Genomic DNA, 60,536 nt, shown 5'->3' with positions numbered 1-60,536 from the left:
TCATCGCTGATTCAGAAATCAACGCTAGTCTGTCGTCCACGAAGAAATTGGTATTATCTAGTAAGTTATCGAGGAAAGGTTGACTAAATACCAAAGATGGTTTCAAATGATACAACCTACCAAACAAATAAAACCAAACAACAAAACAGATTTGCCACTTACAATATCATTATATATGAAATGGTACAGGCCAAACCTATTATTACAAGTGTTACAGTCTTTAGCAACTTAATATACTTGTTAAACTTTATTACGTTTTATAAGGTAAGACAAATGACAATCTATAATAACATTCTACACTATATTGAAAAAAAAGACGTACCTGAATGTCCAAGCTCTAGTGCTGAATTGAAATAACTGCAAGAATGAACCTCAGTTATATGTTATAACTCCGCTAACGTTGGTGAAACAAATAACGATGTTAGGCCGTGTCTACACCTATTCAAGTTTCTTACATGTCACATTTAGATAAGCTTAATAAATGGCCCTTTCAATATTTTATCAGGCACAATTTTTACTGAAATGTCTAATTAAGATTGCCCAGAATTTATACCTTTGTCTTTGCAATACTATCATGTTTCTGTAAAATATGTGAATAAAAAAGCGGGAAAATGATGCAATTAGCTAAAAACAATGGAGTATATATTGAAATGTGTACACCCTTTTAAAATAATGGAAAATGTGAGAAAAATATTTTTGAGCTGATAAATTGATGCAAATTCTTTATTTGATGAAAGTTATTGACTAAATGAACAAGATCATTTAAAATCCATTTTGACTACTTGAAAAACTTATTTCTTCTTTTTTTTCTTTTTTTTTTTTTGCTCTTCTGTGTATCAATGTATTGATCTGTTCCTCTGACCAAGATATTTTATACATTTACTAAAATTTACAGGTCATTAACACAGAATCAGTAACAAAAAAGTCAGAAAATAATGAAAAAAACAACACTATCACACCTTCGGGGCACATGTTTTATGTCAAACCGGTGTTATCAGTGTCTTGACAGCCAAAAACTTGTAGAAAAATAGGACGTGTTCTAACTTTCTTGCAAGGAATTATCTTCTTGGATGTCACATAATTTCTCTTTAAAGCTCATTCAAGTAGGGTGTCTACACTATCCAATACAAGAGAATATGATACTTGCATTCAAGACTTGGATAGGTGTAGACGGGCACTTATCCGCAAGTTTAATGATATCTTATCAGTGGGACAACGTTAACACACCGTACACAAATTGATAAATTATCCGGCATGTGGTTATAATTACTTTTTTTAAACATGACACTACATCTGTATGATCCTCTCGTGTACGCATAATTAACTATCCCTTTAAAACTATCATTGTTTGTTTGATTTGCGTTTTATTTGTACATGTACTATTCATAATGAACGTATATAATATGTTTTACCTAATAAAGCATGTGTAAGTTCACCGCGTATGGCCGTCTTACGTAGTTATGGAACGCCAAATAAGTCAAAATCCTGAATTTATACGTTTAAGTATTTAACAGTCGCATTAAGCTGTCATCTAGATTATCATTATCGACTTGATTGAAGTAAATAAAGAGCATTTAAGTACGAAGTTAAAAAAAATCTGCTATTTAAAACTCTATTGATTTGACTGTAAAATAATGAATCTTACAAGGACTTCACTGAGGTGTTGATCTTTATCCCTTTTAATGTGGGTCTATACAAATACTGCGTGCCAAATTTCAGATCATTTGCTCATTCAGTTTGTTTTTTTCAGAATAATAATTTTATGGTGCAAAAACGACCTTAAAAAAAACCGTTTAAGTGCTTATAGCTCAAATTACGCTATTTATGCTTTAAATATCTATTTTCAGTTTTACTTCTGGATATGTCTTTTTATTTTATTACTTTTATATTCCTTTTTATTTGTTCATGCTTTTCCGATATAATAAATTTCCCAGTTGATATAAGTTAGTCTTTAAAATCGCGTTTTCGGGTTAAGGGTATTTTTCATTAGGAATGGAAACAAACAAGAAGTATCATTAATAAACAAATAATTATGTTTAGACATTCGCAATACTGATTTGAGCTACAGCTCAATTAGGATAATACTCGTTAAAGAGACATGCGCCGGCAATGTACGGTGTAATACCGTTATTTTAGTGTACAAGTTATCACTCGGCAACAGTTTATTGATATATTTTGCAAAGTTTAAACAATATTTAAACTGTCGGTCGGCTTAGAACTGTTGGTAAGGATGTTATCTGTTAAATTTCTGGTGAAAATTCAACGTTTCAATATGTATATTTTGCAAGAATTTGAAATCTCTTGTTATTGGGTTTTTTTTTTCATTTTTTCTGCAAGGATTATTAAACTGTTTTTCATATATTTTATGCATTTTTCATATACTTTTAAGAATTATTTTTCTTTTCATTTTATTGCACTACATTCATAACTGATGAAGAATTTACTTAGGCACTTCGTTATAAAACTGATAAATAAATACGACTGGGTTTGATATCAAAAGTCAAGGTTTTTCAGCCATTAATCTAGGAAGTTAGTTCGACAATATTCTACACTAAATGCATTTGTTTTGTAGACACATTGTATTAACTTAAGAAATACTTATACTGCTTTCACAAGGCACTACACAGGGCAATTATTCATTATTACAGGTATATTTAATATAGTGTAAAAGTTAAGCAATATATCAAAAAACATACTTTTATATGACAATCCATTTTCGTTTGATTCAAAATAAAGAACAAGGAAACAAAGAAGAGGACATTTTTTTCAAGCTCGAACTCCTAGGCAAAATATTTCCTAAGATAAAATGCCAATGTCTTTAACAAAATCACCATCAAGACACTTATCGTTCATGGGCAAATTAATTGTTATATTCGATCTTTATGACCTGTTTCACCTTTTCATTTCGTTCTTGAAAATTTTATGTACACCTAAAAAAAACGTCACTCTCACATTATCACTTGTTATAACGTTAATATTTATACCTTAATCATTTCAATAATATATTTATGTTCTGTGTATTCTTATAGCTTAGGGTAGAATTAAATGAAGGTGATGTCAAAAATAACATATACAGTCTTTGTCTGCCTGGAATGCTTAAGAAACGTATTGGTCACGAAATTACCTGTAAATACATGTAACCATGATCTATTGAGTGCGGACATGGACGTAATAAAAATGAGAAAATGGAATCCCTAGAGGAAGCCGCCCAAAACGGCAAAACTGAAAATGTTGCAGGGTTGTTTATTGAGCTTATTCATTGACAATAGAGGGAACTGAAAGCTACCATCAATGCTCCTTGCACCGGCCTTATCAGAATTCAACAATGAAACATGAAAATGGCGACGATTTAAATTTAGTACTATATGCAGGTGTGTTTTTACGGCAGTTATGAACTACTTAGAGCCTTCAATGCGACCTGTTCGTGACATTCCATAACAAGAGCACGCCAGGCGGAGCGTAATATATGCCCGAAAGTGTGTTTTTAGTAAATATAAAGCATTTGTAAAACATTGGAATTAAATAAAGTATTACCTCCTTCAAATATCAATCCTCCTATGAAGTTTGAATATTGTTGGCCAAAGTTATGCCCGGAAACTGTTTTCAGTTTTAAAGTAATAGTGTCCATGAACTTTGACCTTGTGACCCTAAAAATCACAAGGGTCCTCTACCCAATATGGACAATCATCCTATGACGTTTGAACACTGTTGGCCAAATGAAACTTAAATTATGTTCCGAAAACTGTTTTCAATTTTAAGGTAATAGTGACCTTTGACCTTTTGACCCAAAAATCAATAGGGGTCTTATACCCAATATAACAATCATCTTATGAAGTTTGAACACTGTTGGCCAAAATTAATTTAAATTATGCTCCAGAAACTATTTTTAGTTGTAAGGTAATAGTGACCTTGACCTTTGACCTTTTGATCCCGAAAACAATAGGAGTCTTTTTCCCAATATGGACAATCATCCTATGAAGTTTGAATATTGTGGGCCAAATGGAACTTAAGAAATGCCCCGGAAACTGTTTACAGTTTTAAAGTAATAGTGACCATGAACTTTGACCTTGTGACTCTAAAAATCACAAGGGGTCATCTACCCAATATGGACAATCATCCTATGAAGTTTGAACACTGTGGGCCAAGTGAAACTTAAGTTATGTTTCGAAAACTGTTTTCAATTTTAAGGTAATTGTGACCTTGACCTTTAAACCTTGGCCCCCAAAATCAATAGGGGTCTTCTACCCAATATAAACAATCATCTTATGAAGTTTGAACACTGTGGGCTAAATGGAACTTAAGTTATACTCCAGAAACTGTTTTTAGTTTTAACGTTATAGTGACCTTGACCTTTGACCTTGTGACCCCGAAATCAATTAGGGTATTTTTCCCAATAAAGACAATCATCCTATGAAGTTTGAACACTGTTGGCCAAATGGAATTTAAGTTATGCTCCGGAAACTGTTTTAAGTTTTAAGGTAGTAGTGATCTTGACCTTTGACCTTGTGACCCCAATATCAATTGGGGTCTTTTAGCCAATATGGACAATCATCCTATTAAGTTTGAACACTGTGGGTCAAATGGGACTTAAGTTATGCTCCGGAAACTGTTTTCAGTTTTAAGGTCATAGTGACCTTTGACCTTGTGACCCCAAAATCAACAGGGGTCTTCTACCTAATATGGACAATCATTCTATGAAGTTTGAATAGTGTGAGCCAAATGGAACTTCAGTTATGCTCCGGAAACCTAATTGCTAACGGACGGACGGACAGACGGCCGGACGGACGCCAGGGGGTATTACATAATATGCCCGAAATTCTTCCAATTCTTTCGGGCATATAAAAAGCCGCGTATGGCCCAAACTGGTATATAAAGAAGGTTAATTTCCATTTTCACAGTAATGTGGCCGTGTAAACTTCCAATTACGCTTTGTGAGCACAATTTAAGAAAAAAATCAGTGGTCTATGGGATATACCATAGGAGCTTTGTCTGACTCCAAAGTGCCATAAACTTCACAGCGCACTTTAGGGTCAAAATCTAGAAATAGACCCAAAAGTGCGTTAATGTGCCACATATCAACGCACTTTGGTTTCCAGTGTTTTAAGGTGTCAACTGAGCTCTGCAAATACTAAGTACTGACTTATTTTCGATCTGCTACACTGAAATATTTTAGATGGAGTCGATACTTATATACATCAATATTTCTAAGTTTCATTCAATATTGATGTAGCATTCATAAAAATATGTGTTTGGTGCTTACGTGGTAAGTGTTTTATTAATTTTACCACATGAAATATCTTAAAATTGCTACTATATAACAAACTCAGGGCTGGGAATCAAAATCAATTTGCGATATTACTTTTGTCTTTTACGCGCCGATTTTGCTGTATTAATTTTCTTAATAATCGATGAGAACAGATGAGTTTTATTATTTGAATCTTAAATCGGTATTTAAAATAAAGTATTATTCCACTTTTAATACATGATTAGGAAAACTGGTCATGTATTCTGAACATTAATATTTTAAAATTATATTTTAAACGGTAAAGCTGCAAGTAAGGTATGCGTTTCGTTCAGTCATTTTATGTTCAGCGCCGAGGAACTTTATAGCTTGCATTCTTTTATCGACAATGAGAACAAGTCTACGGAATGTATTTTCTGGAAATTTATTAGATATTCGCACTATAGTATCATTCTTCATTAAAAAACTTTAAAATGTTCAAAATCGAGTTACAAATGATCAAACTACAAATTATTTTGTAAAGTAAGTGCCCGTTTTACAAAGGTATCGATTATATGCGCGACATGATGTTTTAATAGTATTAATTTAAGAAGTTTTCCCTATATAGAATTAAAGCCAGGATGAGAAAATTTAGGTCAGATTATTGCATTGAATTTTCCACAAACTAGAGACAAGCATCTTAATATAATTTCATACTAAAGTGTGATTTGAAAATAAATTGCCTGATACATAAAACAAAAAAAAATGCAGACAATGACTTCAAAGAGGATTTTCCCCTGTTTACGTTGAAATTTTCTCTGCTATTCACGCCACTGACACATACTTTTTTAACGAAATATCAAAGTAAAAAGTGATCTTAGAGAGTAAGGAAATATAAAGATGTTATTTTCTTTATAATTAATAAAAAAATTGGAAATCTTAAAACTTCATGCCGGAAGTTTATAAGTACAGGTGACATGTAAGACCACGGTTAACAAATTTTGTTGACAAAAATCGGACAGGTGTGTCCAACCGAGTCCGAGCTGTTTATGTTTACTGACTTCAAATCACTTTCACTGGACTGCTGTAAATTTTAAAACCACCAGCGACTTTTGATTCTTTCGTGTAAAAAACCCATCAAGCTAGTCTTGAATTGTCGATGGTTCTCTGCAGGTGCAAGATTTTGATTAAATAATGCACAAAGGCGCACCTGAGGTCCTTACCCCCATGTAGAGTGAAAGTTTGAAATAAAATCACAAAAGCTGTCATAACCTAGAACATGCAGAGCCACAGTTTATTATGAGCGTAAATGATTTTAGTGATTCAAGTTCATAGACTTCTATATATTTTGCAAAAAAAAAAAAAATAGGAATGATATTGAACATACACGAAAATTTAAGAAATTATTTCAGATATTATGATAAATAAAGTAACATGTTCATGTTTAACTGAAAGTAGCTTCCGCAATGTACTTTCAAGTTAAATGTTATATTGGACATGACACAATGCATTCTAAATAATCAAAGGCATCAAAACATTGCTACAAATCGCGAATAATCTGACTTTTTTTATTTAGCGCAAGTGATAATTCGGTAAAATAGACATATATTGCCAAAATTATCTATGTTGAAAAGACTGCCAAAAAGAACACCTGCGTCGTATCATATTTTATTTTCAACTGCGTCGCAGCATATTTTATTTTCAACTGCGTCGTATCATTTCGTACAAATCATTATTTTCTTGGAAAATAAACCTCTCCTTTAATGAAAATTTAGTAAATGATGCAAAATTATAAATAAGTTTATGGCAAACTCTGAAATGAGTATATAATTAATTTGAAGGAAAAAAACAGATGGATAAAGCAATATGAACTGCGTCGTATCCACAAAACATTGTTTTCTCGTTTAGGGTACACGCTTTTTATTACTTGGGGACCATACGCCGCTTTTCATGGAATGGCACGATAGTGTCACATTGAAGGTTCCATGATAACCGCCGTATGAACACATCTGCGGATGTTTCTAAATTCAAAATTTTACCATTTCATGTTTAAATGTAGAATTCTGCTTAAGCCGGTGCTAGGGGGCGTGGACGGTAAATTGCACTTTCCAGTACCGTCTATGAACAGGCTCAATCAAACCGAGCCTGCAACATTTTCAATTTTGTCGTGTTGGGCTTTCTTTAGGGATTCTGTATTTATCTATTTTAAAATAATTCTGGCCCGCTTCGAGTTGCAAGTTCGCTATAACTTTTGTTTTACAATTGTTTTACAAAATAGTTGTACAAGCAACATATACCGAACGAAGCAGAAAATAGTTGAGCGTGTTAATACATATATTTGGTTTTCAGTCATACCCACAAAAAGAGTTAAAAAGAGTTTAGGGCACACGCTTTTTATTACTTGGGGACCATACGCCGCTTTTCATGGAATGGCACGGAAGTGTCACATTGAAGGTTCCATGATAACCGCCGTATGAACACATCAGCGGATGTTTCTAAATTCAAAATTTTACTATTTCATGTTTAAATGTTGAATTCTGCTTAAGCCGGTGCTAGGGGGCGTGGACGGTAACTTGCACTTTCCAGTACCGTCCATGAACAGGCTCAATCAAACCGAGCCTGCAACATTTTCAATTTTGCCGTGTTGGGCTTTCTTCAGGGATTCTGTATTTATCTATTTTATGAACAAAAACATACCTTTTTTCGTTCCAAGATGGCTGCGTTTGTTTACATTTTGTAGGATACGACGCAGTTTTGATGCCCAGCCCTGAAACTACTATAGTACTTAAATTGCGAATGTATTCCTACCAATTCGAAAAATCTCTTGTTCTGTCAGCCATTAACTAGATGACTTTTGATGCCATATTGAACCCCATATTAAATATGATGGGTGTAAACTGTAAAGTCCCATTTTATTGACCTGTCAATTATGAATACATTAAAGCACTCATCTAAATATTCGATACCACTTCGGTTCTGTCCGTATAGATTTCAAGAATTAATTTGGAGTTTATGACTTATATAATAATAATAATAATAATAATAATAATAATAATAATTATAATAAAATCTTTATTTATAGAAGGTAACATACAAAAATCTGGAAACAAGTGATCCCTCGGAAGCATTAATCACAACAAAATTACAAGAGAACTGCCGACTCGGTTTGATTGAGTTTGTACATGAGGGATAATTAGTACGTGCAACATCCTTCACGCCCCCTAGCACCGGCTGAGCGGTACACTTAATAGTGCTGGCATCAATGATCCCTGTTAGAATAATCATGAAGTTTATATGTAGATATGTATCTTACAACGAGTTAATATTTCCCTTCAGTGATATATTGTTGTAGATGAAACAACGAGTTAATATTTCTTTACAGTGATGCATCGTTTTAAATTGAGTGTAAAATATCATGTTTATACTGTATACATGTTTAAACAACAGAAAACATTGGAGTTTTTTAAAAATATTCATATCTGTGTTCTTCATTTTGTGGTGATTTTATTTTTTTGTTTGATCATAAGTTGTTTAGAGCTCTGACTCGCCAGGTGTCTAGTATTGTTTTGTATAAAAGACGTATACGTGAAACAGATATTTCGTATAAGTGGCTGATAAATGACGTGTGTTTGTTTTTGGTGTAAATAATAGTCAGAGTTTGTTGTTTAAATGTATATATTGATGTGAGATAGAAAAAGATAAAAATACCTCAAATAAGAAGTGTTAACTAAACAATTACATGCTAGTTTTTCAACTGAGAATATCATTTTTATGTCAGGCGGTGCTGCCTAGCCCCATATCTTGGAAATTGGTTCTAGTATTCATTACTAAACCTTTTCTTAGACAACATAAACAACATCAATGCAGTCATTTCTCCTGACAATCCCAAAGTTCACAGTAAGAAGTATACTTATTTTCAGTATGGCCTTCTGATTTAACAATAACAAAGAAAGAAATGTAGATCTATACAAATATTTAAAATATTTTGGTATAAAAAAATATTTATATTATTTATATTCTTGAATGTAAAGGTTAGATATTTTTTATTCATTCATTCGACTGACAATCATATTAATTATAGTAAATATAGATAAACTCTTAATGATAAAAAAATTAAAAAATGATGATATCAACATTTTATGATATCAAAACAATGTTTTGAAAAGTCACACTATCTGAATGTTTATGTTCTGGTTATATCCGCAATAGCACAGTCGGTTGAGTAATTACCTCATATATTAGAGGTCTATGGTTCGATCCATACTTTTGCAATTGTTTTTAGACCCATTCTTTCTTTATTTTTGAAGTATGTTTTAATGAATAGGGCTTGCAAAATAGTCTAAACGGATATGGAACAACTTAGAACCACAGATTTGTTTGTTTTGTATTGAATTTTATGGCATTGAAATGACATTTATTGATTTAAATTTTAATTCTTAAACCATGCTTCTTAAAACGTGTATTGTCTTTGCCAAAATAAGTGCAAAATATATTAAAACAAAAAATACAACTTAAAAAAAACAAATCATACCTTCAATAATGTGGAAAATATAAATTAAAAGCTAAGACAAACGCGGTTTAGATCTTCCAACAGGTGGGACATTTGGATGTTATAAACCTCTTTTAATAGTTAATGACAATTTTAAACTAAAAACTCTTGTTATATTTTTCAAGGGAGGTAACGTTTCTGAATTAATTAATTATAGTCCTTTCCATGACTGAAAAAAATAAGGTTGTCTCAATTTACAAAAACTGGGGGAAAATGAAACATTTAAGATGGGTTCCAAGATAGATGTAACATTAAAAGAATTCATCCTACTTGTATGTATTTAGATGAAATGCACGTCCAAATTGTTTCTTACACCTACATACAAGTAGTAATTTTCAAAAAAATACGAAAGTCATCTCGTCTCATTCAAATGACATCGGTTTTGGTCGTACATTAAACTGATACGTTTTGCAAATTAAACCTGAAATATTACCCAAAACAACCTGCAAGTTTTCTTTGATTCCGAGTATAAACTGTCTCTTTCTGTAATTTAATGTTAAATTAAATTTTACTATTTATATTAGCAGTTATTTTTTCAGTCTCGGGATGGCATCCAAAACGGCCACAAATTAAAAAATATGTCGTTTTGGACATATTAGAGTATAAATAAGAAAAGTGTAAATTTACTTAAAATCATAGAATAACAGGATTGGTACCTGACAAACGTGAACGATAAAAGGGTTTACAAACTTTCAAACCCAAATTTATTGTAATTCATTACGGTCAATATAGAATGCAAAAGATATGAATTGTTTTACAAACTTTTTTCCTAAAGTTTTAATGTTTTTCATAGACATTGTAACTATATGTTTTCATTAGCGATATCATGTGGCATAAATATTTCTAAGGAATTTTGAAAATTGTGAGAAGGGCACTACTTTATAATGATAAAATTTATTTCTAATTTACCTGTCACAAATCATTTAAACAAAATGCACTGATCCATTTTATAACACCCACATCATATTAAAAATGGGTTTCAATATGGCACCAAAAATTATCAGGTAATGCAAAATGGCTCAGAGAGCATGGAATTTTTTCAACATATTTCATTTCTTGTGTCACCCCGGTTCGGAATTAGACCCAGCCCGTTGTAGTCTAGAAAGTAGTTCTTTTAAATTTTGAAATGGCCTATTTCAAGTCATCTTAATTGATACTGGTTATATTTTAAGTATATCTTTAGTAATTGTATACATTAAGTTTCATTTTTGAGTACTTTAAAGGTTGTTTTTGATGTATTTTTGCAGGATTTCATTTCTGGGTGGAAGGTTTCAGGAGGTACTATGCACAAGAATACACACCAGTTACTATTTGGAATATTCTATAGTGATTACAAAAATTAAAAGCTGCAGAAAAACTCCAAGGGCTAATGTATTTTTTTTGTGCTAAATTTACTTGGACTGCATTGGTGTTTAAAGAAATGGTCATGAAGTTCCGGTACCGGATTTGCTTTGTCCAGAATTTAGCCTTAAATATGATGGATTTGCTATAGGATATATGGTACGAAAATTCAGTGGACCGTCTCCTTCTTGAAGTATCTTTACAATTAATGTACAATTATATTGGCCGGTAGCAACCTTTTTTTAAGTCGCAAGAAACTTAACCGTCAGTTTATAAAACGTCGCAGGCAACTTTTAAGTCCGCGATACTTTATATAATTGTATAAAATGTCGCGTTTTTCGTGTCTCGAGTTTTTCTGTCACACTTGTGTTACGAAAAAACCAAAGAAACTGCGATATTTTCTGTCTTCATTGTAGACTAAGCTACTTTAACATATTAGCGAATTGTTAATTATAATCCACGACATTTTATTTTGATGTGAAACGTTTAAAGAATCGAGTTGAGTATTTAGCCTCGACTTTTTCGGTTAGATTTTTGCGTCCCTTGTTGTTTTCTCGTCTACGGTAAGTATCTCGTATTTCTTTAATTTACTCCCCCCCGTTCCCCGGGTCTCCTGTCCCCTTCCCCTGTGGTGTTCTTTGACTTTGTGGGCCTATTATTCAATCATTTTGTTTTCTTTGAATTACCTATCAGTTACAAATTATTTCCTATTATTCAATCATTTATTTGTTGTTTTTTTTAATTCCTTATCAGTTACAAATTAATTATCATTTTAGTGATAAGCCTATCCGTGCTCTGTCTTGTGTTTGTTTGGGGTCCGCCTGGGCTCCTTGCCACTGGTTCTTGTTGCTGGGTCGTGTGGGGGTTGAGTTCATTGAACGCCGCCTATCCTTGTTGATCTTGTTTATCATATTTAAGCAACTTATCAACCCAAAGTTTGGAAAATGAAGAGAATAGACATTCTGTTTTTTCCAAAAGATCGAAGCATATAAATAAATTTATTACAGCTCATCTAAATATGAACAGTCTTTGAAAAAAATATGTGAAATTTATGAACTACTTTTGGACACATTAGTCGACTTATTAGTTATTTCTGAAACAAAATTAGATTCAACATGTCGTGATGGTTTATTTGATACTCCAGGCTATAAACACTAAAGAAAGGATCGTACATCTTCGGGCGGTTGTACTGCTGCATTTATACGAAGTCACATTCAAGCAAGTCGAAGAAAGAATCTTGAACATGATCAAATCAAAAGTGTACATTTTGAGGTTATCCTAAATAAAACAAAATAGATAATTTCAACACCTTATGTTGACCTAAACTTATAACTGAGTGTGACAATGTTATGCTACTTGGTGACTTTAAAGCTGAAGCTAAAAATAGAAAAACCTTTGAACATCATCTCCTACTAAAATAATTAATGGATAATCACCGAACTTTGTCTGTAGCATTTTTAGATAATCTTTTATCAAGTTAACTCATATAAATTTGATTGGGCCCCATATAAATGGCTAAAATCTAAAAATATAAAATAACTTCAAATGTCTCCTTCTACAGAACTAATTGATGGATGATTACCACATTTTGTCTGTAGCATTCTTAGAAAGTGCTTATCAAGTTTGCACATATAAATTTGATTACCCCCTTTTAGGAGCCGCTAAATATAAAAATAAAAGAAAACCTTTGAACACCATCTCCTACTGAAATAATTGGTGGATGATCATTAAACTTTGTCTGTAGCATTCGTAGGTAGTCTTTTATCAAGTTTGCTCATATTTATTTGAGTGGCCCCTTTTATTGGGCGCTAAAGCTGCAAGTAGAAAAACTTTTGAACATCATCTCCTACTGAAATAATTGATGGATGATCACTAAATTTTGTCTGTAGCATTCTTGGGTAGTCTTTTATCAAGTTTGCTCATATTAATTTGAGTGGCCCTTTTTAGGGGCAGCTAAAACTAAAAATAGAAATGCCTTAAAACATTTGCTTCTTCAGAACTAATTGATGGAAGATCACCAACTGTGTCTGTAGCATTTAAGGTTACCGTAGTATTTTATCTTTAATTGAAAAGCAGTTGTTTCTGGTGAGCAACTCAGGGCGATCATGGCCCTCTTTTCAGCTCACCAGAGCCGAAGGCTCAGGGTGAGCTATTAGTATCAAAGGGGGATGCTCCGGCGTCCGTCATCCGTCGTCATGCGTCAACAATTGTCTTCTTCTCTGAAACTACTTAGCAGATTTACTTCAAATTTGGTCTTTAGCAACCTTGTGACAGTCACACTTGAATTTGCTCATGTCATTTTAGGGGTCAGCAAAGCTAAAATAGAAAATCCTTAAAACATCTTCTTCTACAGAACTAATTGATGGATGATCATCAAACTTTGTCTGTAGTAGTCTTTTATCAAGTTTGCTCATATTAATTTGATTGGCCCCTTTTAGGAGACGCTAAAGCTTAAAATAGAAATACGTTTTAACATCTTCTACTTCAGAATCAATTAATGGATGATCACCAAACTTTGTTTGTAGCATTCTTGGGTACCTTTTTTATCAAGTTTGCTTATATTAATTTGATAAGCCCCTTTTAGGGGCCACTAAAGCTAAAAATAGAAAAAAAACTTCAAACATCATTTCCTACTGAAATAATGGATAGATGATCACTATAGAGGCTATTCGTTGCCAAAAATCCAGCCTTTGAAACTTGACAATGCATACTTCGGTTCTACTAAACAGATTAGTAAAAATCTAATTGTCGATCCGAGAGTTACCTACTGCACTGGTATTAAGCATTTTGATTATCTCGATTTGATAAAATGAAAGCTGTTTACATGCAACTTAGATAAATTGCAAACTGTATTTATAAATGTATAATTTCAAATTTGTGACATGTAGAAATGTAAACGATAGAACGTACACAATACGTTTAATGCTGTGCATCATGACGTTGAGAATGTAACTGCATCAACTTGACACACTCAGGTTTACAACACCACACTTTCCTTTTACATTCTAACGCGATTAACATTTGTAAACGATTTGGCAACTTCCATATATGGAATTATCACGGAAATAGACGAAAATTAATAGGCGGAGCCAATTTCACGAAAGCAGAATATAAAGAGAGGTAACTCTTGCATGTACAAAATATTTCAAATTATACAGAAAATGTTACATCAATCTTGACTTTGAACATCCTCTGATTTTGTTAAAACGTATTCTAGTACTGGATATTCAATTAATGCAAAATTGGTTAAGATATAATGTAAAAATGTAACAACGTATATACTGATAATGAGCATAATAATATGCAAAAACTAAAGTTGGTGAAATAACATAAGGAAATGTTTCCCATATATATTGACACACACCACTATCCATTGATATCAATGATAGGGTTTTGTGAGCCACGGCAATACTCTTAAGCATAACTTTTCTTTTTTTACCTTCAGCAAATAGTACTAGAATGCGATACATGGAAGGCACTTTTGGCAACACGAATAAAGAGAACTGAACAATAAGTCTGTGCCTTCTTTCTTTAAAGGACTATGTTAGGTTGTAGAAAAACTCATATTTTTTACCAAGTGTATAACCACGAAACAATGCAAAGTTTACTATCGATAATTCCGTTGTATAACCAAAACTTGTGAATTTGTCCCATTTTAATGTTGAAATAAATATCCAGTGTATCCTGGCAACTCTGTTTACCTCCATTGGGAGGTATTTTGAGTCATAGGATGTGATTTAGCCTTTTATTGTTAAATATATGTAAGCTGGCGTAGGTTAAGGTCTTTTTATGCATTGTGCTGAATCAATAGCACCTCTAAAATATGTGTATACAATGTACATGATGTCATTAGCTGTTACCTAGATTTGCTGTCTAGATTTGCTGTCTATATGATCAAAAACAGAGAACTACTTTTATGTATATGAAATACTACACAGAATATTTATTAAGTTTTGTAAGTGATGGCTTTCTAAGAGATAAAATAAACAAGGTATACATAAATTGATAATCAACATACATACATTTGGACTCATTTAAATTTTACTGAAAAACAAAATGGGAAAAATGGGAAAATATATGGTAAAAATAAAAAGTTATGTACGAAAGGGTACATACAACTTTGGTTATAATTTTACTATTGTTAAAAGTTTTTTTTCTTGTCAAGTCATACGCTAGAATTAAGGTTACTAATATAATAGTACTACTAGGAAAGACAACAGCCAGAATTTGGTCTGTATTAGTAATTGGTCGTATCAAAATCTCTATCAGATAGTGACTTGAAAATTTGAAAGTGGTAAGGTAGCAGCTTAACTGTAAATGTCACTCATTCCTATGCAAATTGGAATACCATCAGAAAAATTTATTTGTCGTTGAATATAGTCTTTTCAATAGTTTTCACTTCCTTGAAAAATATTTAACCTCAGACAGTATGTAACCTGGTGTTTTTTGGGTTTTTTTTAAGTTTCTTTTTCCAGGAAATGTGGTGTCTACAACGTTTTAAAACTTATATGCCTATATTCCTTTAAAGTTCGCTGATGTTGATTGTAGGCAATCATGCAAGTGAATTATGTTAAGTAACTAAACACCTAAAAGGTATGATAAACGGAAACTACGCCGCTTCTTGTCGCCGACGGTAAATACCGAAAATGCGCGAAAAATACGTTTATTTACGATGATTTAGTGGGCGGGAAAATTAGCGGAGCTTATTTTATCTCCTATTAAAAACGTGTAAAGCTGGATTATGCTGATCTGAATCATGATGGTTCGACAATGTAAAGCTAAGAATGTAACTTCTGTTTTGAGTATTCGAACACTTGGTATTGCTACTACCAGTTAATGTTTTGTCGTTTAACAAAATGTATTTTGTTGAAATGCATGTTTACAATGTTAAATCGGCAAACTCAATGCAAGTATGCAACATTGGAGTTTACATACAAAGAAATACAATTGTATTTTTTCCATTAACAAACTGTTCAACTCAGATCAACAAGGCTGGATTTTTGGCAACGAATAGCCTCCATAGATCACCAAACTTTGTAGCATTCTTAGGTAGTCTTTTATCTCAAGTTTGCTCATATTAATTTGATTAGCCCCGTTTAAGCTAAAGCTTAAATGCCCAGGTCATGGCATTTCTTAAATTATTGTTTAAACATATTCTTTGCTAAAATTTAATATTTATTTAGAATATATTGACATTCCAACACTGAAAAGCAATTGTTTCTGGTGAGTGACTCAGGGCCATCATGGCCCGCTTGTTTATTTTCTCTTGGTATGAGCATTTTTTGTCTCATTTTTTTATTATTTGTCTTCTGTGTATGTTTTTCCGTTAAATGTGTTTTTGCTTTTCTTCCCTGTATTTTAGTTTTTAGATAGGATCTTGCTTAATTTGTGATTTTGTTTGTTTTGCTAATCTTCCCAGCATGACTACAGCTAGCTCTAATATGAGTTCAACTGTTGACTTATAATCCCCTCTGTATTTTTAATTTGGTGTGATAAAATTAGCTAAAACTGTTTTTAGTATTTATTTATTCATCTATTTTTATTTATTTATTTTTCATTAATTATTTTATTTGTTTAATCGGTATATTATTGAACTTTTAATAAAAATGTTTTTAGATACATGATTAGATATACAAGATAATAATGAAGGTAAACTATCACTTATTATTTTAGCATCTGATTCATTTTTATAAAAAATATATTTAAAAAGACCTTGCCTTATCAATATTAGTTCTTTTATAGGATGGCGGTCTCTCAGTATAAAATAAATTAATATGTATGATGCGTATTGTGTGTAATGATAAATTAGAGAACACATTAAGTTTTACCTATGATATCGCGTTAAGTGCTAAGAATTGTAGAGATTGCAAGTCACACATAGTTTCTTAGTTCATTCCATAGTTCCTTATATGATAGGATCTATTTTGGACCCATTAAAATCTGGATGTACCTTATTTCTAGTTATATTAAAGGGAGGAAACATGTCTGAATTTAATTAGTTGTACATGTGTTCATATAAACTGAATCTTGTATATTGAAAAAAATTATGGCTGTGTCAATGTGCCATCGGGAAAATGAAACATGTTAGAAGGCTTCCAAGATGTATGCCATATAATAAGATTTTTACGAACAAGATATAAGTGCATTAGAGATGAAATGCACGTTCAATTATGGTAGGAATAATTTTCAAACACGTTAATAGTAATATTAGGAAAATACCAAAGTCTTCTCGTCTCCTCATTGCTAAAAAGCAGCAGTTTTGGTGAAACAGATACGTCGTTTTTCAAAACCTGAAATGTTACAGTAAGTTTTCATTGACCCAGAAAATAAACTGTCTCGTACTGGCAATTAACGTTTGCATTAAATTATTATCAGTTTATTGATAGTTTCAGGATGGCATCCAAAATTGCCACAAATTAAAACAAGAGTCACCGACGGGCGGGGGCAACGCTCGATTTTTTTAATTTTTCTAAATGTTTGTACAAATCTTAACGTTTCCTTTTTAGCTCGACTTTTTTGAAAAAAAAGTAGAGGTATTGTACCTGGATCATAACTTTTTTAGTTATTGGTGTATTGTCTTCTTACTTGGCCACATCAACCTTTGGCACAAGACCTTTCAGTAGACCACACTGACCTTGACCTTCATCCATAAATGGCTTTGACCTTCAAGTTCAAAATTCCAAATGTTGGCTGTTTTTGCTAGTATTGTGTGTTACTTTGTTATTTTTAATGGATTGTCTTCAAACTTGAACATGATAATTTTCAAGGATATCCCTTAAAAAAATAGATATACCCTGACCTTCGCCCATAAATGACCTTGACTTTGAATGTCAAATTATTGAAATTGTCATTTTTTTGGCTATTATTGGCTGTAACATTGTTTTTTTTTTTTGAATGGATTGTCTTCGAAATTGAACATAATAATCTTCAAGGATAGCCCTTTTAAATAACCTGACAGAACTTGACCTTCACTCATAACTGACTTTGACTTAGAATGTCAAATTATTGAAATTTTCATATAGTGAAATAAAAAGGGCTACTTTCTTTATTATTTCAAACACATTTATGAACGAAAAATATCTTATTCTCAGGCATTATAGTTAATTTGTAAGTATTTTGGTTATAATGTTTATTCCGAAATCAAACGTTAAATTTCCCCTAGGAGGAAGACTTCAAGTAGTAGACGGAATGTTCTTAATATTTGAATAGAAAATAATTTGATTATTAATATGCAAATTTATGAAAAGAAAACGCGAGTCACTATGCTTCTAATTAAATCATTTGCCCCTAAAAGAGAGTTTATTTTACTCGTTTAGATTATTTTTAAGAGCAGACGTCTCAAAAGCATAGGTACCCTATCAGGGCTGGGAATCAAAACTACGTCGTATCCTACAAAATGTAAAAAAACGCCGCCATCTTTGAACGAAAAAGGTATGTTTTCGTTTATAACTCTTTTTTGTTGGAAATGACTGAAAACCAGATACATGTATTAACACGCATCACTATTTTCCGGTTCGGTATATGTTGCTTGAACAATTATTTTGTAAAACAAAAGTAATAGCGAACCTGCAACTCGAAGCGGAGCAGAATTTTTATTAAATTGTGTGGATACCACGCAGTTCTTATTGCTTTATAAATTGTTTTTTTCCTTCAGATCAATTATATACTCGTTTCAGAGTTCGCCATAAGCTTTAAAATATAATTTTGCATCATTAACTAAAATTTCCTTAAAAAGAAATGTTTATTTTCCAAGAAAATAATAATTTGAATGAAATGATACAAAGCAGTTGAAAATAAAATATGATACGACGCAGTTGTATTTTCATTGCAGGCTGCATATTGGTTCAGCTGCTTGTAACGTCCAACAACATTTCTTGTTTACAAGTTTAGTCAAAAACAGAGGTCACTCATTGGTTCCAAGAAAATGGAAAATCTAATAATTCTTTTTTAGTAAGGCTTTTTTTGTCCCATTTTAACATCTGTCATAAGCATCTATAAATTCCAGAAAGCTGTATCAAATGCAATATACATTGAAACAAGTCATAACACCCAATGTCAACTTGCTCTAGCGTTGCGTTTGAATGCTTATAAACTAGTTACCGTGAGTTCGATACTAAAGGGGGTTGTTACTTTTTTCATTTGCAGTCTTTTGATATCCAGTGTAACCTCTCGGGGACCCTCCCCCCAAAAAGGAAAAGAAAATCAAGAGACATTAAATTTTAAATTAAATTGATTATTTATTACAGAATGGAATGTCATTAACAGTATTTGATTTAAAAACGTAATAGATAAGAGTTGGATACTTTAATTAGTGTGATTACATTGTGCCCGTTATAGTATAATATCACCGATGCACTTGGTTCGTATCCATTTAATTCTTCAAAACTGAAGCTTTCAATATACATCAGAAACTTGTTTTAATTTCTTATTCAATAAACAGATATTTTTACCTTTGGTTGAATAAAGGTATAAATAAGATTCCAAAGAAAAATCATGTATATATCTCTCGGTTATGTCGAGGAAATGTCCGTTTGATTTATCAAGACATCAAAATTGCTACCTTGAATAGCTTTAATTCAATTTTTCTTCGTTATACTCAAGTTAAATAAACACGCTAGGGTAGAGTGTTGAGGTAAAAAACAATAAACATTTTGCTCCGTTTACTCCGTTGCCCCAAAAATCTCCGTTGTGCATTTTAGTCATTCCCGATGAATTCTGAAGTAACGTTTTTACAGCTGCCACACGACACTTTACAGTAAATAAATCTGGAAGAAGGGCATTAATCAAAACAAAATCAAACACACTGTATAAAATTATTAAGGCATCACGTTAATGGATATGTGTTTCCATAAATGTATCTTTTTCTATGTTGATAACAAAGAATAGTGTGTACAATCAAGAAACCAACTTCAAACACTTTCCAAGTTTTTCTTCAAAATTTCCTGTTTAAGTCCTGCTGTGTTCGTCATTGTCATATATATAATATGTTACACTTCTAATCGGAACGTACTTGAAGCATTTTTATTCTGAACCTTTATAGCGCCACTTTTCATTAGAAAAAAAAACGTGACGTTTATTAATGTCCTAGATTGAAATAACATTTAAATGGCAACTGTGACTTTAAGCGACGCGTTTTTATTCGGTTGCGGTCTGTTTTTACCGTATATTTTTAACTTCCGGTATTGAGTCGGTGAAACTCGACAATTTCCGTCACTGATGTACATTGTCAAGCTCACCCATGCAATATCGTGAACACTGGTCACTCGTTCTGTGTTGTACTTGTCCAATTGTTTTGTTCATTGCGAGAAAGATATCCATTGGTTCTTTTAAATATTCTTAATTTCTGCGCATTGTTTGCTTTTTATGCCGCTCACTCTTAACAGAGTCAGACGTATAGTAAATACAAGTTAATTTATTTAACATTAGATTTACTGCTTACTTTATTAAGCGAAAGGGGATTATAGGAATGGCCTCCGTCTGTCTGTCTGTCCATACCACTTTCGTATCCGCTCCATAACTTTTAAATCGCTGATTTTTTTTAAAAATAACTTGGCACCATAATAAGACGATGTGCAGAGCGCAAGAATTGGGTTGCTACCACAAATGTCAAGGTCAAACGTTCAAATCTTCATTTCATAATAAAATGTCTACATTTTGTGTCCGCTTTGTAACTTTTAACCAAAAAACTTGGCACAAGTAATCATTATAATGCAACGACCTGCAGAGCGCAAGAAATGGGTTGCTACCCCCAAGGTCAAGGTCTCACTTAGGGGTCATTAAGAAGTTTTCATTTCATAATAAAAACTCTACATTTCGTGTCCGCTCCATAACTTTTAAACCGCTAATTAACTTGGCACAAGTAATAACCATAATGAGACAATGAGCAAAGCGCGCAATATTTTGGTTGCTTCCCCCAAGGTCAGGGTCACATTTCAAGGTCAAATGTATAAAAGTCTACATTTCATGTCCCCTCCATGTTAAAAAGTCTTCATTTCATAATAAAATGTCTACAGTTCGTTTCCGCTCCATAACGTTTTAACAGCTGAAATTGTTTTGAAATATTTTGGCACAAGTGATTACCATAATGAGATAACGAAGTGTAGAACGCAATAATGGGGTTGCTATCCAAAAGGTAAATGTCACATTTTAAGGTTAGATGTGAAAAAAGGCTACATTTCGTGTCCACTCCATAACTTTTAACCACTAATTTTTTTTAAATATAACTTGGCACCATTGATCACCATCATGAGAACATGTGCAGAGCGCAATAATTGAGTTTTGCTTGCCCCAAGGTCAAGGTCACACTTAAAGGTCAAATGTATAAAAGTCTACATTTCATGTCCCGGCCATGAATTTTAAATACCCCCAGAGTCAAGGTTATATGTTCTTTTCTACTTTATGGAACTTTTTAATTTCTTGGCACCGTGAGACTAGGTGCTTATGATATACATGGTACAACATCAAGGTCATGGTTGGTAAAGGTCAAGAAGTACACATTCATGTTCACTGCGGAAGGGGATATAGCTGTCCTTCATACTGCCTTGTTTCAATTTATATTGTAATATTCTATAAGGAAATATCTTCATACAGACGCTGTGGTAGGAAATCATATCATTAAAATTATGACATTGATTGTATATCTTATTGACGTATTTTTGTATTTTCTTATTCCGCATCGATTGTGTATATATTGTTATTTCATTGAATTTTTTATGTGTAATGTATTGTATACGATTTATACTTGTTTTATTATCTTTTTGGACCATTTATAAGGGGCGTCCGTGCCCGAGTGGTTAAGGTCGTTGACTTCAAACCACTTGCCCTCACCGCTGTGGGTTCTTTCATGTGAGGAAGCTATCCAGCTAGCTTACTGCACGTCGGTGGTTCTACTCAGGTGCCCGTTCGTGCCTGAAATAATGCACGGCAGGGCACCTGAGGTCTTCCTCCACCAGTAAAGCTGGAACGTCGCGATATGACCTATACTGTGTCGATGTGAAGTAAAACCCAAAACAAACAAATGAATTTTTATATTAGGATTGTATTAAAATATCGAACCTACGCCCAGAGTTTAGTTCTATCCAGTGTAGAAATATTTTACCCTACAACATTTAAATTATGTATGAACAGCTGCTGCTAATTTGTGGAATCTCTTTTCATTTTCCCGACTATTCATAAGTTATTCGCAAAAGACGTAATGTCTACATGTCTGTTCAATTTAACTTTTCAAGGTCACTGTTCGCAACTCCAGATAATTTTATTCTTACATATATCAGTTTTAGAAACAATTCTTTATAGTTCATTGAAGCCTATGTGAATATAATAAGAAAGTCAAAATTTAACTGATTTTGAAGTAAAACTTGCTGCAAAGGGCTGATACCTCGGAAGCAGTGAAAACAACAATAATATATAAAAATTGCAGACTTAGTCTAATTGCGACTATTGGTCAGAGATAATGTTTAAGGGTAAGATTCTTCCGGCTCAATCGTTATACAATCTTTATCTCCGGCGTGCTAGAATCAATTATTCCCCTAGGAAACTTACATCTTGGAATATTGTTCCAATTAAATGTCATCAGAAAAATGTTAATTGTACAATCGAATGTCAAAACAGGTGTTACAACTTGTATTTGGCAGTTACATTTATCGTATATCAAGCCTTTATATGATTGTGTGACAAATTGGAGGCTCAGATCTTGGACGTAATTCCTTTACACAAAATTGCCAATTGTGTTGACAACCTAAATTGTAACCATAAATAAAATTTCCAAAATTAGAACTATAATTCACAACTTGGTAATGACGCTCAATGTTACTGCTTTTAAGGTCACTTGACCATCTGCGTTGGATCTGGTAGTTGCATTGTTCGTTTAATGGATTGACTCTTTCCAGAACAAACATAGCCTGCTTATGATTATCATCATCATCATCGGGCTCATAACGGCTACAAAACCGGTTTGCATGCATTACAATTATATTACAATTCTCATTACCAGCGGTTGCAACAAATACACTGCACCCAGAAAGCATGGAAGTAACAAATATAGAGTTAGTCCTTGGTACATATGGTAAAAAAGTATAAGATATTCTGTTATGTCCATCTATAGGAAGAAGAATCGCTTTAGGGAGCTTTCTGTAGAAAGAGAGCAAACTATGTTTTTGGACAGCTCTTAATGTATATGTGCCTTTCCATTCAACTTCCTCTATATCGCATTCGACTGTCTCCCAGCAGTCAAGGTTCCACGTCGTCCCATTTTCGAAATGACCTTTTTGATGTAAATATTTGTCCATTTCTTTCCGACATCCGTCCTCGTGACTGATGTTGTCACCTGCGAAGAAGAAATATTCCGTTTCCCGCAATAGACCTAACAATTTGTTCGTGACGTCTATGTTGTTACCTTCTATATAAGCGTTTGCGTCTGAAACAAAAGGAATACAATTCATCAGCTCTATATAAAATACGTGTACAAAGAAAGAACCGAGTCGAATTTAGGGCAACAAAACATAGGTCAAAATTTCAGTCTGAATGTAGAGAATCATTAGATAAAAAAGTTATTCTGTGTTTAATTTTAAAAGCTCGTTTGCACTGGCGTTGCTTATAAACGGTGATAGGGCGATTACCACAACTTTTCCGCGCAACGCCAAAATATCTTACTTCTGTCCAAGACACCGTATATTTCTGTGGTACAAAATGGACAGGAAGCCTGTAACCAAGACGAAAACAGCAGGTAATTTGCTCAGAACAAGGTTAAATCATCATTTTTTCTTTTTCATCGAATGTGCCATTTAATTTGATACTTATTTATCTTTACTACATGCAAAATGCTTCATTAATTAAGTCAGGATAGTGAAAACATTTAGGGCATACTGAAAAAAAATCCTGCTTTGATTACGAAATATAACGTATTTCTAGTCCGTTCAGTTCATATAACTGGTCAAAATACAATATAAATATGTACATTATTGTCGTATGAACAAGTTACAATACATAAATAACCCGTTTTTTTGTATATTTGGTATGATTTTTATGTTTCCACGTGTGTATTTTAAGGCACCGCACAACTTTGTCAATCATAAGATTAGGGCACCGCATTATTCCTCCTTAAAATCACCACATTTTTCTGGGTTTTTTTTAGCACCGTTTATTTTTGATATTAATGTTTGCTTTCAGAAAAAGAAGACGTTCAAACCTATGTCTGAACAAGACAAAGCAACGTGCGAAATTGGCAGCAAAGCTGCAGATACTGCAGCAACTGGAGAGTGCCCAACTAAGTCTTTTGATATCAGCAGCCCTGTATTTCAGGACGATATGCTTAACGCACCATATAACAAAAAGAGTATGAAGTCAAACTTTCGCAAAAGATTGTTTAAAAAAAGCACATTGGAGACCATGACTGAAGAGATTATATATGGAAATATTGCCCGGGTTCCTGCAAAAACTACACCATGAAAATGTGTGTTATGACTTTTGCAACTTTATCAAATTAGTATGCAATAAGAAATTCCCATTAACAAATATTTCATTCCTTTTGTTTCTCGATGTTGTTAGATAGTATAGTCTGCCAAGAACTTCAATCGTTCCATATGGGGTTTATCAGTTTGAATAAGGACATCCTTATCTATATATAGATACCATTGCACTTATCTAACTGGTAGTATTAACACAGATCAGACCTTCAGAAATTTTTCATAACATAACGTATGACATAACATAACAGCAAGTAAACAATGTTTCATCAAATAAAACATACTTGTAAGTAGATTGTATAATTCAAAAGAAGACGGTGCCAGTATTTATCGGTCTAACGGAAAAAGAATGCGGTGTTTGAATTCAGTGTTGTACGGTGCTCCAATATTCGGGTCAGTAGGCCTTTTTTCAACATATATTCCCTGAAATTTACGATAGAAACACACAATTTTGTATGGAACTTGAACTTAGGGTTAACCATAATAAATATACGAGCTCGTTAGGTCATAGAACAAAGACATCGTCGTTATAACTCATGTTTTTGTGACAAGTACGAGTCATCTTGAGGTACACACGATCTTTTGTAAACACTATTTCTTCGAAGTATGTGTTTTTGTGTGAATTGTATTGTGCTATATTAACAATAAATTGTCTCAAAAATTCGATGGAATACTTAAACAATTGGAATAATCTTGCAATGTCCAGCAGTAAGATATTTTGTAAGCTATTACCTGGAATTTGTTTATCCCGCCATTAATATTTTGTCCAGAAATATACGGTGTCTCGGTCAGAAGGATGATTTTTTGACGTTGCGCGGAAAAGTTGTGGTAATCGCCTTATCACCGTGTATAAACATAAATCGGCTTTATGTTATAAATATTTGTTGAGAAAATGTTTTTAGCTATGCGGATTAAAAGAAACTCAGAATAGCTCTAACACAGGATATAAACACTGCTTGAATGCATCAAAAGATCTATCAGAAAGAATTATAGTCTAAATCAGTGTTATGCAACAGTCTTTTTTAACACTGCCTTTTTTTTTAGTAAAATGCCGTGCGCTTCGACGTTTCGATTTTCACACCCTCTCCCGCCAAGCAGTAGCACTTAGATGGTAAAACCTCCGCTGGATATCCCTGCCCTTCGTGACAGCCTCTGTAACTTTGCAACAATAGAAACCCATATTATTGACCAGGCAGAGTGGTGACTATAAGAAACTCGTTTCTTTTTCTATGCATTGCACCATACATTTCTACATGTTTTCACGCACTGATCCGTAAAGTATTTTTCATATCCCCCAAAATTACATGGTCTGCTCCGTAAAAACTTCACTTATTTTCCTCGCTATCCCACACACTCTTTTTATTGATTTCGCTCCATTCTCTGATATCATAAGCATTGCTCTGTATAGACTTCACTCATTGCGCTGTCTTTTTTAAGCAATGCATATGATCTTCTATCCCACAAACTTCGACTTCGCTCAGTTTCCCTGCAATTCTATTGTTATGAGCTAATCGCAAAAGAGAAGATAACGCGGCAACAATTTTTACAAGTTTAGTTAAAGAAAAACAGTAATTTTTAATAATATAAAAATTATGAAAATAAAGTTTAACTCACTATTCTCCAAGACCTCGAATTTAATAAATGTCCTAAAGTATAACTCACAGTTCGAAATTCAATTGTCCACAACTCGGGTATTATCAATGTCAAGTGTCCACAGCAGAAGAAATAATATGTCCAAGAACACTTACAACACAGAATAACAGAATCCAAAGTAAAAAATATATTCCTATATTATTAACATTAGTAAAATAGCACACAATCAGTATATCACACACAATTTCACAAATTAGCACACACTCGAAGTACAAACATTCATCATATATATACTATCAATGAACAATCTAGAATACTAAACTACTTAGAGAAAGAGTATTTCAGAATGAACATGAACAGAACTTTCTTGAAAGAAGATGAATGAACATGAACATTTATGTAAACATTAAATAAATAAAATTATTAAAAAATGATAATGGAATAAGAAGGTATGGAACACGACATCGCGATTATTAGACCTGCGCTCTACCTACTGAGCTATTCAGGAAACAGACACTTAACACATTTAAAATAAAGCCTATATACATTACACTATGCACCGCTCCGGGCTGGGGCTTGTGCCCGGATCAAAAGAAATGTGTGCATTTTGTCTGAAATACCAATGTACTTCGGCTCTATTTCTTGTGCTTCAGCTTAAATTCCATTTATTGCTTAAAGCTGCCCACAGTCAGATGAGCCAAAATATTTCAAGTCAATATTGAGAAAAATGCACTAAACTTTTAAGATAAAAACATTCAAATCCAAGTTATATTTTACATGTTGTGTGCGGTTTAAGACTGATTTTGCAGTATTTTATCGCCATATATCTACTGCGTTACTAACGCAGTAAAGGCTGTCTTTGCATATCTTGGAATTTTCGTTGATTGTAAGTGCCGATTGCTATATGTAAATTACTTTATTTGTTCACCTCACAATATTTTACTTTTAAGAAAATTAACATGAATTTGGAAGGGTGCTGCTTTAATTCAACATTGAGCAAAATGCAGTATAAATTTAAATCCCTTAAAATAAGTTTAATTCTTAAATATCTTAATAAAAGTGTCAGTAATATTTTTTAAATACTTTTTATTGTGTTGTAATGTTTGTTCGTTGTAGCAATTGTTACAAACCAGACTGACAGTATATCGGATGGTTATCATAGTGACTATTTATGATGTCATACAATGTATGAACGCTTAAAATTTTCTGAAAATATATTTACCTTTATTAGTTTCACAAATCGATGCACCAGTGAATGAGAGTAGACCGACAGTTATGATTAGAAAAATATCTGGAAATGGAGGATGAGTATTCAATAAAATAAAATTTAATGCAACATTGGAAATTCTTAAAAACAAATTGTAAGAATTATTATATTATGTCCTGAATTTACAATTAAGTTTTTGAATATTTCAATTAACAAAATGAAAGAAAAAATGAATTAATGAATTTTCAGAAAAATATGTTTGTTTTTAGCCACACATGAATTGTAAGAAAATAGAATAAGACGTTTCAAATAAAAAAAATAGAACTCCTATTTCTAGTAGATTTAGTGATTAAAAGCCAACCATCCTCGTGATCTGATATTCTGGTATGATTTTTTTCATCTTTATTTAAATATTGATTTTAGAATACAATATAGCTTTATTTAATTAACTGTCAAATAAAATTGAAAAAAAAAAATAAACAGCTGAATTACCTATTTTATCGTGTAAATCCATTTTATCGTGTTCCTAATTATGTGTATCATACACTATGGATGTAAAGTCGTCTCTAACGGGTTACGTGATAAAACTCTACTATTCCCCTTGATACTATAAATAGATAAAAATTATGTGAACAGAATTACATGTGTTTATATGTAGGGCGGCGCAGCATTATAATTATACTACTTTTCTCTATTTATTAATCAGGCTTATTGCTGATTCGTTTTTAACTTAATTTATTTGAGTATCCGTTTAGCTACATAAATATACAGCTATGTAAGACTGTTGCAATAGATTATATGAGCCGCGTCACGACAAAACCAACATAATGGGTTGAGGCGAACAGCATGGATCCTGATCAGACTGCGCGGATGCGCAGGCTGGTCTGGATCCATGCGGGTCGCAAACCCATTATGTTGGTTTTGTCGTGACGCGGCTCTTATTCTCTACACAGCTTTAACCGAACATTATAATTATACTTCTTTTCTTCTATTTATTTTGTTTATTTTCTACATCATTACATCATAATCATTTTTAATAAGCAGCTGCAATTATTGTGTTTTTCTATTATTATATGTAATTACTACTGTCATTATCATAATTATGATACTTATTATTCTGACAATAATTATCATTATTTTATTATTGTTATTATTTCAGTTTTTGATATTATTATATAATCTAAATTCTTTTAGGTTCATTTCATCGTCATTTTATAACAATTCGGCTTTTCGGTTTTTAGAAGGTTGCCAAAATTAAATGTTTAACATTTGAAAATTTGAGGTTTCGGTTCCGGCATTTTCTGAAAATTGTTTTCGCTTTCGGTTGATAAGTTAATGCGTAAATGTTTCTGTTTAGATTTATGTTAGCGCAAACATTTAACAAACAAAAACTGACTTGTAAAAAGTTCTTTTAAACCTGACGTTTCCAGATGTGAAGCAGCATTTTAAAATATCAAACATATGGCAAATCTGTTTATAGCAAAACAAACAAAAACAAAATGTAAATATATTATACGATCCAAGTAACGTTTTAATCATCATCACTGTTTAACCTTTTTAAAACGGCGCCAAGTTGAATTATTTTGATTTCTGAATTTGCTGTGAGACGTAAATGCACTAAGCTATCTAAAATATAATTTTTTTTACTTGGGATGATCTGTATTGAATAAATAATATTGTAATTCAAGAATCAAGAAGCGCAATGCGATTGGAACGGAGTGTCTTGTTCATTTTTGTACAACTAAAATTATATTTGAGAACAAAGCATAAAATAAAAGATATTCAGTTATGCATTAGATTCCCCCAGCTTATATTTCATGAAATGTTGACGTGCAACTGAAGTTTTTACACATTTTCTTATTTGAACAAAATGTACATATAATGTACCACTTTGTAGACGAATCTAGCCATTTCTACGGTGTCCATTTTGTGCCAACATTCACTCATTATTTAATTTGAACAAAATTTGCATACATAATGTGCGTTAAATAATGTAATTTGTATGTATAGCATACGATATTTTGACTACAGTATTTTTTACAGGTTAAAATATGAATTTACAATGACAAATTATAGTAACACATTTGTTTTATTCAAAATGAAACGAGCTGAAATTAGACATTATATCTTTTCATCAACTATGTACAGTATGTGTACTTTACATGTACTTTTTGTTATTTGTATCACACCATTGGCTGGTGTACTTTAAGTTCAGTCATCAAGCTTGTAGAAAGTTCTACAAGCATATACTGTCCGTCTTTATAACCTGATAAAGACGATGAAAAACTTATACTATTTAGTTACAAAGTGTTCTAAAATATCCCAACATATAGACTCCCACTTGATCCATCAGATGAATCATTAAAAGAAAGCGAAGCGCCTAGCTGTTTATAGGCTGGACATAAAGCAATGTAATATGCATCATAATCTCTTACATTGAAACGTTTGTTTATTTTACTAATATTGTAGTCTTTTTTTAAATATTATAAAAAGGATTAAAATACTCTTTTTGCTCAAGGAAACCTTGACGTGCCTGACGGTGTTTGAACCAACATGGCTACCGATCTTTTGATTACTCGTCCGTCCAACGTGATAACTTTGTCGGCCATGACGTTACACTTCTGTTAAATACTAATGTCAAACGTAAGTTTAACTTAATCAAAATAAAGATCGAATTGGTTCCTACTAGTTATTGCATTGCATAAAGAGAGAAATACACATTTGACTTTCTTAACAACATCTAAAATTATTTAAATACAAGTATTTGTCCAATGGATTGTAAGCATAAATCGTTCGCGAAAAAGATATCAAAATATTTCCTTGTCCTGTCCTTGACCAATTTTCCATCCAAGGACAGGTACTTTGACGGTTTACCTTGTCTTTGAGTCATATGGCATACACATGATTTTAATAAAAACAAGAGCTGTCGGTAGGACACCAACGCTCGACTATTCTTAATGCTTGATAGTAAGAAAGACTTGATAATGTAAAAGTATCAAACTTAACTAAAGGGCAAAATTTTTCTTTAGATCCATGTTACAGTTATATGCATTGGAGAAAGTCCTATTATGCTCACAAAGAACATTATAAAATTTCAACTTGTTTAAAAGCCAGATGTCAATAGAATATGAACAAATCTGAGGTGGTATGCAAACTTAAATCTTCATTTTAAGTTGAAAAAGGGGCATTATTCTGCCAAATGTTTCATAGAGTTACCCCTACCTGTCTACAGGGTAGGGTCATGATGGTGATCAAATGTACAAAGTTTCAAAGCCATTATGTCAGTGGACTTTCATGGAATGTCACTACTGTGTCACATTGAAAATTCCATGATAACCGCCGTATGAACACATCTGCGGATGTTTCTAAATTCAAAATATCACCATTTTCGTGTTAATGTTGAATTCTGCTTAAGCTGGTGCTAGGGGGGCGTGGACGGTAACTTGCACTTTCCAGTACTGTCCATGAACAGGCTCAATCAAACCGAGCCTGCAACATTTTTAATTTTGTCGTGTTGGACTTTCTTTAAGGATTCTGTATTTCTCTACTTTATATTTATCTAAACTCAATATTTCTTAAAAAATACGTACTTTCAAAGTATATTCATGGTAGAAACAATTCAGAGAAAATTCATCAGAAAGTTTTATGTTCTTATAAATTCCTACACATGTCAACGTTACCGCTGGGAGTTTATCGATAAATCTCACTAGCATGAAGTATGTACTGCGGGAAATCCGTTGTTAACTCGCCAGATGGAAGGTTGTTTCACTGTTTTTCTTTCTGCAAAAGTTTTATTTAGCCCTATATATAAATTAATTAGTGAAAATCTGGAGCTAGGGTATCCAGCCAATGACTCAAACGTTTAGTATAGATTAATATACACGTGAGTCGTTGATACTGTCATTTTGCAGTTGATCAATACTGTATGGTTATCTATATGTATATTATTCTAAAATATTAACGTCCAGCTGACTAGAATGTATACATATTTATTAGAAAATTTGTTAGTTATTTGTTAAATCTTCGTCAGTTCGTAAAAAAGTACCACATAGTGAATGGGCCTATTCAATTCTATATTTACAGGGGAAAAACAGACAACAAAAAATATCAACAACAAAACAACCCTAAAAATAAAAGGTCTCCGGCATAGATACACGTTTTCCTTCTATTATTATTTTAATTATTATTATTATTGATACGAAGATTTCTGGAAACTTGATAAAGAACTCTCTATTTCAAAAAGTGTATCAACCTCCAATGTTTCTTTTATGAAGGGGTTTGCAGTTTAATTTTTATCTTTTCTACACAGTCTACAAATCATTACAGGAAAATGAAGATCAAGATAACACTTAACGTGTTAAAATTAAAAGAACACGTTTCCTCATATTATGAAAACGTGATTTAGAAACTCATTTGTTTTTTTTTTAGTAACGCGAACGGTAATTTCATCAACTTTTTCAAACGATTATGTTGGAATATCCCCTATATCATTTACGTCTAACCATTTCCCGCATATATGTAAGAAAACCGAAGTATAAGTTCTATGAATTGTGTTATTAATAGATTAATTTTTTAAAAGTTTTTGTTGTAAACGAAGATTATGCGGAGAAATTTTACACATTCTTTGGTTATCTTTTAAGAGCTGTAAAATACAATTTTCCTCTTATGCCGGCGATTTATTTTAATAATTTTTTCAATTTCATTTATTTAAATAAATTAGACCGGAAGTAAGATGCTATAAACATCAATCACTTCACAGGCAAATATCAGTTAAAAATTATAAAGATTCTCGTAAATTCTGTTGATAATTTAAAGCACGGCTGAAGCCATGTCCTAAATAATTTACTCCCTGATAAACTTCAAATATCTGCCTTTCCCCCGATGCTCGACTGTATTTACAAAACAACTTATTAATTATCCTTTAAATTTCTGTCTTTCATTTAATGTATCCAAGATATGAAATTTAGTACTTTAATCTTATAATGGACTATCAACTTATGATGAGTTGCGCTAGAAATGATGACTTAACTTAAAACTTTAAAAATACAAAGTATTGGGTGCCTTCATTTCAGCACGTCTTTCTCCATGTTCTCTGCGTGAAATATATATTTCCCTGTTCTGTTCTGTTTGTAAAACAGATTTGACCACTGTGGACAAAAGGATCTGCCTGACTTTCTTTCATTAAACTATTCGCTACTTCAATTCTAGTTGTACCGAAAGGACATTCGGAACTTCCTCGGCTATTATCTATAATAACCTCAGAAACAATACGGATTGAATGTAGTTTTACCACGTGGTTTCAGATGTAAACAGAAACAGAGATAATGTAAAACGAATGTATATATTTGACATCTTATGTCTGTTCAGGTACTCTTATGCTTGAAAAAATATGTCAACAATTTGTAATTTAAATATGCCCACTGATGTTTAATTTTAAACAAATCCGACTAATTGTCAACAGGTTGGTTTTTATTTGTTTGGGTCGTCAGACCAAACAAATAATGGTAGCGAAATTTCAGAGTCTTATGTTCTTAATTGCAAATGCCGAAAGTAGTCCACTTTTTTGAAGCGGTTACTTCCTTTTTGTATGTACACTAAAGCCGAAAAATTTAGGGGAGATCACTGCGTAAAGATGGTCAAAGACAGGCGCATCAATTTTCAAGCAAAGTAATTCCCGAATGGTCGAAGATTTTTAATATTGTTTTCTGGTATTTTCTGATCGAAAATAACTAAATACAAAGCGGACATTCAATCTCTGACACAGAAGTTTATGACAAACCTAACAACAAGTAGTTCTCAAAACAGCTTAAAACTAGCGATTTAAAAGAAAGAAATATTTTATTTTGTTACAAGTATCCAACAAATTATTGTCTGATTTTATTGACCTGTCAATTATGAATACATTATAGCACTCATTTAAATATTCGACCCACTTCGGTTTGGTCCGTGTAGTTTACGAGAATTAATGTGGAGTATATAAGTAATGTTTTGAAAGTCAGGCCAGCTTAATGTGAAGGTTTTCGTTAATTCGCAATAGCGCAGTCGGTTAAGAGAATGCCTGATAATTGAGAGGTCTGTGGTTCGATCCTTACTGATGAAGTCCTTTTAGACTTAACTCTCTCTTTATTTTTGCAGTATATTTTAATGGAACCGATTTGTAGTGTGTTTTACGGCATTGAAAAGACATTTATTGGTTTTAATCCGTTTTAATTTTAAACATGAATTCTTAAAACATGTTATTTAAAGAGTAAAGACTTTACAAAATTAAGCAAAACATAATTAAACAAAACGAACAACATAAAAAATAATCATGTGTAGCTTTAATTATGTTGAAAGTATTAATAAGAAGGGAAAAAAAACATGGACCAACGCGGTCTCGAACTTAAAACATCTATGGCACTTAGATTGTAAACTCGTGCTTTACCCTATTGCTCTATAACGATCAGCATATTTAGTTCATGGATAAAAATTAAATTAGATTCCACCGTACAACGTACGTACCTCTCACGGAACTTTCCGAAAATCTACCGAAGATTAATATATCGTGTGCATCGACCGTGTAATCAGTATGTAATTGACAGGTTAATAAAACCAAACAATACAACGCATTTAAAGTTAAACAATAGCGTTGGCTTATAGAATTGTCAATAAATGCACAATCACAAATTACGCGGATGAATATGATTTTATCAATGAAAATACTATTTTTAGCCATGTAGATTACCGAATACTACACAAACCGAGTAGTGGAATATATAGATTCTACATGTCGGACTGTTTGGGCGAGAGGATTTTCGCTAAAATATTTACTTCAATTTTAAACAACAGGTTTACCCTGAACAAAATACCTCGAAATTAATAAGGATTACAAACCTGAATGCAATGGAAGTTCTAAATTTAGAATGACTTGATATTATTCAGACATCCTGTGTATAACTTCTCCGTGGTACAGTGGTAACGCGCTCGCTTAGTGAGTGAGAGGTCTCGAGTTCGAATCCCAGTCGAGGAAATTTTTTTTTGTTAAATTCTTTTTTTAATTGTTTTTGTTAAGGAAGTAGCCATGATTTACAAGGATAAAGTGTGGCTGTCGTAAAAAAAGTACATAAATGATTTTTTGATGCAACTCTAGTTATGCAGAATTCCGTATGTGCCTTACAAAATGAATTATAATACATAAAAATAAACTTATACAGGAAAATGCATACAGATTGAGATATACAGTACGATTTAGATTGCAAAGATCAGAAAATACCAAAGAACTTGAAGCCCTTTGATTCTTTATAAATATACATGCTTATAGTAAGCTTCAGGATTATTTACATCTGTGTTAAACAACAGTTAAAAGTCGTTACAAGCCCTAATTTAGAATAATATGGTTTTCTTCAGGCCGTTCACATATAAATTTAACCGTGGCTGAAGGGTTTTCGGGCTCGCTTAGGAAGCGAGAGGTCTGGAGTTCAAATCCCAGTAAAGGTAACTCATTTTTTTAAATTGTTAAAGTCAAATAAACATTGGATTGAATATCAGTGTTGCAATTAGTCTTATAGCCAATTTACTACAATCAAAACGCTGGAAAGCATTGGTGGCACTAAACATATAATCTCACAACCTGCACCTTTCTTACATTCTGAGACCCAAACAAATTCAGCGCCTTCTGTGCTTTGATTTGTACTTTCGGTTTCTACACCCATAATGATAAATATATAAATAATGTATTTTCTACCTTTGTACCTATGAATTCACTTATTTTAGGTGGACTTTTTCTACGTATATTGGAACTAAACTTGTCACCAACTCCCAGCATTAAATTACTATTTGTTTACATGTTTAGTTTCTTAGCGTAGGTTAGACCGAAATACAGCGTCCGTTCTGTGTATTCATACTATTGTATTCGAGGTCCTTATCCGAAGACTGACGGAAAGGGCCGAGTAATTGCGATTGCCGAAAGGAATGGGGAAAAACGCACTTTGGTGATGCTTGTTTTAATGTTTATTTTCTAGTCAATGTGATTACACACTCACTAAATTAGATCACAACTGGGTAAAAGAATACTAGGTACTTTGGACCATGATTGAGTTTTTTTTTTGCTGTTTTTCTACAAATATTTTAATGTTTCTATTGGGGAAAAAAGAGAGCATAGTTAACTGCAACTTATTTTGTAAACAAGTCTTTCTGGTGTCTTCTGGGTGCCCTATTTTGGTGTGTCGGGGGCTGTGTCCCGTGAACGTTGCCTTTGCCTTGTTGATCTTTATTCTTGTCATTTCTATTATATTGTCAGGCACATTCATAGAATCTGCCTGTTATCTACTTATTTAAAGATATTTTAATGTTGATAATAATGATTATTTATGTTAAATGAAAATGTAAAATATGATAAAAAAGATCAACAAGCAAAGGCGGCGTTCGATGAACGCACGCAACCCCTACACGATCCAGCAACAAGAGCCAGTTGCAAGGAGCCCAGGAAGACCCCAAACAAAAACAGAACAGGGCAAAAGGCAGAGCATGAGCAGGTTAATCACTAAAAAAATGCATAACAAGATATAATTAGTAACAGATAAGGAACTCCTGTAAGTCCTGTTATAATTGTTTTATGTCAATGAATTATTGTGCTGAAATTTTGTTGTAGGACGAGAGCTAGGGACGAAGGGATCTTCCGGGTTTTCGTAGTTAAAACGTTGTGATTTTTTCGGCGACAAGGGTACGAGAAAATAATTTTAAGTATATATTCGTCACCGCTAGTAGTTTCTAAATTTAAATGTATTCAAATTATTTACTTACACCTTTAATTTTTTATGATATAGCGCTGCTGTATGTGTTTACCGCGTACAGCCTCCTGGGGTGCACTTATATGTTTAAATGAAATACAAACGTATTCATTGGTTATCGTTCGCTGTTTACATTTTAGCGACAGGTACCATTTTAAGGTTTTTTAGGTAATTTAAGTTATTTTTTGTCATTTTATGATTATTTTAAGGACAATGTATGGTTAATAACAACTAATGTACATGCCAGTGTAAAAATTTTCATGTTGCAGTGAAAAAAAAGAAATTTAGATCAGTTCGATTTCCGACTAAGTTGTTTAGACGAAAAGACAGACATCTATGAAAAATCAGATTATAAAATCGGTCGGTCTTGCAGTCGAAATATTAAGACTAGTTGCACCTGTATATGTAGTATTTGCATTTTGAGCGTGTGTAGGATTGCTTTTCAAAAAAACGTGACGTTAATGACCGAGTCTGCAATTATCATGTAATCTTGCTGTTTTAATGCTTCTGGTGAATCACCATGTTCCCAGTCCAGATGTTTATATATATGTATGCAGTTGCTGTCAGTTTAAGATTTTTTTTCATTTCTCCAAAATAGAGAAAATAAGAATACCTACATAATGCCTAACAAGGCGAAATTGAAAATGTTGCAGGCTCGGTTTGATTGAGCCTATTCCGGTTTGACGGTACTGTCGAGTGCAAACTTCCGTCCACGCCCCCTAGCACCGGCTTAAGCAGAATTGAACTGCTACAATTTTGAAACATTAGCAGATGTTTTCATGTGGCAATTATCATGGAACCGTCAATGTGACACGTAAGTGTCATTCCATGAAAAGCGGCATATGGTCCACAAGTAAAACATTATATGCCCTAAGCGAGAAAACAATGGGTGGAACTAAATAAAATGGGACTTTTTAAAGGGGAACAGAGGTTATGAAGCTTGAATATCACAGATAAGACGTCAAAAGACATTTCAAAAGCAGGCCACTTATTCTAAGGGTGATTCAACAGTATTCAAGTGAGGACTACTCGAACCACCCAACAAGAAAATAGCCGAATAGAAAAATTAAAAAATCACAAGCACAACAATAATGTCGTGTTGAACGATCTTTAAGGATTGGAATTATAACATCTCTGATTGAATGTACAGGGCGACTATTCATTAGTTACATGGCAAAAGACGTATTGCCTTGATGTCAATTCAATATAATATTTCAAGGTCACTGTTCGCAACTTCACATAAATTTATTCGAACCATATATCATTTTGAGATTCAATGTTTTATTCTATGTCACAATTTTACTGATTTTGAAGTGAAACTTGCTGAAAAGGGCTGATATCTCGGAAGCAGTGAAAACAAAAATAATATATAACAATTGCAGCCTAAAAAAATAAGAATAAAGATCCACAAGGCAAAGGAAACGTTCATTGCGACTGTTGATCAGAGATAATGTTAAGGGTAAAATATCTCAGGCCCTGGTATCGGCTCAAGTGGTATACAATCTTCATCACCGACGTACTCGGATCGATTTTTCCGAAGGACCAGAAAAAATAACAAAACTAAAATAAAGTTTATTCTAATTGTTCCAATCAAAAAGGTCATATCAGATAATTTATGTTAATGGTACAATCGAATTTCAAAACAAGTGTTAAAAACTTTATTTTACCCGTTACATTTATGGTGTGATGAGCCTTTAGTTAATTTGGGAACATATCTCCGGCTGAGGACTTGGATGTAATTCCTTTACACAGAATTGCCATCTACTGTGTTGCCCACCTAAATTGTAACTATAAATAAAATTGTAACCAGCATTAAGTCTATAATACACAACTGGGTAATTGTAGTCATGACGCTCAATGTTACTGCGTTTATGGTCACTTGACCATCTGCGTTGGATCTGGTAGTTGCATTGTTCGGTTAATAAATTTACTTTTTCCAGAACAAACATAGCCTGCTTATGATTATCATCGTCATCTTTGGGCTCATTGTGACCTTTAAACCGGTTAGCGTGCATTACGATTATATTACAATACTCATTATCAGCGGTTGCAACAAAAACACTGCACCCAGAAAGCATAGAAGTAACAAATATAGAGCTTGTCCTTTGTACATATGGTAAAAACGTGTAAGATACTCTGTTATGTCCATCTATAGGAAGAAGAACCGCTTTAGGGCGCATTCTAAAGAAAGAGAGCAAATTATTTTTTGGAGCAGCTCTTATTGTATATACGTCCTTCCATTCACCTGCAACAAAATCACATTCGACGGGATCCCAACAATCAAGTCTCCACATCGTTCCATTTTCGAAATGTCCTTTTTGATGTAAAAATCTTTGCATTTCTTTCCGACAGCCGTCCTCGTGATTGTTTTGGTCACCTGCGATTAAGAAACCTTTCTTTTCCCGCAATAGATGTAAAAAGTTGTTCGTGACATCTATGTTGTTCCCTCCTATAAAAGCGTTTGCGTCTGAAACAAAAGGAAAACAATTTATCAGATCTTCAAATAATATACGAGTACAAAGAGGAAACCAAAACAAAACAAAAGTCAAAATTTCAGCCTGAATTTAGAGAATAATTTGATTATATCAATTAAAATGAGAAAGTTATTTTGTGTATAATTTTAAAGGCTCGTTTGCACTGACGTTGTTTATAAACATAAATCGTCTTTTTTGATGTTATGAATATTTGTTGACAAATGCTTCAGCAATGCGGATAAAATAAAGTCAGAATAGCTCTAACACAGGATATAAAAACTGCTTGAATACATTCAAAGATCTATTAGAAAGTATTAAAGTCTAAATCATTGTTATGTAATCACAGATAAACACTTTCCGAACTAGCAGGCTATTCTTATATCAGTAGTTTTTCGAGTAAAGATAACCGGTTGCGTATCTCACTGTATAAATTAAATATAAATCGTATGCAAAATGGTCTGACATATAGTTGGTTTAACAGTTAATTTAAAAAAGATATGTTGAAGTATAGACTGTGACGAAGCTAAGATCCAACGCTTTCCATTGGTGTAATAAATCTTAAAATCGGACATTAAATCACAACAACCAAGCGGTTTAGAAACGGTTTCATTTGTATCGTTTAAGCATTAGAGATATCGATTAAAACACAATTCCAAATATTTCAAAACCTGTTTCACAGGCAGAAAACCAGTTTCACAGCATTATCGAAGGATATGTGACATACATTGAAGAAAAAAATAATTTGCATGCATTGCTCCTAAAAATAATGACGTACAGCAATTTATATTTACCCCTACCAAGCAAAAATCACACGGGAAATATACCAACATGTGCAATCTTCATGAAGATGCAGCTTACTCCCGAATTCCCCCGATTCCTTTAAAAACATCCTTAACAAACAGTGCAATCAATGGCATTTTCAAAAATGACCAATAAAGTGTCTTCATACGTTTAGATTTTTCACAAAATGTATCCAAAATTTCATCAAAGCTACCAAAATGCTTAGTTTCGGGTAAAAACCCAAAAATACTGCTCATTTCCTACACACAAATAAAAAAGAATTACAATGACATAGAAATATCAAAGGTTTCCAGTACATTCCACCATGTCTGAGTTATTTAAAAAATATGACCGGGGTCATCATTAGGATATGTCCCCTGCCCCCTAAATGTGTGTATTGTAATTATTGTCATTTCGCCCTTTTATGTAAAGTGCCGTGGCGTTTTGATTTTCACACCCACACCCGCCAAGCAGTAGCAGTTAGATGGTATAACCTCCGCTAGATATCCCAGCTCTTTGTGACAGACACCCATATTATTGACCAGGCAGATCGGTGATTATAAGAAACTCGTTACTTTTTCACTGCATTGTTCCATACATTTCTACATATTTTCACGCATTTATCCATAAAGTATTCTCCATATCCCAAAAAATTAAATGGTCTGCTCTGTAAAAACTTAACTTATTTTCAACGCTATCCGACATACTGCACCCTAAAAAAATTCGCTCCATTCTCCGATATTATAATAATTGCTCTGTAATAAAGTCTGTATAGTCTTCACTCATTGCATGCAATGCTCATGATCCGATATTCCACAAACTGCTCCGACTTTTCTCATTTTCCACCGCGACGGGCTGGGGTTTCTATCGGGATCAACAGTAATGTGTGCATTTTGTCTGATATGCCAGTGTACTTAGGCTCTATTTCTTGTGATTCAGCCTAAATTCCATTTATTTTCTCATTTCAACATTGAGCAATATAAATTTAAATTCCTTAATTCCTTAATATAAGTTTAATTCCTATCTAAAAATGTGTCAGTATGATTTTGTTTCTAATACATTTTATTGTGTTGTAATGTTTGTTCACTGTAGCAATTGTTATAAACCAGACTGACAGTATTTTGGATGGTGATCATATTGACTATTGCTGACGTTATACAATGTTTGAACGCTTAAAATATTCTGAAAATACATTTACCTTTATTAGTTTCACAAATCGATGCACCAGTGACAGAGAGTAGACCGACAGTTATGATTAGAAAAATATCTGGAAATAGATAATGAGTACTCAATACAATTCATTTTAATGCAAAATTATCAGAATAATTAAATTATGCCAGGCATTTACAAGTATGTTATTTTCAGATGTTAAAAAATTGTTGAATATTTCAATTTACAAGAATGAATTTTTCGAAAAGTATGTTTGTTTTTGTCCATACATGAATTATGAAAAAATAGAATTAAACGTTCCAGATAAAAATTAAGAACTCCTATTTCTAGAAGTTTTGTAATCGAAAGCCATCTTTTTGATCTGATATTCAAAATAGATATTTTGGTATGATTTTTTTATCTGAATTTAATCTTTTATTTAGAATACAATATCGCTTTATTTAATTAACTGTCAAAGAAAATTGAAAAAAAACAATACCTGCTTTTTTGTGTAAATCCATTTTATCGCGTTCCTATTAATGGGTTTTATTATACACTATGAAAAATGATGACTAATGTAAAGTCATTTCTTCCGGGTTACGCGGTAAAACTTTACTATTCCCCTTTAAACTATAAATAGATCAGAGTAATGTAAATATAATTTCATGTCTTTATAGGTATGGCGAGGCAGATTATTGAACTAAAAGCTTAGACAAATATTCGAAACTGACAGTGTATGTTTGTTCTAAATACATAAGCAATACATGTTGGAAAATGATACACACTTGACCAAAAACAATTTGAAAATTGTACAATTTGGTTAAATGTTCAGAGCTAAATTTAAATGAAAATCAATTATCGTTTTTTTTTAACTCAAACTTAATTGAATTTCTGTTTCACTACATAAAATGTATACAGTTATGTTATATTCTTGAAACAGATTATATACACTGCACAGCTATCACCGAAAAGTATTATATTTACTTCTTTCCTTCTTCTTTTTCTTCTATCAATTTTGTTTTATTATTTACATCAACATATTATATATATATATATATCATAAAGTAAATGCATAATTGTCAATTTCTATTACTGTCTTTGATTACTTCTGTCATTATCATATGATACGTATCATTATTATTATTACAATCATAATAAATCATCATTATCATCATCTTTTATTTTTATTTTATACAAAATTATTATTATCAGTTTTTCTGTGTTGTATTTTATCATGAAATCTCAATTCTTTTAGGTTCATATTATCGTCATTTAATAACCGCCAATATTAAACGTTTAAGTAAACATTGGAAATTACAGGTTTCGTTTTCGGTCGTGTCATTTGTTTCGATTTCGATTGATGAGTTAGTACGTAAATAGTTTTAGTTTTGTTTAATTTTATGTAAGCACAAACATTTAACAAAAAAATGAAATCAATATAATTCTTTTAAACCTGACGTTTTCAGATGGGTAACAAAAGTTTTAAACTATCAAACATACGGCAAATATGTCATTATAAACATTGGAAATTAGAGGTTTTGTTTTCGGCAAAGATATTTTGTAAAGATATTTCACGATCCAAGATCATAGATTAATTTTTTAAAATGGCGTCAAGTTGATTTATTTTGATTTCTGAATTTGCTGTCAGAAGAAAATGCACTAGGCTATCTAAAATATTACTGTTTATTTACTTGAGATTATCTGTACTGAATAAAATAATATTGGAATTCAAGAATCAGGAAGCACGCGATTGAAAAAGAAGGTTTGTTGATTTTGTTCAAATGAACTTTATATTTGAGACAATATTTTTTTTTAAAAAAAGGATCATAAAATAACAGAAGTCACTTATGTATTACATTTGCCCCCAGCTAATATTTAATTAAATGTGTGCCTACAGCATAACTTTTTACACAATTTTTATTTGTTATCCCCGTAATTTTTTAATTTGGGATTGTCAATGCCCTGTTAAGAACACAGCGACTGTACATATCTAAGAAAATTGTGGTTTCAGACTAAAGTTAAAATATCGACTCATTGTGCAAATTTCGCGTGAAACGGTGCACCGTAAGAATGAGACTGTCGTTGAAATTAACAAACCATACGCCTTCAGATTTTATGAAAATTAATTAGGCATAAAGTTTATCTGTAGAGAGCCTTAGTAGAGTTTAAAATGAATATCTCAGAACATATCATCACTATTGTAAAATCAATCAAAGATCATCTTTGTATGGTATATATGAAATAAAAGTTTGAAAATTATTTGTCTTTCCTTTTGTTTAAAAACACTTCAAATTACCTAAAGAATGAGTATTGTCGATGGACTTTGCAACAAGCGCTTATCATATGTAGCATTTCTCATCGGAATGTAACCTGGAATAAAAGGTCGAAATTGAGTTTGTGCTAAACAAGTCTTCCTCCTTAGTTAATTAATATTGAACGGAAGTAGCAGTTGCTTGTAATTGTATAACATGGTATAAATTGAAGTATATAGGCTTGCAAGACAAGATACATAAATTCTTTATTCACTGACATTCTATCTAAATATCTTTGAATTTCAACTAAGTTGTAATATGTTTGTTCAACAACTTCAAGCTTTCTTTTAACTTCTATTTAACTGAAAAATCAAAGGTCACACTTTTTTCCGGATTGCTAACTGTTGATTAATTTCTCGGGCTGTGCGTCGTTTATACAGAGATAAGTTTGCAATTTGTAGAATAACAGAACAGTTCGTTCTCAAAATCATTCGAACATTATGCAATTCACACCAATATTTAAATGGGCATATTCTCCGTGCAACGAAGATATTTTTCTTTACCTCTGTCTTTGTGTTGAATTTATTTTAAGACACCAATCATTTCAATTTTACTTGTTGTCCTATTTATTTTGCTTCGACATGACCTTTCAATCTTTGTTGGAACAGATCCACAAACATTTCAGAATTTCAGCCATATCAGCATTACTTTGTGAATTTATGCATTAGGTTCTTCTTTTTCACAAAAATATGCAACTTAACTACATGTATTAAACAACGCGCACATACCAAGAACATGGAGACAAAATTAATTAGTGCTTCGGATATTCAACATTTTCAAGGCTGATTCTGTACATTACCCGTGACTGTTCACATCATTTGGCGGCGTCTTTGATGTGCCGCATCAACATTTACTGATTTAGGTGGGAGTTTCATCCCCATGATTAGGATTGAGAACTTTTACAGTGTTGGAGCACCACACTTTATTTTTCCGGTATTTTCATGAGGTTCCAGCGGGTTTATACATGACTCTTTGGTTATTTGTATATCCCAAACTATACTTGAACACTTATTGCTTGTTTGAATGCCTTGAGAAATACAAAGTTACCCCGATGAAAACTAAGTTATTCCATATATTTCTTAACACTTCCTGTATTTCCTGAATTACTGTAATTTGAGCCGTGTCACGACAAAACCAACATAGTGGGTTTGCGACCAGCATGGATCCAGACCAGCCTGCGCATCCGCGCAGTGTGATCAGGATCCATGCTGTTCGCTATCAGTTTCTCCTTATTGTAATAGAGTTGGTAAGCGAACAGCATTAATCCTGATCAGACTGCGCGTAAGCGCAGGCTGGTCTGGATCCATGCTGGTCGCAAACCCATTATGTTGGTTTTGTCGTGACGCGGCTCATTTATTAATACCAACAGGGACAAGCGTACTTACTCTGAGGTCACTTTCAAAAACCGAAGAAAAAATTTAAATCTCATAATATCTAAATAAATTATACGCGGTCTTAGATAATATGTATGCCGTGTATAATATTTTTATAGGTATGGTGAGGCAAATTATTGAACTTAAAGCTTAGACAAATATTCGAAACTGACGGTATATGTTTGTTCTAAATACATTAGCAATACATGTTGAAAATTATAAGCACTTGACTAATTACAATTTGAAAATTATACAATTTGATTAAATGTTCAGAGCTAAATTTTGTTTAGAAAAGTAAGATATCTTCATAAATCGACAGCAGCCGTGTATATAAATCTATATACACGTAACGATTATCCAGTGAAAAGCGACGTTACAAACGTGCAGTATTATAAGTTCAATTCAAATCAAAGTAGAATACATATCTAATTCTAACACGTTAGTTAGCTCAGCGCCGCCATTATGAAACTCTTGGACTGGTTCTGTATTTGAGCTATAATTAGATTTCCAGACGCTTTTGAAAAACCATGTGGTGAAAACGCCAACAAAATTCAGACTGTTACTAGAAGACGCGACAGTCATCTGTCCTAAATAACACTTCCGGTAGTGGCATGATGTAAAAAATCAGTAAATAAATATTATAATCATTTTATCATAATTAAGAAGAACTGAAGTAACGATGATTAACATAAAAAAGATACTTTATAATATCGAGGACTTATTTCCAATTATAGGAGAGTAATTAATAAAATTTGAAAACATATAAGAAATAACATATATTTGAGATATTTCAGGTAGAGATTTATGAAATATAAGATTAGTGTCGAGCTTTATCGAGCCAAGATTTCCTTTCGCAACGGACAGGACAAACCTCCGATCCCCATCAACAATATAGTCGAAGAATCATGTTTTGCCTAGTTTTATCATGTTTTATTTTATTTTAAGGGTTCCATTCTTTTTCTTTCCTGCCAAAACAGATTCAACGTGTAATTTGAGACTTCTGAAGCAGAAGTGAGGGAAAATTTGCAATCAGACGCAATGTCCGATATCAAATATTACGAAGGAACTTCGCCTCGTCCGAGGATCGAATTAACGACCCCTTGATAAACCGATGATGTGCCTAGTGATCTTCCTATTAAACTTAGCGGATGTTATTTTTTTAAATCTAATACATCCTGTGTTTCACAATACAGTGAACTTTAAAGCCTTAACCAACATTATTGTTCTGTAAATCTGAAATATTCATCTTGAAAAATTTAGGATTTAAATAGTAAAATACAAAAAGCTGATATATTATCTATATGAAGGTTCGATATTGCATGCTCGTCCGGTTTCCACTGGTGAAAACAGGCTAGCGTTTGTGTACATTTCAGTTAAATAACTTCCGCATCTTGAGATTATAAATGCACGTTAAGTGTTTGAGGAAATTACATATATCTTAGTTAATTGGAAGAATATAGGAAATAAGAAACATTTATAGTCGTTTTACATTTTTATTGCAACTAATTTGCAAAACTATGTACAGTTATTATGTTAACTATATAATTTTTATGGAAAATGTAATGTTTTGTAAGTATGTGGCTAATTCTTAACTGTTGAAATGTATAAATGGGATTATCCCAGGAATTATTAAGAATACTTTGATTTTCTCCAAATTTTAACAGGTGCAATCTTTAAATTACAAACATAAACGGAATTAATTTGATAAAATCTATATTTGAATGAATAATCGACTAATTGGAATATCCAAACTAAACAACAACAACAAAACAAAAAGAAACAAAACCATTTGTATTCTTCATAAATAAAGAGATGGTTGAATTTAGCCACCACTTTAATTTATTTGTACTAGACTCGATACAGTTTCAAATAAAACATGGACAGAATGATGCTACTCACTTTGTTTCCTGTAATTTAATGGATACTCAGACAGTCGTTACTTCTTCCAATAACTTAGGACATATACATTATAATACATAAACAACACCATAATTTTGTTGGGTTTCTGATAGCACCAACAAAGTATAGGTCATATGGGGGATTTTACGGACAGTGGAAGACCTCAGGTGCCCCTCTATGTATTATTTCAGGCACAAACAGGTGTCTGCGTAGAAAGATGTGGCACAAAGATGACATGTGTGTATTTTTATTGTTTTCGTGCGCACGAAAATATGATAAACAAGATCAACAAGTAAAGGCGGCGTTCAATGAACGCAACCCCCACATGATCCAGCAGCAAGAACATTCTATGAAGTCCGGACATGGAGGGAGACACCAACACTGAACGCCGAACAATCCCTTCAGGATGAAAATTTAACAACATTGATTGCATGTACGGGGAGACTTTTTATGTCGTGGCCACGAGTTACTAAGTCATGACTTAGTAACTCGTGGCCACGATATAGTTAACTCGTGGGAACGAGATGTTATGTCGTGGCCACGAGTTACTAAGTCATGGCCACGAGATAGTTAAGTCGTGGGAACGAGTTACCAAGTTTTGGGCAGGAAATAGTTAAAAAGAGAAAAACAAAATCCCTGGGATAATTAAGTCGTGGGAACGAGATATTATGTCATGGCCACGAGTTACTTAGTCGTGACCAAGAGTTATTAAGTCGTGGGAACGAGATACTTAACCAATCAGATTACACTTTAATATTTTAAACTTAGACAATTTATGTTTAAAGATTTACATGCAACATTAATGTTTGAAAATACTGAGGTGTTTAATTTAAACTTGATACATGTCTTGAGGAGCAAATTAGAAATGCACCTTCTTAGGCCCATAAATCAACCATTTATTTTGACTAAGTCATTGCCCTTTGTTTGGACAATTCTATTATAGAATTGGTCAGTTTGTACGTACAGCGGCATGTGAACCTTATTTATACGATAACATGAGAAGGAATTAGTCCTGGTTTATTTTATTTAGAAGGGACATTGTCCATGGACAGTAGAAATACTATAAGGATGTTTTAGGTCAAGGTAAAGATGACACTTCATTTAAAATTCTTGTTTAAGAAGGAATAAGCCATAGTTTATATAACCTAGAAAGATTAGTAGATGACACCTAATTACTTTGAGGTCATTGAGTCAAACATCAGGGTCACAATGACACTAAATGTAAAATCATTGACCAATCAATAACTTGTATAAAGGGCACTTTTACAAGCAGGTGGAGTACGGGCATCATTGTACTAAAGCACATGTCTAGTTAATTAGGAATATTCATAAAAATAGTGCAATCTGATTGGTTACGACTTAACTATCTCGTAGCCACGACTTAGTAACTCGTGGCCACGACATAGTATTTCGTGGCCACGACATAGTATCTCGTTCCCATGACTTAACTTTCTCGTGGCCACGACTTAATAACTCGTGGTCACGACATAGTAACTCGTTCCCACGACTTAGCTTTCTCGTGCCCACGACTTAATAACGCGTGGCCACGACATAGTATCTCGTGGCCACGACTTAATTATCTCGTGGCCACGACTTAGTAACTCGTGACCACGACATAGTATCTCGTTCCATCGACTTAGCTATCTCGTGGCCACGACTTAGTAACTCGTGGCCACGACATAGTATCTCGTGCGCACGAGAAAAATAAAAACATGTCACCTTTGTGCCACCGTATAAACTAGTTTATACATAGCTTTCCTTAATTGTCAAAGAAAATAACAAAAATACCTGTTTTATTGTGTAAATCCCTTTTATTGCGTTCCTAATAATGTGAATAATACACTATGGAAGAATATGACTAATTTAGATCTAGTCATCTCTTCCGGATCGCGTGATAAAACTTAAGTATTCCCCTTGATATTATAAATAGATCAAAGTTATGTAAAAAAGCTGACGGTGTAATTTTGTTCTCAAAACATAAGCAATTATTTAGCAATACATGTGAAAACTAATAATCACTTGACCAATAACAATTTGAATGTTGTAATTTGATTGAACGTTCAGAGCTAAATTTAAATGAAAATCAATTTTCGTTTATAATTCAAACTAAACTGGTTATCTGTTGAGCTACATAATATAGATACAGTTATGTTACACTGTTGCAATAGATTATATATTATATTCACTATACAGCTATAATCGAACAGTATTATTTTAATTATTTCCTTCTTTTTCTTCATTTTTGTTTATTTTCTACATCATGATCATTTTTAGTCTACATTATCATCATTTTTATTATGTATATGCATAAATTTCAATTTCTATTATTGTCTGTGATTACTATTGTCATTATCATAATTATGATAATTATTATTATGACAATAATAAAAAACAAGAATAAAGATCAACAAGGCAAAGGCAACGTTCACAGGACGCGGCCCACGACACGTTCAAAAAACCTAGAGCGGACATAAGGGTGAAAGGAGTCACCATCATGATCAACACCATCTTTCATATTTATTATAATAAAATTTAATATTATAAATATTATTACTATTATTATCAGTATTATTATTATTATTGTTATTATTTCTGTTTTTGATTTTATCATAATTATATTAATCTTAATCCGCAAGGCTCAATTCATTGCCATCTACACTTCCGGTAATCTTAAGTATACTAAATTGTTAACTGCAACGTAAACATACTTTGTTCCTGTTTGAGAATTGTGTGTGTGAATTTGAAATGTAAAGTCTCAGTTTGTACACAATGTTCACATTTGTACAGCTTACTATTCATACAAAATTAGGATAAAAGTAAGATCACTTCATGAATGATGAAGCAGGAATAACTGCTAATATAAAAACAAATATTGTCAAAATTAATGGTTGATTTCTTTCTTCATAATGATACCAGTTGTATCAACATCCTAAGGTCTTTTTCACCGATAATGTTTATATTCTTTGCTCGCCTTTGAAACCATAGAGCTATCTCCTAGGCGACATGACTAACTCTTTTATGACACAGCTGTCTCCAAGAACATACATCGTATATTTTCTCCATTAACTTATACTTTGATATGATTTCAATCTTATCTCATCTCTAGACCTTATATCTACTTGAAACGTATTTGTTTTATTCTGAATCGCTGTTTAGATGAAAATTGAAGGAAAACTAATCTGTTTCGAGATGAATCGGTCCATTTCAACGCTAAATTCGCTAAATGGGAAACGCCGCCACAACAAAATTTCAAACACAGATATAACAACTTTACATTTTCTGGGAACCTTAATCAAATCTACATCGCATATCATTCTCCGAATTTTAATATTTGGTGTAGAATTTAGAAAATTTATAAAAATTGAAAACACTTGACAGTTGATTTTAGCGACATGCACTAGCTCTGAAGTAGCGTTAGAGCGATTTACCGTATACCTCCGAAAGAGGTAGCCCTATCATTTACCAGGCGTGGTTCTGTACTGATAATATTGGAATTCAAGAATCAGGACGCACGCGATTGAAAAAGGAGGTTTGTTTTTTTGATTTTGTTTAAATGAACTTTATATTTGAGACATTATTTAAAAAAAGGGATTATAAAATAATAGAAATCACTTATGTATTACATTTTCCCCCAGCTTATATTTTATTGAATGTGTGCCTACAGCATTACTATTTACACATTTTTTTATTTGTTATCCCTGTTTTGAGCCCTAGTCCCGAGGGAATATTCAAATGTTTAAATTTGGGATTTTCAATGCCCTGTTAAGAACACAGCGACTGTACATATTTTAGACAATTGTGGGGTCAGACGAAAGTTAAAACATCGACTTATTGTACAAACTTCACGCAAAACGGTGCAAGAAAGAGACAGTCGTTAAAATTCACAAACCATACGCCTTCAGATTTTATGAAAAATAATTAGGCATAACGTTTAACTGTAGAGAGTCTTAGTAGAGCTTAAAATGAATATCTGAGAACATATCATCACTAGTGTACTTTGTAAGGTATATATGAAAAAAAAGTTTGAAAATTATGTGTCTTTCCTTTTGTTTAAAAACAATTTAAATTACCTACAGAATGAATATTGTTGATTGACTTTGCTTTAAAATGATACCAACAAGCGTTCATCATTAGTAGCATTTCTCATCGGAATGTAACCTGGGATAAAAGGTCGAAATTGAGTTTGTGCTTAATAAGTCTTCCTCCTTTAAGATTCCAAGCAGGTAATATTGAACGGAAGTAGCAGTTGATTGTTATTGTATAACTTGGTATAATTTGAAGTATATATATGCTTGCAAGGCAAGATACAAACAAATTTTTATCCCTCGAAAATGCAATCTAAATATCTTTGAATTTCAACTAAGCTGTAATATTTTTGTTCAGCAACTTCAAGCTTTCATTGATTTTGATAGATAAATTTCTCGGGCTGTGCGCCGTACACACGTATATACAGAGGTAAGATTGCAATTTGTATAATAACATGAACAGTTCGTCCTCAAATTTATTCGAACATTATGCAATTCGCATGGACATATTTTCGGCGCAACGAAGATATTTTTCTTTACCTCTGTCTTTGTCTTGAATTTATTTCAAGTATACCAATCATTTCAACTTTACTTGTTATCCTATTTATTTTGCTTCGATCAGACCTTTCAATCTTTGTTGGAAAAGACAAAGTTTTTCAGAATTTCGTGCATGGGATTGCTTTGTGTATTTATACATTAGGTTCTTCTTTTTCACAAAATATGCAACTTAGTTATTAAACAACGAGTACATACCAAGAGTATGGAGAAAAAAATTGTTTAGTGCTTCGGATATTCAACTGTAATTAGGGAACGATTTTCAAGGCTGATTTTGTACATTACCCGTGACTGTTCACATCATTTGGCGGCGTCTTTGATGTGCAGCATCAACATTTAACTTGCTTACTGCACTGATATAGGTGAGAGTTTCATCCCCATGATTAATATTTACTCAGGTCGGAAGCGTTCACAAGGAGTGAGACCTTTAACAGTGTTGGAGCACCACACTTTATTTTTTCCGGTATTTTCAGGAGGTTCCAGCAGGTTTATACATGACTCGTTGGTTATTTGTATGTCCCAAACTATACTTAAACACTTATTTCTTGTTTGAATGCCTTGAGAAATACAAAGTTACCCCGATGCAAACTAAGTTATTCCATATATTTCTTAACACTTCCTGTATTTCCTGAATTACACTACTTTATTTAATATCAGCAGGGACAAGCGTACTTACTAAAAATAACGAAGAAAAAATTAAAATCTAATAATATCTAAATAAATTATACTCGGTCTTAGATAATATGTATGACGTGTATAATATTAAAAATCTGAAAACAAAGTGATCCCTCGGAATTATTAGTTATAAAGGTTGTTGACAGGTTACATTTATATAGTCCTATATAAACGGCTGTTCGTAAATATAACCCGAGCCGCTAGGCGAGGGTTATATTGCAAACAGCCGTTTATATAGGGCCATATAACATGTCAGGAATCTTTATAATGAATTTATAATACAGCAAGCATCATTTTGTTTAGAAAAGTAAGATATTTTCATAAATCGACAGCAGCCTGTATATAATACTGCACGTTTGTAACGTCATTTTTCATTGGATAATCGTGACGTTTATATAGTTTTATATACAAGGCTGTTGTCAATTCACAAAGAAATCTTACCTTTTTTCTCTAAAAATGATGCTTGCTGTAGTATAAATTCGTTATAAAAATTGTTGACAGGTTATATGGCCGTATATAAAAGGCTGCTTGCAATATAACCCTCGCCTAACGGCTCGGGTTATATTTACAAATAGCCGTTTATATAGGGCCATATAACCTGTCAACGTTCTTTATAACTAATAATATACACGTCACGATTATCCAATGAAAAGCGACGTTACAAACGTGCAGTATTATAAGTTCAATTCAATCAAAGTAGAATACATATCTAATTCTAACACGTTAGTTAGCTCGGCGCCGCCATTATGACACTCTTGGACTGGTTCTGTAATTGATTATATATAGCTGTAAGGTAGCTTACTACATCACTAGCTGACATTGGTTTATTTTATCTGGGAGTGAGAAGGTGAAAAAGTGAAAGGGCTCAAGAGAGAGGAATGCACGGGTTTTCTTGTATTATTTTTTGTATTTTTTTTTCTGTTTTCTATCCCAAAAATAATGAAAATGCGATAAAACAGTTATAGTATATGAAACTTGTTAGGCCATTATTCACATCTTCGGGCCTTTATCGCATAATGACGAGTAGCAACCAAGTTTTAACCTTTACAATAATAATTAACTGACTCAGACAACTCACCTATTACACGGGTTATTTGTAGTTGTACAGAGAAGGAGCTATTATGCCTTACAAATTACAAATGACAGATTCTACTTTGTTTACTGAACACATTCTAGAATGCCGAAACAGATATATTTTAAGTGGCATTTTAAACGTCGTTGACATTTGGTCTCTTGTCCCTGCAGCGTAATCAATTTCATAACTGGATCGTCCGGTTCTTTTATATGCGGGAGCAATTCAACTTGTTTGTGGTAGGTTGGTTGTTCTACTTTTGTGTCCGCTTATTTCTGAAACAGCAGGGGCTCCTAAGGTCTCCCTCCACCCCACATGAAAAATATAAATCGGCATGTGGTCTTAACTGCATCTCAACTTATTTATCTAATTGTCTAGTAAATATTGTAACCAAACTTAGTCTCTTCTCCTTAGGTAACATTGGAGAGGTAAGTCTGGCTAAGAAAGTCCTGCATGAAAATAACATTCAGCAGGCCCAAAATAAACACATAAGAATACAGTTTCTACTTCTACTTATTTATTTTTCATTTATTCATTTATTCACAAACACACAAACATATTAAAAGTTATTACACTCAAACTTGACATAATTCAAATATTTACAACATTAAAAAGAATACTGCAAATGAATTATACTGAAATACTCAAATAATTATTTTCTTTTCCATATTTCTATATTTCTCCCTAATCTCCGTCTTCATCTAATCTAAATCTAATCTCAATCCCATCTCAATATTCCAAAAATCTAATCCAAAACTCCTAATCCTCATCAAAATCTATCTCCCCCTTTCTGAGGATAATCCTACTATTTATACTAAAACATAAGCCGAAAAGTTCAGGTATATCTGGAGAAATGATTAGCATACTTAAATTGACTAATGTATGTTAAATGATATTGCATAAGTAACCCGACAGAAAGTGGGTATGACCTGAAAATGTCATATATTCATTTAGAGTACCTGAAAAGATCAGGCTACCTGGAACTGTAATAAATTGGTATAACAGATTTACATGTATTAGATAATTGACCTGACCAGCTCAGGTATTGTGCTTATCAGAATGATTTATGGTAACATGAAAATGCAATTAACATCTACAACAAATTAGTAGCACTTGTATACATTACTGATAAAAAGAAGACTCTGTTTTTAATCCAAAGTAAAATTACTCTCCATAATTAATAAACTAAAAAAATTGTCACACTATCAAGCATACATTTTGGGTGAAAAGGATATCAAAATACTCCCATCTCCTATGCCATTTACCAATTTTTTTCCAAAGACTTTGACCAGATAACCTAGTTTTTGACACATATAACCTTCATTTACAATTGATTATAATAATAATATTAATAATAATAATAATAATACAAGAACCGGTTGAACGGCGTGATATTCCCCGAATCGGTTTTTGACACAGAAAAACATACCAATTTTATTTTCAGAGTTATCCCGGACATAGTTCAAAGTTTGATTATTCCAAACTTAGACAAGGCATAGTAACCGTTCTTTGCACTGTACTTTAACTCAATAAGATCTATCTACCGACTTACTTTCTTGTTGATATTGTTTGTAGTTTTACAGTCAAGTTTTAAAGTGGAAAGTTAAAAAATGAATAAAGGGCAATTACTCCAAAATCAGACAAGGCAGAGTTATGGTTCTTCTGCACTAACAAGATCTATCTGCTTACTAAGTGTCTTGTTAATATCTATTATATTTTTGCGGCTATTTTCTTAACAATGTTCAAAGTGTAAAAATGAACAAAGGGCAAAGTTTCATGTTGATATCTCTTATAGGTCCGAACAAAGTTCAAGTGTAAAAATGAACAAATGGCAATTTTTCAAAAATTAGACAAGGCAGTGTTACAGTTCTTGTACACTGCATATCTATCCAATGAGATACATCTACCTACAAAGTTTTATGTCGATACCCTTTTGTTGTTTGGACAAGAAAAGCGGACGGACGGACGGACAAAGCGGCGACTTCTCAATCTCCTAGCTCATTCTCCTAGGGAACATAAAATATATAGAAATAAAGAATCCCTAAAGAACGCACATAACACTGTAAAAGAATGCACATAACATTGTAAAATTAGGAATTTTGAAACATCTGCGGATGTGTTCATACGGCCGTTATAAGATCTGATAATAATAAAAAATAGTATTTAAAGCTGCACGCCTCCAGATAAGCCAAAATATTTAAAGGAATTCATTCTTAGGAAATCGTATTAAGATCTTAAGCAAAGTAAAAAGATTCAATATATAATTAATCATTTACATGTTATGTGCGAATAATGACTGATTTTGCAGTATCAATCACTATAATTCTACTGCGTTACTAACGCAGTAAGAAGTATTTATGTTTATGTTGACTTCTTTTTTCGTAATTTACGTGGATTGTAAGTGCCGTTTGCAATGTGTAAATTACTTTCTTGTTCACTTCACAATATATTACTTTTAAATACATTTTCATTTTTTTTTTTTTTTTTAAATTAGCATGAATCTGGAGGCATGCTGCTTTAAGGTAGTAAAGCCCGCGTTGTATCAAATAGGCTAGATGCATTAAAACTGAGGGGCCAGAAGGGGCAACTTTCTTTTTAACATTTTTATATATATCTCAGATCTCTTATGGAAAGTAAAAAGTGTTTAATTTTACTTGTATATTTATATTTAAGGTATTTCTTTGCTTAATAATGCATGATTTAATAGCAAATATGTACCAGATATTTTCAAAGTCAAATGAAACAAAAACTGCTCGGTAAAAGTATTTTATATATTGCACGATCAACCAATATACTTTTATGAAAATTTAGGCAAAGTTTGAAAACACATTTTGCATGTGTGATTTGTTACCTGAATGCTATTATTTTTTCTTAACAATGATCAATAGTAAAACATTTTTCATAATGACGGTATTTTTCATGAGTTTCCTCATTTCTGAAAAAGAGCCCTTCAAATAGCAAAGTTTTAGTTCAGAAAAATGTCTATAACTCATAAGCCATACGATAAATGTTGTTTAAAGTTTACATGCATGTGTCCTTTTAAGGAATATAAATGTCTTATGCTGAAAATTTTACAGTCTTGTGTGCCCATTAGGGGTATTCTACCTAAATACTTTATTTAACCACGCCCGGCTAAATGTCGCTCCACTTCAAAATTGTGGTGTTGGGTCAAACGACGAGCGAACGCCATTCCGAGATAGGGCAGAAGGCCGATTTAAACGGCTAATTGTAAGGTTTGTTTATGTTTTTGTCTTGTTATTCATTTAAGTTTTTTTTTTCAAAACTCGACCAAAGTAGTTCCGTGTAGGATTGTTTTAGGCTTCAAATTAATCTCAGGCCTAGTATCGGCTCAAGCGGTATCTGCAACACTAACATGTTTGAATAAATAATTTCGAAATACAAGATAATGACAAACACTGAAGCGTAATACTGGGTAATTTAAAGTATTGGACTACTGTTATACCAGATAAATGTAAATTGCAAAATCGAATGTTAAAACAAGTGTTATAACTTTTTCCAGATATTTATTAACGTTTATTTGACCCGTTAGGGATATTATGTTAAAAGTGTTTAGTTAATTTCGTAACAGATCTCCCGCCGAGGACTCGGATCCAATTCCTTTAGACAGAATTGCCACCCTTTGTCTTGCACACCTAAATTGAAACCATAAATAAAATTAACAGTAATCATTCTATAATACTCAACTGGGTAATGGTAGTCATGACGCTCAATGCTATTGCGTTTAAGGTCACTTGACCATCTTCGTTGGATCTGATAGCTGCATTGATCGTTTGATGAATTTACATTTTCCAGAACAAACATTGCCTGCTTATGATTATCGTCGTCATCTTTGGGCTCATTGTCGCTACAAAACCGGTTTGAATGCATTACGATTATATTACAATTAATATTGCCAGCGGTAGCCACAAATACACTGCACCCAGTAAGCAAGGCTGTAACAAATAAAGAGCTTCTCTGTTGTACAAATGGCAAAAAAGTGTAAGATATGGTGTTGTGATCATCTAAAGGAAGAAGAACAGCTTTAGGGTGCGTGCCGAATAAAGTGTTAAGCCCGTTATTTGGAATGACTTGTATTGTGTACCGTGTATTCAGTACTCCATCTACTAAAACACATTCTACAGGCAACCAGCAATCAAGTATCCACGTTTCATTGGTTGTTTCGTCGAAACGTCCTTTTCTGTGAACGAATCTTCGCATTTCCTTCCGACAACCATTCGCGTGATTGATGCTGTCACCTTGGAAATCAAATTTATTTGTTTGACGAAGTAGCTGCAAAAAGTTGTTGACTACATTGGAGTTGTCACCTTGTAAAAGGGCCCGTGAATCTGAAAGAACCCACAGCAAGAAATAAATTGCATTTTTAATAAACATCTGTGATAGCAAAATCAGACGTAATTTTAAGAGCATAATCATTCTATCTTAAACGCAAGCATGTGCACTATAAATTAAAATGCATATATTTAAATCATGTTTACTTAACTTTTATTTCTGACGTATCGGGACTTAAAAAAATATTTGTTCGGGATAGCATTCTTAATGATGATTTTCTAGTTTATTTTCAGTATACCTCTTTACTATACTTTTCATATTTTTCCGTTTTAGGTGCAGTTGTTGATCGTTGTTAGATTTCATTTTTTTTTAGGGGGGGGGGGGGGGGGGGGTTAATCTACGTCGGAGCTCCTTTGGACACCTACTCCACCTTAACTTCCCCCAAACCCCAACTAAATGTGTCTTGCGTCAAATATACATTTAAAAGAAAATTCCTAAGATGTATTTTCCTCTATTAGTTGCACAAATGGATCCTCTAGTAACTGATAGAATTCCACTGAGTAGTATTAATAGACAACCTAAAATGAAAACACAAAAAGAATATTTAAAAGAAGGTTTAAGAAGATCATGATGACCTAAGATCGTTCATCCGAATTCAAAATTCATTTTTAAGATTATGTGATAAGTTTATTATTGAAAATAATCAATAGGTCATATGAGGGCGAGCAATTTTTAAACTTGATTCACATAAGTAAAATAAAAACGCGTTTTATTTTATTATTATAGGATAACTTAGTGGCCTCTACATCCGGGCGAATCATTTTGATAACCAAGTTATGACTTATTTCGCTGTGGTAAAGCTCACATGTCTAACCTTCTAGCAAAATAGTTTCAGGGGATTTTTAAATGCAAATCAATGTATCAAACGTGACCTTTTAAAAAACTTTGTCAACTATTAGAACCCTAAATTCGGGCCAATTTTAATTCGGATGCATGCTTTTATTAATTCACTTTGATATTACTTGTCACAGATCTTAATATAGGAATATAGTTTTTGAAAGGGTACTTAATTGTAAGTTTCAACAAGGCAATGCAACATAAATTTACCAAGGGCTATGGGAATTTGTAGACCTACAAAAAGGTGTTAAAAGTCTAGTAAACTATTTAACAACGTGAACAAAATAAAATATGTATTGTGGACTTTGGAACTTTTTTCATATCAATTGGAGGTTTCAAGCAAAGATTTAAGGTCAGTATTACATTATTCAAATAGGAAAGTTGACGTGTTATTACCATATACTTTTTCTCGCAGTTAATTGCCAGAAATAGTTTGCATGGTTGCAGAACTTAACTTAATCTAGATTATTTTAATTTGAGTGAAGATCCTATATTCAAGTGCTCCAAACATATACACTGTATAAAATAAGGGTGTCACGCGACCCCTAGAAGGTAACATTCAAAAACACATTTAATCTTGTAATAGATTCCTTATCAGTCTTCAAAAGTATAGTATTTCATTAACATATATAGTTTTAATGCATGCAGTCCTTACAGAATGTTAAAAGTGACAAAAAGGTGAAATAATATTAAACAAAAACTCTAAAAATAATTAATAGTACGTTTCTACACATCAGAGTAGTTATTTTACATCTAAAACTGTTATAAAACAATTTAATTATTTCATTCACCCATTACTTCATATAGACGTCTTTTCACCAGACCCCCCTTTTTAAGGCCTTAAATAGTGCAAAATGCTCTATTTAGAACGCAAACAGTTGTTTTCGTTTGAGAAATGGTGTTTAAAAAGTGATCACATTTACGGTGCCAACCCCTATCAAAAAGATACACCAAAGGGGTGCCAGAAGAGGGATGTGCCCCCATCTGTTAAGGAAAAATTTTGGACATGTGAGAGGCTAAATTGGCCTCCGGTCGACCTTAAGGTAACGTGTAACCAACGCTGAAAAGCCTTTTACTCTACCTCAATCTATTGAGCAGTTGCTGCATTTTTTTTGAAATCAAATTTGATGGAAAAATCAACGCAAAAAAGTGATCATTGGCAATTTGGGGATGCCCCTCGTTGCCATGGTGACGGGAAATTTAAGATTGAGTATGCCGTAACAAAGGTTATGGTCCAGTCAACATTTGTGCCAAGTTTGAACAATATTGAAGCCTTTTTTATAGTTTCATAGTAATTTGAACTTGTAACTGAAGTATTTTCAATGAAAATATCCATTTCTCACAAAATGCTAGTTAGGCTAAAAAATGAAATAATAAGGGTAGACATAATTGCAAAATAATTTCTTTTGACACTGTACGAAAGCACGCACTGTAATAAGTACTTTGAAAACAAAAATCCCAAAAAATCCAACAAGCAATAAATGTGTAAATGCATTTTAAATAATGTTGATTTTTAACAATTTAACAATGGCCCATAAATTACACCATGCACGAAATACTTCCTGATATATTTTTTGGTTGGGGGCGGCGCCGAAAAAGTGGTCACTTTTTTAAGCAACATTTCTCAAACAAAAACAAGTGTTAGGGGCCTAAATAAGGCATTTTTTCACCATTTGACACAACAGAAAGGGGGAGGGGTGAAAAATGCGTTAAAAGGCGTGTATATCGCGTAATGGGTTAAAGTCATACAGATCATTTGAAAGCATATTTTCCTTGATTATATCTCACGTTAAGTTATGGTGAAACAAAGAAAAATAACAAAGAAAAAAACTAAACTTGTTACAAAAGGAAATAAAACACGTCTTTTTTTACAAGAGAAACACCTGGCTATGTTTGTTTTTCTAAAAGCAAATAACTTTTTAACTATTTAAAACAGTGTACACGTTAGACTTCGTGCTATTTCTCTTACATTCAATATATGTACTTGATGTTATTTTCATAACTATAGGTAAAGACAATAGTAGTACAATTAGCTTAAATATCCCCTAAATCCTTAGTTATAGCACATAGCTATATTTGATACATACGTCTCTGGCGATCCTTCTGCCAGGAACCGGCACTCGGCGTACACTCATAATAAGCCGAGGTACGCCCCAGGAATAGGATACATTTGAAAACCACATTGCTTAATCAAAATATCATTTGCAACTGCTCTACTATTTTGTTAATGTATAAACGATTTTGAAGGCAGAATGAAAGTTGCCCTGATGTTTAATTTTAGTTTGATTACAAACTTTTATAGATCTTATTGATGACCTTTAAGTACCGAATAAATTAATAAAATCTTACTCTAAAGATAGGATGCTCTTGTAATATAATGATATTAATCAACTGGTTTGGTAACTTGAAATAGTCCAGTGAGATTTGACCAATGTTTTCTTGCAATTATCGTAGCAAAGCAAAATGCATGTAAATGCAAAATGGTACCTATATAAAATGAGTAAGATAATCGAAAATAAATAAAAGATTATGACAGTGCAGAATACAAATAGTTAAACATTTTTGGGTAATTTCCATGCTTGCTCCTGTGACGTCATCATACGTCACTGGTCTATTTTTAGAAATGCCCACGACTATTGGTAAATAAAGCATACATATTGCGGGGTGAAATTGTGATTAACGTCTTTATAGAAGAACAATTGTATTATCAGGTATGTAAACATTTTGCTGGCATATTATTTAATACTTAAAATCATTAACAAAATATTTCCAAGTTGTTTTATAAACACCAAATGTTTTTTTGTTATTTACATTTTTTCAATTTACAGTAGTCTACATTTTAAAGTAAACAGAATGAAATTCGTTACATTCAAGTTACTTAAAATAAAGATTT

General features: G+C 32.7%; 2 protein-coding genes across 5 annotated transcripts in view; both read right to left on the bottom strand.

Annotated features, from left to right (window-relative positions):
- LOC132758007 (leukocyte elastase inhibitor-like) overlaps positions 1–410 on the bottom strand; it is a 3,253-nt gene extending 2,843 nt beyond the window's left edge. Inside the window, exon 1 of the mRNA XM_060749525.1 lies at positions 323–410. The gene's annotated coding sequence lies outside the window, so the exon portion shown is untranslated. The remainder of the gene's footprint in view (positions 1–322) is intronic.
- A 21,936-nt stretch (positions 411–22,346) lies between these two features.
- Positions 22,347–48,045, bottom strand: LOC132758000 (uncharacterized). 4 transcript variants are annotated; one of them, XM_060749515.1, is made up of 5 exons: positions 47,918–48,024; positions 42,842–42,915; positions 27,867–27,981; positions 27,390–27,458; positions 22,347–23,526 (listed from the first exon to the last, which is right to left on the bottom strand). In XM_060749515.1, exons 3-5 carry the CDS (start codon positions 27,886–27,888, stop codon positions 22,769–22,771), a joined length of 849 nt encoding a protein of 282 aa, XP_060605498.1. In that variant the 5' UTR covers positions 27,889–27,981; positions 42,842–42,915; positions 47,918–48,024; the 3' UTR covers positions 22,347–22,768. The 4 variants fall into 4 exon arrangements, with proteins under 4 accessions (XP_060605498.1, XP_060605499.1, XP_060605500.1 ...); XM_060749516.1 differs by lacking the exon at positions 42,842–42,915 and having other exon boundaries at positions 47,918–48,045; XM_060749517.1 differs by lacking the exons at positions 27,390–27,458; positions 27,867–27,981; positions 42,842–42,915; positions 47,918–48,024 and adding exons at positions 40,595–40,663; positions 41,045–41,311.
- Positions 48,046–60,536: the final 12,491 nt, after the last annotated feature.

The sequence above is a fragment of the Ruditapes philippinarum genome, unplaced genomic scaffold, assembly GCF_026571515.1.
Source record: "Ruditapes philippinarum isolate M1 unplaced genomic scaffold, ASM2657151v2 ctg3176_1_1_1_1, whole genome shotgun sequence".
NCBI classification, from domain to species: Eukaryota; Metazoa; Mollusca; class Bivalvia; order Venerida; family Veneridae; genus Ruditapes; species Ruditapes philippinarum.
This window is presented reverse-complemented; position numbering and strand designations above follow the sequence as displayed.

Coding starts and splice junctions, on each gene's coding strand:
- LOC132758000 (XM_060749514.1), bottom strand. CDS start 41,066: ATGGATTTACACAAAAAAGCAG. Junction 40,664..41,044: donor GGATTTACACAAAAAAGCAG/GTATTGTTTTTT, acceptor ATCTATTTCCAG/ATATTTTTCTAATCATAACT. Junction 38,610..40,594: donor GATTTGTGAAACTAATAAAG/GTAAATGTATTT, acceptor CTTTTGTTTCAG/ACGCAAACGCTTTTATAGGA.